The 72,089-nt window shown below is 45.4% G+C and overlaps 1 long non-coding RNA gene and 1 pseudogene across 1 annotated transcript; one reads left to right on the top strand and one right to left on the bottom strand.

Annotated features, from left to right (window-relative positions):
- Positions 1-43,560: 43,560 nt before the first annotated feature.
- On the top strand, positions 43,561-50,372 carry LOC140215397 (uncharacterized). The gene is made up of 3 exons (XR_011892349.1): positions 43,561-44,306; positions 45,350-45,430; positions 48,207-50,372. It is a non-coding gene; the product is annotated as an uncharacterized lncRNA (long non-coding RNA).
- A 5,692-nt stretch (positions 50,373-56,064) lies between these two features.
- LOC140219809 (uncharacterized) lies at positions 56,065-68,850 on the bottom strand (annotated as a pseudogene).
- Positions 68,851-72,089: the final 3,239 nt, after the last annotated feature.

Here is a 72,089-nt window from a genome sequence, read left to right as displayed (position 1 = left end):
GACGTACTCGGGAATATGCAATAAAATAATCCAGATTTAAAGATCCTTAGGACATCTGAATATCCCATTGTGACGTTCTTGGGACGTTTTTATGAACGCCAATTTGTGTGCATGGGACGATGACATAGACATCGAAGAATGATCCACAGGCTTCTTAGAAATGTCCTAGGGACGTTCGAATGTCCCGTTTTGGGTCTCTGCTGGACATCTGTAGGGCGTTGATGGCCCAATGGACTGTATGCTTAGAGCGGCAAGTTGGGCTGGTTGCTCGAAGTTCATCTTGTAATACTGGGGTACTGCACTAAGACACGAACAACATAAGTAGAAAAGGACAGGACTGATTTTTATGGCAGGAAAAATGACACACGCACGCACACACACACACACATATATATATATATATATATATATATATATATATATATATATAGAAATCCAATAATCAAATGACGTCATCATGCCGATAGGCCATCCAAGATCGCTGCCGTCACAACCTTGCTTCCAGAAATTGCACCTCACAATCAGCAAGCACAATGGAGGGGTCGCTAACACATACAGTGACACATACAGTAACAAAATGACATTGTTGTGTCCAGCATTGGTGCTGCCCTGATGAATTTATGCGCGCACACTGTAGCTGAGAGAGTTGAATACCAAGTGGTTTGACTAGATACAGCTGGTCATACGAGCTCTGTGGTAACAGCGGCTTGCGAAAAACGTATTAAGTGTAACGTCACAGCTTGAACTCAAGACAACAACCAGGAGCGTAAGAGGCATGCTGTGATGCCTTACCAACATTATGTTTATTTGCAGACAATTGTGTGATATACCGCAAAATTTCCAATGACTGCGATGTAACAGCTCTGCAAACTGACTTAAATAATATGACTGATTGGTGCAGCACGTGGAAAATGCAACTTCACATTAAGAAGAGCAAAACTATGAGGGTTTCTCGTACTAACTCTAGTTCTCCTAATTATTCTCTCACTGATATATCACTCGAATGTGTGACCTCGTATCGTCATTTAGGAGCGACCATAACTAACAATTCATCTTGGAAATCGCATATTGATATCATAGTTTCCAAAGCTAACCGCACTTTAGGGTACCTGCGCCCAAAATTTTTCTCATACACCATCATCATTAAAACAATTACTGTATACCACTTACGTTCGCTCACAACTTGAGTATGCTTCATCAATATGGGATCCCTGGCATTCAACACTAATACACACGCTGGAAGCTATACAAAACCGCTCAGCCTGTTTTATTTTAAATAAGTTCAATCGGACAGCAAGCTTAACACATATGAAATGTTTATTAAACCTGCCTCTCTTATCCGACCGCGGAAAACACTCACGCATTTCTCTTTTTCACAAAATCTATTACCATACCACCTTTTTACACACTCTTTGGATCAGGCCAGCACCTTTCATTTCTTCTCGCCGTGATCATATTCAGAAAATTAGCACATCGCATTTCAATGCTATCATGGGCGCGAATTCATTCTTACCAATGACTAGCAAAGACTGGAACAGCTTATCTCCTTCATTAACAGGTATAATTAATCGACTTATCTTTAGAAACGCACTTGAAAACGAAGTTTTGTAATATACCTACCATTTGTCTTGCCTATGTGTATGTGCCTTTCTCTTTGCAGCGTTTTCATCATAATCATGATCAAAAAGTTAACAATGCATTTTGTAAATCTACTGTACATATGTTTTTCAAACCTCTTTACCATTGTGTACATCACATTTGTATTTGTATCTTTTGTACCTCTGTTTGTTGTCATCGGATGTCAATTCAAAATTTGGAATTATTACTGCTGTTATTTATTTTGTTTGAGTTACTTTTACCAATGTTTACTTTGTATTCTCTTATCCCCTCCCCTCTATAATGTACTATGTACCTTGAGGGTAAAATAAATGAAATGAAATAAAACAAGGTGTCGCACAATTTGAAGAACGTGGCGCAACGTTGCGGGGTCATTGTAGTGTTTTCTGCTCATTTAATAATGGCCCATTTGTCTGCACAGGTCCTGAGAAAGATTGAAATGATTACTAGCCATAGCCCTTTTGTTTGCCGTGGAAGTCTCAGGTCACAGTTTGTTCCTTGCACGTGCGGTGTGGTTTATGAATTCCCTTGCCCCTGTGGCAGTGTTTATGTCGGTCAGACCGGACGCTGTATTATTTTCCATCTAAAAGAACATTCTAAATTCTAAAAGAGATTATAGACCGATCAGCTTACTGTCCGTTGCCTACAAAGTATTTACTAAGGTAATTGCAAACAAAATCAGGAACACCTTAGACTTCCGTCAACCAAAGGACCAGGCAGGATTCCGTAAAGGCTACTCAACAATAGACCATATTCACAATATCAGTCAGGTAATAGAGAAATGTGCGGCATATAACCAACCCTTATATATATAGCTTTCAGTGATTACAAGAAAGCCTTTGATTCAATGGAAACCTCAGAAGTCGTGGAGGCATTACAGAATCAGGGTTAGACGAGCCGTATGTAAAAATACTGAAATATATCTATAGCGGCTCCACAGCCACCGTAGCCCTCCATAAAGAAAGCAACAAAATCCAAATAAGGAAAGGCGTCAGGCAGGGAGATACGATCTCTCCAATGCTATTCACAGCGTGTTTACAGGAGGTATTCAGAGACCTGGATTGGGAAGCATAGGGGATAAGAGTTAATGGAGAATACCTTACTAACTTACGATTCGCTCATAAGATTGCCTTGCTTAGTAACTCAGGGGACCAACTGCAATGCATGCTCACTGATCTGGAGAGGCAAAGCAGAAGGGTGGGTCTGAAAATTAATCTGCAGAAAACTAAAGTAATGTTTAACAGTCTCGGAAGAGAACAGCAGTTTACAATAGGCAGCGAGGCACTGGAAGTGGTAAGGGACTACATCTACTTAGGACAGGTAGTGACTGGAGATCCGGATCATGAGACTGAAATAATCAGAAAAATAAGAATGGGCTGGGGAGCGTTTGGCAGGCATTCTCATATCATGAACAGCAGGTTACCTTTATCCCTCAAGAAAAAAGTGTATAACAGCTGTGTCTTACCAGTACCCACGTACGGGGCAGGAACCTGGAGGCTTACGAAAAGGGTTCCACTTAATTTGAGGACGACGCAACGAGCTATGGAAAGAAGAATGATGGATGTAACGTTAAGGTATAAGAAAAGAGCAGATTGGGTGAGGGAACAAACGCGAGTTAATGACATCTTAGTTGAAATCAAGAGAAAGAAATGGGGCATGGGCAGGACATGTAATGAGGAGGGAAGATGGTCATTAATGGTTACGGAATGGATTCCAAGTGAAGGAAAGCGTAGCAGGGGGCGGCAGAAAGTTAGGTGGACAGATGAGATTAAGAAGTTTGCAGGGATGACATGGCCACAATTAGTACATGACCGGGGTAGTTGGAGGAGTATAAGAGAGGCCTTTGCCCTGCAGGGTTCGTAACCCGGCTGATGATGATGATGAACAGAACATTCTATGAATAAGTCACCTGACGAGTATTGCCACGTAGCAACATATTGCAGTGATTGTGAAACAGAGGAAATAAAGGTGTGCCTTCCGCTTCTAGAAAAAAAATTCTATTCGGTCAAAGGGATCGTCGTACATGGGAGTTGTTCGAGGCATATATTATAAAAAAGAAAGCGCGTGTATGTGCTAGTCACCCGCCCATTGTGCTTGCATATTGTGAGGTGCAATTTCTGGACGCAAGATTGCGAAAGCAGCAATTTTGGATGGGCAATCGGCATGATCACGTGATTTTGATCATTGTATATATAGATGTCCTCTTTCACCAATAAGGTTGATTTGTGAGTCTGGGCGCGTACTGTCCTTTTCTGCTTCTGTTGTCTGTGTGTCTTAGCGCAGTACCATGGTATTGCACGTATGCTTACAGCTTTATTGCCAGGGGAGCCCTCAACACAACGTTGTATGCGTGTTGTGAATGAAATTGAATTGAGTTGAATATAGCAAAAAGTAAATGGGCTGGTAGAGTGTTCAGATATTTGTGGAAGGAAAGCATTGATTCACAGTGAAGGAAGAGAACTAGGAAGCTTACCAGCAAGTATGCGACCGGTATGGTGAGCAACACAGCAACAAAGAACGTGATGCGGGATGTCAGAGAGGCTAGATTATTCGCAGGGGTGGCAGAAATGGAAAAGAAACTTGCTATGACTAACTACTTAGGAAAAAAAACGAAACAAGGAAAGAAGCTGTTGATTATTCAAAGGGGAGCTGATTACCTTTCGAAGTGCGATCAGGATGCCTTAGAACACGCACTTACAAAGCGAGATACAACGAGGAAGAAGAAACATGTACTTTCTGCGTCAAAGCTAGGAAAACGATGGAGCACGTTTTAGTACAATTTGAAGATATCTGCCCAGCGGTCGATTTAGGCACTTCTGGCTTCCTTGAAGCCCTTGCGTTCAGCGAGAGCAGGAGGAAAGCGAACGGTACGGAAAGTTCACATTAGAGATTGGTATGAGGCGTATGGACAATTGGTGGAAGAAAAGTAGGCAAACGACAAACAGCGAAGGCATTCAAAAACAAAGTTGTCAATACAGCATCAGAGAGTCAAGCGTAAAACGGATGCCGACCAAAAACATTACAAGAAAAGAAACCAAGATGATTATGAACAAGGCCCTCGTATGGGAGCCGGAACCTATTGTTCTTTTTTTCTTCTAATGGTTTGGGTCGCCGTCGGTTTTACCCTTGACTATGAGCAATCCCGACCAGATGAACTTTCGTTTAACTCCTGATTTGAGGGGTTTAGAAAATTTTGTGATTGGAAGTTCTCGTGGGTTTTTCTCGCGTTTCTTGCCTTTAAACATAGGTAGGAGATTAGGGATTATAATAACAAGAGCTTGGTGGCGCAACCCAACACCCCGTTCCAAAGGGGACGCTCATAGCATCCATTCATCTATTTAATTCAGGGTCATGATCACCTCAGAATCGTGACCGCAAGTGTCCGTATTCATCGAGACAAATGTGCTCATATTTATCTTCCTTTGTACGCGTAACACGGTGCTAGATAATTTAGTTAGTAAGCAAATGTTAACAGCCGTGTATGAGGCCGATAAAAGTAATCCAGCGAAAGCACGGGGAAGCCGGAAGATAGAAATTCAAGGTGACGCGCAAAATTAGCACAAGGGAAAAACGGGAGGGAACGTTTAGGTAAGTGGACTTGGCTACATCTACAGTCAAATTACCGTTCTGCGCGAGGAAGAAAATACATAGAATCATACCGCATCCATAAGTTCAAAACATTGCAACCAACAGGCATAAACGTTTCGAAGAGACCTTTAGAATATATTCACTTGCTAAATTTCGTGCTGCAGGCAACAACATTTGGTTACATTTATTTGGCTGCTTAGAGTTTTCTTTCTGTTTTTTACTTTATTTCCTTCCTTTCTTGTTTTTTTGCTATTATTTATATATTTATCCGATTTTACTATTTTTTCCTCACGACCACCATATACTGCCGTTCATTTTTTATTGTGAAGGAGTAATCATAGAAGCCATCTTTCAAAAATGTCCCCTGGAAAGTGCGTGCGAATTTCGAAGCCTATGGAAACATCCAAAACTTGGTGGCCTCTTTGGACTAAAAAAAACAATTTGCGGTGAAACTACTGCATCGATTGGTATGTTACTGGGCCTTTGCCGACTTCAGTGACTCAGTTTCAGCCTATGGCAGCAGCAGTATTCGAAAGAAAAAGAAATCGTTAAAGAATCGCCGATTTCATAACAAGCTCGCGAAGATCAGCGTGGTAGATACATAAACCTGGCTTCGCGCATCAGCGGTTCATCTGAGCCATACCCAAGTGCGCTGAAATAATCGCAGGTATAGATAGATGCTACCGCGACTTCGCAGGTTCGAATTCGTATGTGCCTTTTTTTTTACTTTATCGCACCTTAGTCTGCCACTGTTGAGCCAGATAACATGTTACAAAATGCAGTTCGGTTAATTACGGTTCTCGTTTTGTTTCGTTTTATATTTAACTACAAATTCGTACAACAAATTTATGGCTCTTTCCGTGAACTGCGAACGCGCTTCTACATTCTTTCCCCACTTAGATATAAAATATTTTTATACAATAAACGCTTACAACCTGTTTTTGAATGTTTCTCTCGTTCTTTTGGCGAAGATGTATGAAGATTTTAGAAAGAAATATTTTTGCCTCTGCACCTATGTCATGGTGAAGCAGTGTTTGTGCGATCATTATGCTGTTTGAAACGTACGAGTAAAAGCGCTTAGCGTCCTGTGTGCGCAGTTCCGTGAGAAAAGTGCCAGCATCCGCAGATGTAGTATTTGTACCAAGAAATATTCTTCAAGCTATCTCACGGAGCCATTTTGCTCATACGAAAGTAGAATTTGTGCGCACACGGTCTCGGTGAAAATGAAAGCGGCCGGAGTTATTGCACAAGTTCGTTTGCTGACTACCGAAAGGCACCTCAGAAACCTAAAAAGTATATCCTCAATATGTGGCTCACGTGTGCTTTCATTTGATGCGTTCAAGTATAGGTTCTTGATGTTTCAGAAATATTAAAATGTAGGCATGTTTATACCACAACAAACGCAGGGGAGTATTGAAAATCTTTCGAAAAGATAGAGGGGTATATTAAAGCAGCCTGTCGTGTAAACCTGGAGATAAATTCCAACCGCAGATGCTTCCTTTTGTTACGCCCACAACGTTCTGCAAGAAGGCCTTCTTGGCTGCAAATACGACAGTTGCTATGGCATTCTGCGGTTCAGTTCCTTGCTCACTCATTTCCAGAGGAGGTAACAAAATTCTGATATAACTATTTCTCAAATTCTTGCGTAATTGTGTGAGAATATTCTTTTACCCTTTATTAGTGTTCGAATAACTGAAGAAAGATAGTAAAGGAACGGGAAGGTCTCCTAGAAATATTTCTTTATTAGAATCGCTTACGTCTCATGTAGGTATGATGTTTTTTTTCAGGATGATGCGAGCGCAAACTAAACCTTACTTGTCATTTTTCCCACTGTCTATAAGCAGGACTTAATGGGATCGTTCGTTGTGCGTCAATAGCAAAACGGCAGCTCGGTCTCTTGAATATGGTCCCACTAAGCTACACATTCACTCTTCCACCACAGTGCTCAAAGACATGGCTATTTCGCCCTTGAATGTTTTGCCCAAAGTACTGCCATTCAATTTCCCCAGTAAGCTGAGGGAGGCGGCGAACAAGTCAAATTGTGACGAAGTCCTGACGTATAAGTAAAAAAAAATTGTTGGAAATTTCTGTATACCTTATTGGTTTAAATAGTTAATATGCGCTAGTTGCCGTACTAATGATGTACTACATGAGAGTTAACTTGTTATACTTCGTACATATTTCTACAATCGCTGTCCAGAAAATTGAAAAACTTCATGACTTTGGCAGGAAGGCCGTTCCGTAAAAAGAAATTATGTGGCAAAAGAAAATAAACTATAGGCGCTCAAGAGCACAGTTGCCCTCAAAAGCTACCTTGGCCGAGGTTATGCGATGAAGTTTAATTTCAACGCATCTAGCCCTGAAGCCAGTAAAACTATTGAAAACGGATGTTTATTCTAGACCAGAACATGCTGTAAATGCGAATACCACGCTGCGTGCCTAGGGTGGGGAAATATCAACCTTTTTTTCACATTCCGTGGTCTGTAAGCTTTTGACGCTCAATATGCTTCCGAAGGCGGCAAAATGCTTTTTGCCTTGATGCTGGATTATACGAGAGTAGAATGGTAGCACTTATGCAAGGTCAGGTCACTTTGGAGGCAAATGTAGTGATAAAACCTCAGCAGCTTTTTGTTTAGTAACACTGATGATGAATGAATAGCGAGGGTAAACGAATGTTACCGAGTAATTCTACACAGACTGTGCCATATAAGTTTTATATCTCTGACGATTGCATTCATTACTACTACCGATTTTTTCAGCACTCAGAAGAGGTAAGCAGTTGTTTCTTGGCATGCAGTCATGTCCACACTTGAGGCAATTAGTAATGATCTATATGTGGGTAGGCTGACCGGTTCATTACATGAATGTATTGAAAATACAGGATTTAGTTTTGTTTTTATCTGGTACTGTGACAACTTAGCTGTGAAGTATGCGTGTATAGAATGTGTGACTCACTGCATTGTGAACTTGATATTGTAGGGGGTTAGTCTTACTTCAACACGCTCTTGAGGCTTTTTATCCTTACATCCTTAATATTTTTGGAAACAATAAGAAAGAGCAGTCCGCCAAGGTACTCATGTGAAGCGGGGATGGAAATCAGAGCTCGTTATTGTATAGTGACACGTTTACTTGTTCATCGGGTGACCACGTTTTCACCGTCTAACAAATGTCATCGCTTAGCACAAGACGCGCCTGCATGTATCGGCAGTTTCTTCTATGTAATCGACGGTTCTATCCACTGTCTGTTGTCACCAAACTTGTGTATTCTGATTGCATGTATGCGCGACGCGAATTGTGTTGTGCTTTCTGGAAGACACGCGGGCACCAGTGATTACTCTGGAACTTTCCATGACTCATGTATAAAAGCCGACGCGCTTCACCCGATGATCAGATTTTCGTCGATCGCCGACTGTGTTCGCCGCAATCATCGTTCTTTGAGTGACGCCTGTTTTGGAGGCGACCGGTTCGCCCAACGAAACGCTAGTTTCATCATTTACACTTTTGCTGCTTTCTTCACCGTCACTACTACGTGACAATATAATAAGTGATTTGAGACAGTCTCCTGCAAACAGTTTCCAGTTAAGGCTTCATTAGTCTTCTGTTATGCTATTGGGATAAAACAATGTGTATGAAATATCATTGTGTGTAACATTACAAGTTCGTCGTCGCTTCGAACTGAAAGTGATTGACTCCACCTTCCTGGGACATGGTTCCTTTCGCCTGGGTAACAGCACCTGACTTTTGAATTTAATCGGCCCCGATGACGTAAGTTATGTCAGGTTAGCAAAAATAAATACCGTTTCGAAAGAGACCAATTACAGCTTCACGACAAAACCCGCGGTGCGGTGGCATGAGTGGTCATCTTTGATAAAGATATCAAATAACTCAGGGGTTTTACGTTCCGCTACTGCGATTTGGTTATGCGGCACGTTGCAGTGGCGACTCTGTTTAAATTTTAACGCGCTGCCAAAGCACGGGACACGGGGGTTTTTGCATTTCACCCCCACCGAAATGTGGCCGCCGCGGCCGGGATTCAATCCCGCGACCTTGTGCTTACCAGTGCAACGTGATAAATATAAGAGCCGAAGCCCGTGGTTTAAAGGAATAACTTGACACTCTCCCTTTTTTTCACAAGGTCGCAACTAACCAGTAGAAGGGTAATCTCGACCATGACATGATGCTTGCAGCCTTCCGAGGGCCGGCCTATTAGGTTATTTGTGTATAATTTGACCTATGGTATCGGAAGTCTGAAAACCTTAAACCGTCTTTATTCGTCTCTCTTCCAATGGATTAGCTAATGTTGGCACTCTACTAGCTCCCCTGCACACCTGGAGCTGTGAGCCATTGCGTATAAAAGGCACAAGCTTTTGATGTATGACATATATCCTTAAATCGACTGTTATTCCATCTTCTCCTGCTGTTTTGCCCCGTTTCGTGTATTGAAAAGCCCCTCTGGCTTCATCGCTAGTTGTAGAAGGAGCATCTGTAACCTGTTTGAATGGAGATAACTACTTCGAATGTAACTTTGAATTTAACTACTTGGAATACGGATATCGTGGCTGCCAGTGGCGTACACAACAATTCATTCGTGGGGGAGGGGGGAGGAGGTTCATGTTGCAGGTCAGCTCCTCCTTATCGAATTTGTCAAGGCATCAAATACATGAATAATAACTGCATTGCCAGTGGCAAAGATGTTGTAAACGAATTCTTGAATTCTACGTCCTGTTAAGACAAGTGAAATACGTATTTTTCATAAGAATATAATTTCATGTCGCAGAATTTCTGCCAGAAATAACTGATCTCAATGCTTCCATGTTTTTTGTGTATTTAATAAGAAAATATCACACAAAAATTTAAAACCGCATTTCGAAACCGGCATGCCGTTGATATGAACAGCGTAAAGGGATTGAAACGAACAAGTTGAGGCCGAATATTTTAATGAAAATTTAATGAGAAGAAAGGGGGTTAACCGAGGGGTCCGATTTTTATTAGCACACGTAATTTCCCCTATGTTGTCCTTGGTGTCAGTGAAGAAAGGAAAAATCAGACATCCACCCGTTCGTAGCAAGTGCTACAAAGAAAAGCCATACGGGTTCCTCGAAAGAAAAGCCTCAGGGTTGAAGAAAAATTCGTCCTCGTCCGGGACTCGAACCCGGGACCACCGCCCTTCCGGGGCAGCCGCTCTACCATCTGAGCTAACCTGGCGGCTAGCAGATGGCAGTGCGAAGTCGAATTTGTCGACAACACGAAGCAAAGGCAAGTGTTTGACGTAGTAGTTCTGCGGAAACCCGCAAGGTGGAGAGAAGTAATGAAGAAAGGGAAAATCAGACATCCACCCGTTCGTAGCAAGTGCTACAAAGAAAACCCGTACGGGTTCCTGGTGTTTGCTGGCTTCTTATGATATGACTAATAAAAATCGGGCCCCTTGGTTAACCCCCCTTTCTTCTCGTTATTACATAACGAGGGTCTCGAATCCGGCAACATATATGCCTTCAGGTAGCATATGTGGGTTTATTGACCAGTTGCCTTCACCCTAAAAGATCACGTTCTCGTGACGCCTGCGGCAAAAAGGACGTTCCACGTCCGTCGCCAAGGTCTGTGAGTGGTGGCACTGGCTAACACTCCCAGGGTTCTACTAGGACACATAAATACCCAAGAAAGTGGATGGGAAAACAGCGCCGCGGTGGCTGAATTGGTAGAGCATCGCACGCGAAATGCGAAGGTTGTGGGTTCGGTTCCCACCTGCGGCAAGTTGTTTTTTCATCCACTTTAATTTCCAATAATTTATCATTTCTTCATTTCATTTATTAAGCACAAGTAATTTCCCCTATGTTGTCCTTGGTGTCAGTGTTTGTTGGCTTCTTATTAATGAAAATTTGTCATTTAAGAACCTTAGTTAAATTTTTCTACATATGCAATGGCTAGGGAAAGATCTCAAGGGCACTGCCCTTCGTTCCAATCTATCGCGCAGGAGCAGCTGCATCCCTGGTCGTGTATTATAACTAATTGCAGGTCTTCTGAAAATGTACATTAGAAATACGAAGATGCAATGGAATATACAGATGTGAAGGCCCAACTTGATAAAGGGAAAAGAAGAGTCACTGGAAACAAATTTTACTCCATGTGTACACAAAACCTAGCACCAAGATATCTAAATATATGCATAAGTCTCCAATAAATTTGCGTATCTAAGCAGAAGTTACTGTATATAATGTGTCAAACAAGGCAAATCCACATGCCATGCAATAACAGATCACAGGAGCCTAAGGCCAGCCCACCCTTTCTCCACTCTTGCCGATGCATCGCACGTAACGAAAGGCGGCGCGCCTCTTCCTCGCTTTTCTCCCTTGCGCGCACAAGACTGACCCACCATCACCGGCTCACCAATACCCCACCCCCCCTACGCTTTCACTCATATACAGCATGCGGCGCACGTTGACGTTGTTATCGCCCTTGGAGCTTATACAGAATATGACGGCGACAGCAAGAATGCGGCAGGGGTGTCGATATACATGTATTTGCTATCGCAATAATGTAGTAAGATTATCCGGTAAATGAAGAGTCTTGTACCACATTACTTTGCTCAAAGCAAGAAGCAATCAAATGAAACTTTCAGCATGTTACAATTTGCTGCGCCACAATGTCTTTCTTTCTCTTGTGGGGCGGGGGCACCTAAATCATAAAACGCAAAGGAAAGCGTGTTGGCCACAATCAAATGCCGACTTTTGGCGCCTTATGTGGCTAGTTATGTTACATCGAAGGAAACGTGAGACGTTTAGTCGACATAGTACCATACGCATACTGCTCGGTATCCTACACAAGCGAGACAAATTACTTTCCGGAGAGGTTGAAATAACATCGAAGTGAAGGCGATGCCCTCGGGCGAATGTATTGTAATCCATTGAGTCCCCACAGTGATGGCAGGGAGTGACCATTGTTTCTATTTCTCGTCTGCTAGTCAGAAAGCGTCCAAAACTCTGCCAGGCCAAAATCCATTCGCCCAAAGAAAAACGAACGCGCACCAAAATGCGCCGCGCGGTGGTCGGGGCAACACCAGAAAAACGGCTGCGCTCTGGCTGGCTCTTGCATCTCGCGTTTAGCGAGAACAAGAAAATTGAAGAGGCTCAATATGTCCTCGCGAATAGAAGTCAAAGTAGAAAAATAAATATGGGAGAGAGAGACCACTTTAATTGTCACAGTGGGGAGCTAATTCATGAGCTCGTCAGGAAGGCCAGATGGCCGCCTGGCGATGCGTGACGGCGTCCTCTTCGGCTCGCTCCACGGCTCCGAGTTGCACGTCCGGAATTGCTAAGCAGCACTTCCTCCCACGATGACGGTGGGGGAGAGGCCAGAGGATCGGGGTGACGTGGATCCTCCTCACAGTCCCAAAGGATGTGACTGAGCGTAGCTAGCTCGCCGCACAGGTGACATTACGGACTTACGGGTAAATGTGTGAGCGTACGTAGGGGTTCGTGTATGAGTGTGCCTGTAACCTGTGCCAGGTGATCTGCTGGCGCTTAGCGTGTCGTGTAAGGCGGTAACATTGGTTTATGCCGTGATATGGGTCCAGGGCTCCGTTTGAGGTCTCCGGTTCCAGGAGGCCCTCCACTCGGCTGACGAGTCCTCGGGCATGTTGGTGGGCCGCTTCGTTCCCTGGATTCGCCGCGTGAGCCGGGACCCATATAAAGTCTATTGAGCGTGGTTCTTCTCTGTTGTATAGTGACTGTAGGAGCTTTAGTGTGGTCTGTGCTACTATTCCTCACGCAATGTGTGTTATGGAGGTTTTGGAGTCGCTCATATATCTACAGGCGTCTGTTGAGGCCATGGCCAATGCAATGGTGGCTTCTTCTGCTTGGGTGGTGGTGGCAGTGCGTAGAGAACTCGAAGCTGTTTGTGCCTTGAGTACTGGGCCTGGAACAGCGCAAATGGCGTAGGTGTGGGGTCGATCAGAGTACTGGGCTGCGTCGACGTACGCCACGGCTGAGTTCGTCCCTTACGTCTTGGGTAGGGCCTGAGCCCTCGCTCTTCTCCTGCCGTTGTGGTGGCCGGCGAGTGTATTTTTGGGCAGAGGTTTGATGAAGAACGTGCCCCTTATTTGTGGTAGGATGGTGGCGCGGTCACTACCGGTTGGGGCAGCTCTGAGGCCCATTCGACCGAGCAGCCAGCGGCCGGTCTTGCTACCTCTGAAACGGTAAGCCTGTGATGTGCGGTGTGCTTCAATGAGTTCATCGATGGTGTTGTGAACTCCCAGTTGAAGAAGTTTCTCGGTGGATGTTTGTCTTGGTAAGCCGAAGGATACCTTGTATGCGTGTCGTATAATACAGTCGAGGCGAGCTCGTTCTATCTTCTGTAGCAGTAGGTATGGTAGTGCATAGAAGAGACGGCTGTCGACAAAGGCATGGACTAGTTGTTACAGGTGCTTCTTCATTCCTTGCTTCCGCGCGCTCACTCTGTGTAGTAGTCTCGTGGTCTGGTTCACCGTCCTCTGGAGCCGGTCAATGATGATACCGTTCCGCCCAGTACTCGTACGTGCTAGACGTGGGTGACTGGCTGCTGGTTTGCGCGTATCGTGATGGGAGGTGGGGGTGACTTGTGCTTGCTTCGGTTGGTTGGTCGGATTTTGAGGAGTTCCGACTTGTGCTGGGAGCACTATAGTCCCGCTGCGTTCACGTGTTGCACGACGATGTCGGTGGCATGTTGGAGCCTTTCTTCAACTGTGCCGCTCGACCCTTCACACGTCCTGAGCGTGATGTCGTCGGCGTATAGCGTGTGTCTGAGTCTCAGGATTTCCTTCAGTTTCAGAGGCAGGATGCGAATTGTTAGGTTGGATAGGAATGGTGAGATGACTGCACCTTGCGGTGTGCCTCTGTCCCCGAGCCGGATTACAGGCGAGCGCAGGTCCCCGACCGCGGACTCGACCGTACCGTCTGTAATGAACGACCTGATAAAGCTGTGGGTTCATTCGCCAGGTCATAAGTCGGCTAAGCTCTCGAGCATGGTCGCGTGGAGCACGTCGTCAAAAGCCTTATGGACCTCCAGACTTAGTAGAGCTTTCGTGCTGAAACCACTTTCTCGATGCAAGAGGGTCGTAGTTTAATGTAAGAGGGTCGTAGAGGACGTAATAAATAAGAAAGTATTTACGATATTGAAGCACTGCTCTTACATCTGACACTTACACGTACACATGGAATGGACATAGGCTCTGGACTGCCACTAATGCGTTATTGCTTTATTGCTTTAAAGACCCACCTTTTATAGTGTCCCTTGAGAGGCACACCGGCTCTGATGGCAGTGAGGCGTCAACAAGACCCAGAGTAAAGCACACTCACACACACAAAAAAAGAGAAAACAAAGATGAACTTTTTCTTTCCTTTTTGGATTTCCACTCTACGAATATTCAGAATCCAAGATAGCGGCGCACTTTTTCAGAGAGTGATACCAAGCGGTAACTGATACACCTGCCTTTTGATTTGCCAATTTCTATGGCTTCAAGGATTACTCGCTTGTTTTTTGGGTTCCTTGCGCACAACTTACATATCTTTCAGAAGGGGTTTGCAGCCACAATCCCTGCAATGAAAAGCTAGATCTTCTGAATCTTTAGCTGTGTAGTCGTAACTGTGCTTAGTTAGCATCGTATTCAAGCTCCTGCCTGTGCGGCCAATGTACACCTTTTTACAGGACAGAGGGATCTTATAAACCACTCTCTCTCTGTACAATTAAACATATCAATAGAAGCCAACAAACAAAAACACCAAGGAAAACATGGGGGAAATGATTTGTACTTATTAATACAATTAAAGAAATTATAAAATATTGGCAATGAAAGGGGATGAAAGAACAACTTGCCGCAGGTGGGGAACAGTCCCACGTCTTCGCATTACGCGTGCGATGCTCTAACCAATTGAGCTACCACGGCGCCGTTTCTCCATCCACTTTCTTGGGTATTTATTACTAGAACTAACCTTAGAGGGTTAGCCAGCGCCATCACTCACAAACCTTCGCGGCGGATGTGGGAATTTTTTTCTGCCGCAGGCATCACGACTATGTGATCTTTCTGGATGAAGGCGACTGGTTAATAAACCTGCAGTTGCTACTTGAAGGTATCAATGTTGCCGGATTCGAGACCCTCATTATGTAAGAACGAGAATAAAGGGGGGTTAACCTAGTGGCCCGATTTTTATTAATCATATCATGAGAAGCGAACAAATAAAGACACCTAGGACAATATAGGGGAAATTACCTGCACATAATAATTTCATTGAAGAAATGATAAATAACTGGCAATGAAAGTCCATGAAAAAACTACTTGCCGCAGGTTGGGAACGATCGCACGTTTTCGCATTACGCGTTTGATGCTTTAACCTATATGCGAAGACGTGGGATCATTCCCAAACTTTGGCAACTTGTTTTTTCATCCACTTTCATTTCCATTAATTTATTATTTCTCTAATTGTATTATTAAGCACAAGTAAATTTGCCTATGTTGTCCTTGGTGTCTGTCTTTGTTGGCTTCTCATGACATAATTAACAAAAATCGGGCCCCTCGATTAACCCTCCTTTATTCTCGTTCTCTCTGTAAAGTCACGTAGGGATATTTGTGGTTGATTGCGCAGGGACTCGCTTCCTTTTTTACGCCATTCACCGTTTTCCACAGGCTCGACAATCGCACAGGTGCCAATAACACCGCATCAAAGCCGGCCCTTTGACCTATCTTTCGCAGATTGTGGGGAATTGTGTGCAGATAAGGTATGACCCCCTTGTCTTGACAGTCCTTGTCACTGCGCGGGGCTCCGCTCCGCGCCATCTGCGAAAAATAGACCAAAGGGCCGACGTTGATGTGTTTTCCGCACCCGTGCGAATGTCGAGCCTGTGCAATAACGTGAATGGCGCAGAAAAGGCAACGAGTCCCTGTGCAATCAACAACCGAAAGCCCTAGGTCAGTTGTATAGAGAGATTGGTTTAACTTGGAAATTGCTGATGTTATTAGCCTGCTTTTCTTTCAGTGCATACCTCTTGGCTTGTCCTATGCGAAGTTTTCTTCTCACTGATTTCATGCTGGGACAATTTTTTTAACGCTTCCTCAGTCTTTCCAACGTTATGATTTCGTATATTGCTTACTTTCTTCTTGTTTACTGGCTTTCACTGTTCAGCGAAATCTGTCTAATCTGTTTAGTCCAACGCTCTCTTACTTCACGTTTTTTACTTATGTTTTTATTGGTTGCCTTGGTTCCTTATCTCCTACTTCAATTGCTGCTTCTGAAGCCAGTATAGCTACGGCTATACTGGCTTGACATAGAGGTAAAACGAAAGTTTTACCTTTATGTCATTTTCATCCCTCTGTTCTAAGACTGAATATTTGTTTGCAACACCCGCGTAAATTGGTCTGCTTTTACCATTACTGCATCTTGGTTGGCATGTTTCGTCTTGACTAATCTTGCTCTTTCTCTCATAATATTGATACCACACCTAAAGATCACTAATCTATGATCACCGCATTTTACCAGACCTAACACTTCTACAACTTTGACTATGCTGGGACCGGCAGGGAGAATTCAATTTATTTAATTTCTTGTTGCTCAAGTAGGGCTTTTCCGGGTCTACTTCCTGTTACTGTGCTTCCTGAGGAAGGTATCATTATTCGGTGCTTCTTGTTTTTCGTGAATTCTACCATCTTCCTCTACTATTCCTAGAATCGATGTCGTTGTGGTTGTCATTTGCTTGTTCCTCAGCCTGCTTTTCCCTCACTTTCTACCACTTTTGCATTGAAGTCGCCCATGACAAAAGTATACTGAGTTTGTACCTTTATCATTGCTAATACCTTCGTAGAACTGTTCTATTTCTTCATCATCATGACAGGAGGTTGAAGCTTGTGCACTTATGACCTTTCATGTATACATATTCTCTTTATCTTTATTCAGGTGACTGCTACTTTCTTATTTCAGCTGTAAAATTCATCAGTGTTGCCGGCTATGCCCCGATGAATAAGAAATCCGACCCTGTTACCTATCTTACATGGAAGACCTCTGTAGAAGACGACGTGGATGTTAGTACTTTATAAGCGTCACGAGTTTTTCTTACCTAACGAAGGCCAATGAAATCCTAGACAACGCCTGAGAGTTCCTCAGAGAGTCCTGCTAAGCTATCTTCACTCTAGAGCGTTCGTGTATTGTACATTGCCAGGGTAAGTTTCCAGTGGCAGCCTGTCCAGGTCCAGAGTTTTCTTAGCATCCCCTGCTGCGTTATAGGTCTGACCACCGCCATGGTCAGGTGCTCCACAGCTGTTGGGGACTGAGGGCCATTGGTTGATGAAAAGAGCCATAAGGGAGGTAGCGGCTGAATATTGCACCAGGGAGGCCAATTCCAGTGCTGGTGAGCGAGCGTCTCTGGTTGAAGCTTAGTGGGTCTTCCTGATTCGGTTGTACCTGGATTACTATGCCCAACTGGCTCTCTGCATTTTTTGCCTGCGTAAGGTGTCACTTCAAGCCGGGCGGGAGATGTAGTGTACTGGAGACGAATTCGAGCTTACCACGTTCCGATAAAAAAATTCGAGCATTTGAACTTCTTACTATGGCAACCAAGCAAACGAGATAGCTCGACCAGTCATGTAACCCAATAGGCGGCGAGGCCACCTTATGGCGGAGAAGTCCACCAGGGAGGATACTACATGCCTAAAAACCTCCCTTGATTTACGCGCGATGGACGGGTTACGCAATTGACTATAGGCAGGATAGGTAGCATAATATAGCATCATTTGTAAACGGTTCTATCATCGTGGTTCCGGAATCTCACGAACGCAGGCGACCGTGAACGCCGCTAAGTATATCAGACATTTTCGACGAGCTTGAACAGCACTTAAAACGAGTAGTGGAGAAAACGACTGGCGGAACGGGCCGCCAGAACATTGTGGTTCTGAGACGCTCGTAAAAGAGGCGACCTTGAAAGCGGCTAGGTGTCCTCGGCCTTTCTGCAGGCTTGTACAGCGTTTATACGACAACTAATTGAAAAAAAGATGACTGAGTGGGCCGCTTTGTTTCACCGAAAAGCCACGGGACACGCATGCACGGTAACACCTTCGACTGCTTTCTGGCGTGCCTCACTGCCGCATGCCTCGAAGAATTCTTTTCACACCCAGTCGCTAGGACAAGTAAGGAATGTTATGCCTCCTTTGAGCTACAACAAACGTGTCTGCGATCAGTGAGACATGGTTTGTATACTTCGTGCAGGGGAGCAAATCACACCGCTGTTAACGCCGCGCTCAAAATGCAGAAGTTGCCAGTACACGCTTGAGATTCATGGGAACACAAAAGGAAAGAAGCGAAAGTGAATATATGTGCAAATGCAGAAGAAAGAGATGAACGCGCATATGACCGTTTTGACGTGATGAAAATTTGTATGCGAACTGTACAACTGCTGTCGCTACGAGATTTTTCCTTATTTTTTGCGTGATCGAGCTACTGCAGAGCCTTCTCATCACTTTTCTCTGAGATTTGTGCGGGAATTTTCCATAATCTAAGGAAGCACGTTTCGGCAGCGCGCTTTGGAATTTCCTGCGGATAAATTCTTGTACACGTATTCCGTTATGAAGTCTACAATCCTAACATCTATTCACGCATTAAGTTCCCCGAATACGTTTGCGAGATAGGTATAAGTAAACTCATATGTAGATAGGCTTACGATAGGGAAATCTCGCCCACTTTTTTTAACAACGCCACATCGGCACTCAATTTTATAAACAGCGCGCAATTAGGATAATTTATGCAAGAAGTGCAGTCAGCACGTCGGATTGGATAAATTTACTTGGAAGACGCAGTATACGTGCACGTATGTGTGCAGAACATGCAACGTTGAAGCAATGGAGTGCGCGTGTTAATCGTTACATTAGCTGCATGAGAAAAATTTTATTTGCGCATGCTACTAAGATGTCTGATTTTGCCGTAATTATTCGGTTGTGGCGGCTTTGACAGCATGGATGCAACATAATAATGCAACGTTATCTTAACGTCGCTCATAAACGCTGGCGCACTATTGCTGAACATTGCCAAATGTCGCGAAACATTCGACAACATTCACAACATTGTTGCAACGTTGCATTGACAATTAGTGCTACTAGGCCACGTTCCAAAACTACACCTAAAATACGTGCTATAAATATTCATGTGCGCTTTGGCAGAACATATGCACCACGTATATGAAGTTTTCGTCGATTTAACTCAAAATTCACTTTGAATAGGTTTCTCAATAAATATGAGCACTAACTTAACAAATTCGTAACTCTGCACCAAAACCGATATTACAGTTACCAATACTGAACTCGTTCAGTTGGCAGCTCAGTACAGCCACACACAGCCGATGCATGGCGGAGAGAGGGGGGGGGGGGGGGGGGGGCGTTCTGCTAGTGTCTACCTATAATGTAGTAATCATTTCAGATAAATTAGCTATTGAAATAAGCTTAAAGTCCACGTGAACTTATCACTATGCTTACAAGGGCTTTTCAAATACGACATTCGCTAATTAGCAGTATCTTTCAGAGCCGCGTATACTCCATCTATTTTGTCTGCTTGAGATGCATTATTAGGTAGAGTTTACAGAATTACGATAACGTTTTTAACTGCCATGACGCAACGTTCTAACCCTGATAATTTGCAATTTTCGAGCCTTTTTCTGAACAGAGTGACGGAAAAAATGACCATGTGCTTCGAGCACTTACTAGATTTTTCAATTTATTTTAAATACAGCACATTTCATCCAAATATGTGCCGCGATTGCCGAGAAAAACGATTTCAGCATTCCCATGTATCTACAAGGGAGCTGCATGCTCTCTGACCTGGAGAGGCAAAGCAGAAGGGTGGGTCTAAAAATTAATCTAGAGAAAACTAAAGTAATGTTTAACAGTCTCGGAAGACAACAGCAGTTTACGATAGGTAGCGAGGTACTGGAAGTCGTAAAGGAATACATCTACTTTGGACAGGTAGTGACCGCAGGTCCGGATGATGAGACGGAAATAATCAGAAGAATAAGAATGGGCTGGGGTGCGTTTGGCAGACATTCTCACATCATGAACGGCAGGTTGCCATTATCCCTCAAAAAAAAGTGTATAACACCTGTGTCTTATCAGTACCCACGTACGGGGCAGGAACCTGGAGGCTTACGAAAAGGGTTCTACTTAATTTGAGGACGACGCAACGAGCTATGGAAAGAAGAATGATGGGTGTAACGTTAAAGCAATAAGAAAAGAGCAGGGGCGCTATAACGTAAAACTATTCCAAACTTTTCTATTCCAATTCTGCTATCAGCCCTCCACGATTGGTCAAAAACGTTTTTCGACTACCCCCACTTCACCTGTCTATCACGCGACGTCACGAAAACCGCGATACCTCCCCATCTGATATGATTTGTACACACTGATTATGCATGCTTTGACAGAAAAAAGAAAAACAATTATTTCTGATTCGACCCCTTTTCGCCATTAGCCCTCGGCTATCGGTAAAAAGTTTTCGGGCTGCACCCACTTCACCTGCCTGTCACGCGACGTCACAAAACCGCAAGAACTCACCGCGTCAAAGTGAGGTGTACGCGATAAAGACGCATTAATATGCCGAACAAAACTGAATTTTCTTCGGAATAGCCGCAGGCTTCCTCGTTCCGAAAGAAATAGAAGATGGATGCCGCCGATCTCTCAGACGCTGGCTACTCGCACCTGCCGGAGAGCATGGGTGTATTTGCGTATAATAAAACTTCTTGCGTGGCCGTGTAACGTTTTCGAGCACTTGCGGCACGTTTACCCCCTCATTTTGCGAACTCTTCTTTGCTGAGGGTCCGTTTTAGCGTCATTCTTGAGCTTCCGTTGCATGCCGCCGCGATTTTCGATCAGCCACCGCAAGCTAAGTAAGAGAAAGCCGACCAATCGTAGACGCCGGCACCCCCCTCTTCATCCGGTTATCGACTTTCAGTGCAGTGGCTCGGCCCCATCGAACACCCTCTCCACTTGAGCGTTCTCCTCGCCTCTTGTCAGCCAATTAGATACGAGAAGCCGCTCAGTGTAGGCAATGTTATTCGTTTTTCAAGCAAACAAAAGTGACCTTCTAAGAACGAGGAGAGCGTTTGATTGGTCTCTTCAGACAACCCTGCGGGTGACCGCCCGGTGCTTGCGTTGGTGGTTACGCAAATTTGACGTCAGGAGATTGGAAAAGAAAGATATTGGAATAGTTTTACGTTATAGGGCCCCAGATTGGGTGAGGGAACAAACGCGAGTTAATGAGATCTTAGTTGAAATCAAGATAAAGAAATGGGCATGGGAAGGACATGTAATGAGTAGGGAAGATAAGCGATGGTCATTAAGGGTAACGGACTGGATTCCAAAGGAATGGAAGCGTAGCAGGGGGCGGTAGAAAGTTAGGTGGAAGGATGAGATTAGGAAGTTTGCAGGGACAGCATGGCCACAATTAGTACATGACCGGGGTAGTTGGAGAAGTATGGGAGGGGCTTTCGCCTTGCAGTGGGCGTAACCAGGCTGATGATGATGATATGGGAGCTCACGAGAGTACGATTGACTTGTGGTGCCGGCACCGTGTCGTACGGGCTTGCTGAGTCTTTGTCATGGCCACTTGTGGGCAGGAAACTTAGGTATAATTTATACATGGAAAATAATGCTGCATGCATTTTATTGGCTGGGTTGTTTCAGAGAGGCACCGGATTTCCCCACATTTGTGAGACTTGTGAGCTGTCAGGCGAGTCTAAGGACAAATGGAAAGCAACAATCATAAAGTTACCCATTATTTCCGAACCCTTCCGCAGAAGTGTGTATTTGGTGGGGCCGTTACCGAAAACAAACGCGAGAAGCAAATGCATTCTCACCCTATTGTGCCCTGCGTTTCCTGAGGCAGTTCCCTTAAAAGAGGCAACTTTAGTCGAAGTAGTAGCTGCTCTGCTTTTGATATATTCGTGCCTTGGTTTCCCCGCATAAGTACAATAAGACAAAGGATATTTTTCACTAGCGCCATCACGACAGCTTTTTACATAAGATGTGGCGTTAGAATTTTACACGGCTCGATCAATCATCCTCAAAGCAAGAGCGTACAGAGATGGCCTGCCATCCTCAAGAAAGTTCTGAAAGTGGTAAGCCATGAAAAGAAGTGTGACTGGGAGTGTTTCCTATCGGGCGCACTCTTTGCGTTGCGCACAGTGCCAGACGAGGGAACAGGATTTGCCCCGGCAGAGCTGGTATAGGAGTACATCTTCGAGGTCACCGGAGGCTAGTTCGCGAGGTGTTGAAGGACGATCGGGTGCCCAAAAGGGCCAGTATGTGTTGGACCAAATGCAAAAGATGAATAAGTCTCGTGATATTTTGAAGTGTAACCCAGAGGCAGCGCAAGATGCTTGAAAGCAATATTATGGCAGAAATACGAAAAAACGATGATTTGACACTGGCGACAAAGTGATGACCTTGTGGCTGGAAGCCCACTGGAAGTCCACTGACATGTATCCGCCGAAGTTATTAATAGCACTTCAGATGTAAAAGACACTCTGAGGTTATCGGGACGCAGACTTGAGGAGCGCGTTTTCATTCAAAGTTGATGAAACCCTTTGAGTGAAGAGCAATTGTCCGTATGGCGGTGAATGTTTCAGAGGACGTTCCTCTAGTTACCTTGTTCTCGCGGGAAAACGGGATGAAGTGTGCAAAAAATCATAACGCATGCTGTTATCAAGGAGGAACTAGGAACTACGAAAGTGGAAGATTTAAGGAACCTTATTCGGGAATATGTGGATTGTTTTAGGGAGAAGTTACGAATGACTCGTTTGATACAACATAGCATCGAGCTAATAGCGGAGGTTCCTTTTAAGTGAAAAGCGTACCGCCTCTCCCCTCAGCCGGTAGGCATAATGGATGCAGAAATAAAAAGGACCCTTCATCTAGGGTGATCAAGGAGGCACATAGTGAATATTGCTCGCCCCTAATGCCAGTTGAAGTACCAGGAAAGCCTCCTTAGTCCTGCTTAGGATATTGAAAGTTAAATGTCATTACAAAATAATAAATCGGCCCCTTGCCACATAAAGAAGAGAGGGTAGAACTCAAAAGCAGGGCTACATTCAATTCAACCATAGACTTTGTGAGGGGATATTGGCAGGTGCCCATAGCAGAACGAGCCAAGCGTTAGGCGGCTTTTGTAACACATTTTGGGTTTTACCAGCCAGCTTCCATGAGCTTTGGCTGGAAGAACGCGCCGTTTTGTTTTTCAAGGCTAATGGATCAGATGCTTGAAGGGCTAAAATAATTCGCGCTGCCCTATCTGGATAACGTGGCGCAGTTTTGAAATCATTTTCAGTCTCATTTGCAACATAGCTGAACGGTGCTTCAAAGAATCGGAGTGGCAGGCTTCGCTTTCAGAGCCGAAGAAGTGCCAATTCGCCGAGGGCCGTGTCACGTATTCGAGGCACAAAATACGACACGGAAAACGTGAACCTATAAAAGCCAAAATTGCGGCAATAGCTCACTTTCCAAGGCCAGTGACAAAAAAGGAGGTGCGGTAATTTCTGGGAATGGTCGGTTATTACCAGCACTATATTCCAAATTATGGAGAGCTTGCCAGTCCGCTGACAGCCTTCGGAAGCGTCAAAGAGAATTGGCCACTTGGAGCCCCGATAGGAAAGAGGCTTTGCAGAATCTGAAGAAAACTTTGTCTTCACGGCCTGTGCTTGTCTCGCCAGGCTTGCGAAGGAAATTCCTTTTCCATTGAGAAGCCAGCAACCATGGTCTACGCGTCGTCCTTGCCCAATGTAACAAAAGCGGCGAAGAACATTCCTTGCTGTACGTCAGTCCAAAATTGACTCCGTGAGAAGAGGTATTCAATCCATCTGAGAATGAGTGTTTATGAATAGTATATGTCATTCAAAAGCTAGGATGCCACATTCAAGGTACGAAATTCACAACCGAGAGCGACGATTGTCCTCTAGCCTGGCTGAAGCAAATGTCGAAAAAAAAAACGGGAGTCTGCTGCTATGGAGTCTCATTCTGCAAGAATACAACTTCGATGCCAAGTGTAAAAAAGGTAGTCAGAATAGGAATGCAGGCAGTTTGAGTCGGAGATTTTAAGGAAAGAACTCATGTTATATTTTGAAAACGTATTCCGTACGCATCACGTTCGATGCTCTTGAGATAGGGCAACTAATTTCTCTCTTGCCGAGGGCTGACCACGAACAAAAAGGAGAGAGACAGAGAGACAGGTAGAACTTTGAAAAGCGATGCGGAGTTCATAGAGCCTGGTGGGTGTGTGTCGCTCGGGTCAGAGTACTGGAACGTAGATCTTTATATGACACAACAAATCAGGGTCTTCGCATCTGTTCTTGTGAAAGCACAATACTCGTATTTACTCTGGAGGCATGGTTCAAGGCTATCTTTCTTTCAGCCTATGTCTTCTCATCCCCGACTTAACCGCGCCGTGCTGTTATCCATCGAAACGTGGTCATTTATTTGCACAATGACAAGAAGCTCTGTAATTTTTATGACTAGAATATAAGGTGGGTCTTATATCGTGACGGAATCACCAGCTTGGCAGCACTAACTTCTTAGCATTAACTCCCGTCCATGTACGAAGCGGCTTTTTGGAGAGAAATCGATGAACTTCGAGGATTGCAAGAAATGCTGCTACAGTTCAAGGTGACTTATGATCGGATTTACACCGTCGAGCAATGACCAGGTGAGGGTTTACAAATACCGCACTAGATGCAAATGGCGTGATAGGCTCCTCGGTATGACATGTACAGAGTGCCGCAGTATACTGGAGAAATGTAAAACAGGCCAGTAGGCTGAACATAGGACTGCATCGCAATCCGAAATATGAGGAGTCAGGGTTGCTGTCATGAGTGACGATAAAAGATGGCGTCTGCCTCCGATAAGCAAACGACGGTACACTTGGAAGGACTTGCAGCTCGTATACACATTGATAGAATCAAGCGGGAGCTTCCGCTATTGTTCCATTTCCTAAACTAGTGCAGCAGGCCCAAGCTTGTGGCAATGGCACAGTATGAATGCCCTGTAGTGTGCGCGCACAGCTGGGGTCCATACTCGAAAGTACTAGCATGCTGGACCGTATATATATCCTATATGAACAGTGACTGGTGCAACTTGAACAAAGATGCCTTCCGAGAGACCCCATCTAGCTGCTGCAAAAGCACGGAGCATGTGAACGGAGTTTCTCGTCTTCGACATAAGTGCCGCAACGCGTCTTGACCTCAGTAGTCCGTGGTCTATGGTTACACCAAGGAGTCTGTCGCTCGATACAGCGGGTATAACTTAACAATGATCGGACACCGTGTCTTTCGTTTCCCCGTAAATGTAGGTGCAGCGCATCATAATGTTGACAGCAGTAGGAATTGACGACGCAGATGCCGTACCTGTCAAATACGCTGCTAGCCCCTCACCAGTGGGCGTGCCTCAAGGGAGCATTCTCATCATCTCGCGATCTCGCTCGCTTCAGGATTGTCCGACGGTGAATTGCAAGCAGTAACGTCACTCTTGGGCATCTACTATAGGCGTGGTAGTTCCACCCTCCAGCTGTTCAGTTTCGCTTTTCTATGTCAAATTGGCTGGAATTCATTATGGTGTTAAATTTTGAAGAGTCAACCTGTTCGCTTTATGGAAACGGTTATGAGCTCTTCAGAAAGTGCGTTGTAAGTCTTCCTTTAGGAGTTATCGCGTGACTACACTGGTTAGAAAGTGAATTAGTGCAATATACATAATTTCTGTCAAATTACTACATTCAATTCTTTTCAAAGGTATGTCTGTAGTAAAAGGAATCCGGGAGATATCCTGTAACTACGTAATTTTCCCTATATTTCAATTGTTTCGAACACACTGGTTAATTTTGAACAGTCATGCATTGAATACTTGGTGGCAGACTGCCTCTAAACATGACTGTCTCAGAAAGAAGGTACTAACTATAGTGAGGGGGCCCTTTACTATAGCCGTAACGCCACATTGACAGGTAACTGCAGCCGATACAGAACCTGTTTATTAGCGAATTTTTCCGTCCGGTTTCACGGCGCCGCGGAGGACCGTCGAGGTCAGATTGTGGCGTTGCGGGATTTTTTTTTTTTTTGAGGGTTGCTGTATTGCTTTATTTCTCGCGTGACATCTGTTGTACTTCCTCTTTTTCCCTATGCTTCATCACCACCGCGCATACGGAGGCTCCTTGCAAGGGGAGCGAAGCGATCCGTTGCATAGACCAGGAGAAAGGGGAGCGGGGGCGGGTGGACCTTAGATGCCGCTGTAGTGGCCGCAGACCAATTAATAATGACGTGATGTTACGCAGTTACTCTGTGCCCCGGTGAGTCGCCCTCCTGCCGCCCACATTATGGCAACTATGTGCGCTTAACATGGGCTAGACTAAAAAGGGACCCGAACCATACGGTGAGGGGGCCGGTCTGAAATATGTATAGGCTATTATGAGAGGCTCCCTTCACCGTGGTGAGCGCCTAGAAATAAGCAGGTTTTTCAATGAATCGGCAACATTAAGAAGAATACAGAAATGACAGAGTGATTATTTCTGTCGCCATCTTTGTGGTCTCTATTCCACGCACATGTTAATTTCTGAAGATCGCTAGCTAACCCAACACCAGGTCGTTCTGGATCACTATACCATTTGCTTCAGTACAAGTGCTCACTCGCTCATAGATACTATGAGCAGTTGAGAACGCTTTATCGATCGCACAGATACAGGTGTTGCCTTATGAACGATAAGTTCACTAAGCCCCCACTGAAACTTCTTCATGAGGAGCGCTTCTCCGTTTTTAATCAAATACACATCTAAGCCGCAGGGAAAGCTGCCAGAAAAAAATATGTATATTTTATATGGCCTTAAAGAAGCTTATGTGGAGGGATTACTGAACCTAGGTTGAAAAACGCCCGGAATGCAGCACGGAATTAAGTGACACCACTGGTGACGCTTTTATTCGTAGGAAAATGTAGTGCACATTCTTATAGCTTCTGTGCGAGCGGCGCTGCAATTTAGGCTGAGGGACTTCATTTCTTTAAAACTTAGCATTTTTCTCTTTTCTGGCTGTCCAAGTTCTGAGAAAGAAAATCACTTAACAAATATGTTTTGAATGGAAAATGTGAAAGATGAAGACGGCATTGTAGATCAACTACATTTGTGTCTGGCCAAAATCAGACTACAATCGATCTCAGATTCTTTAGTAGTAGATTCTCCCTGCGTTCCTGGTCGACTGTTTATTGTGCTTCTGACAGTAATCACCTCCCTCCGTTCTATGAAAGAGCCCACTCTATTACAGGCACAGATGATGGCCAAGTTCGAACTTTTGTAAACTACAATACCTTTAGGATGTCCTTGAAGTGCGTGATTTCGACCCTTTCAGTTGCTTCCAAGGAACAGAAAACGAAGATTATTTGTCATTTTGACAAATTTAGCAAGCAGTCGTAATGCTGAGTTCTATCTCATAACGGGTACTCTTGCAGCCCTTGGTGAAATTCCGACTGTTCACGCGATCATAAAAAAGGAAAGCAGCGTCGATAAAGTTGTTATATAACCAGTGTCCTAAAAACAGGAGTGATTATAATCTCTACAGAACTGTACTTAAACATGTAATTTTTAAAGCAGAACAACGACTACGATTGTAAACATTCCGATCATCTATCAAAATGTATAAAAAAGTGTGCAGTCTTCAATTTCTATTGCAGAAGAAAAATACTTCCGCGTCCAGGTAAAATTAATCTAATAATTTCTATTGGAGAAGAAATGACGAAGATATTAGAAGAAATCGCAAAGGGCTTAGAAAGTCGCTTCACTTCGTTGTTATCTCCATGTACCAAGTTACGAATCCGGTCACATGATTTTACCAAGATCACAATGTTGGTAGTGGTTACCGCAGTGGAAAGTATGCCACATTCCGCCCCAGGTGCTGACGAAGTAACCGCAAAAATGTTGAAAAACTGATTCAAGGAGCCCCCAGATGACCTTTTAGACGTAGCAAACTATTCGACTCAGTTTTCGTGGACGCCTTCAAGTTGAAAACTGGGTCAAATTATTCCGATTCTTGAAAATATACGTGACTGATTCACGCTTGACAATATTAGACCAATAGCTCTAACTTCAAATTTCGTTAAATTGTTACAAATGTTCCTAAACGTTTATCCTATGAAATTAGTAGAGGACAAACGTGCACTCAGCCCTTCACAAATTGGCTTTAGATCTGACTATTCCACTTGGCACGCCCATAAGGACCTGGAGATGTGGATAAAAGTATCACGACGCCAGAGACAAATAGCACCTCTAGTCACTTTAGATGGGGCAAAAGCTTATGATAGTGTAGAACACAAAGCTTTTTTAAAATCAACTAACGAACCTTGATTTCCCAAAATACATAATAAATGGTTTAGTAAGTTTTTATCAGACATGGAAGTATTTTCTTCAAGCAGACATCGACAGCCGCGTGGGGCTCCACAAGGAGCTGTCGTTTTACCTTTATTGTTTAATATATTACTGAGCTGTATAGCTTGTTATAACGATTTATACACATGTGTATACGAAGATGCAAGATACGAAAACATTCGCCACTACCTTAACGTCATAAAATGCTCAATTATAGTTTTTTTCTTTATTAGATGAAATACGTATACACCTTACCTACCGCTTGCAGAATATTCCTCAAGTGGGCTCGGTAAAATCTGTCGGTATAATATATGATAAGCTTAGTTGGCGCATGCACATAGAATATATATATATATATATATATATATATATATATATATATTTATATATATATATATATATATATATATATATATATGCATGTGGTTGGAATGTTAAGATTGCTTTGCAACAGTCAACCGGGACTACGGAGAGACTCTCCTGTGCTGATTTATAAAATGTACATACGGCCTACTTTGTAGGTTGGATGTGTTCTATATGCTGGTGCGCCAACATATAAATTATATCCCTTGTTCTTCTGAAACGGGAGGCTTTACACCTGTGTCTTGGTTTACGAAAGTTCATTGCCGTCAATGTATTTTAGCTTGAGGCACGTTTACCTCTCTTTTGTGTAGGTATTCGTTATTAATAGTCCAAACATTCTTAAACGTGTATGATTCCCATGCCAAATGACAAATCAATTATATTTCTCAGCCTGCAATATATATTTTTTAAATCTTCCTTGCCACGGTTCTGCACTCCTAAGGTCTTTTTTGTACCAGCACTAGTTGGTCGTTTAGATTGACGATTTTGCGAAATCCGTCCTATTGGCAGTCAGAGAGAGAATCTCCAGATTACATTTCACGGTATATATCCAAACAACGCGAAACACCTTTCTTGCAAAATAATAAATGGGCTATTACAAAATTGGAACTAAAAACTTATTGGAACTAAAAATAAACACCATAATAGGGACAGATGCATCGCAAGCAAACGTAAATTTGGTATTTGAACTTTCTCCTACGTTTTCGATTCGTCGTCCTCTTTAAGTGTTCCTGACTTAAAAAGGACGGCGGTTACATTAACAGTACGAAAGGTCAACTTATCAATCTCAGACGTGGTAATAGTAACAGATTCTTTATTTTTATGGTCATATCTTACTGCAAATAGTGGCTCCAATATTTCACGTACATTTGATTGTCTAATAACCTCTCATTTAACACTAACTAGATTGGTATGGGTTCCCGATCACAAAAAATAGTTTTAAATGAATTAGCAGACAGCTTGGCGAGAGCTGCCCTTAGTGACCCAGTTCTCCATATCATTGATGTATCACCTTTCATGAGCCCTGCTTGGTTGAAGAGACGGCAGTAATGCAAGGCTCTTGGAACCTATCATTAACAACTTTAAGTGCTTACCGACACATTCTGTTCCTTTGGAACAGAAATTCCGGCCGCAATAGAAAAATTGAACTGCTGTTTACCGAATTCCGATGTCGCACACCTACATTAAACTATTATATGCATCGATCTGGGGCCGTATAACGTAAAATTATTCCAACATGTTTCTATTCCAATCCCCTGACGTCAAATTTGCGTAACCGCCGACGCAAGCATCGGGCGGTCACCCGCAGGGTTGTCTGAACAAACCAATTAAATGTTCCCCTTGTTCATAGGAGGTAACTTTTGTTTGCTTGAAAAACGAATAACATTGCCTGCACTGAGTGGCTTGTCTTGTCTAATTGGCTCACAAGAGGCGAGGAGCATACTCATGTGGAGAGAGATTCGATGGGGCCGAGCCACTGCACTGAATATCGATAACCGGATGAAGAGGGTGGTGCCGGCGTCTGCGATTGGTCCGCTTTCTCTTACTTAGCTTGCGATGACTCGTCGACAATCGCGGCGGCATGTAACAGAAGCTTAAGGATGACGCGAAAACGGATCCTCAGCAAAGAAGAGTTGGCAGAACGCGGTCATAAACGTGCCGAAAGTTCTCGAAAACGTTAGATGGCCACGCAACAAGTTTTATTACACGCAAATAAACCCATGCTCTCCGGCAGGGGCGAGTAGCCAGTGCCGGAGCTATCGGCCGCAGCCATCTTTTATTCATTTCGGAACGGAGCAGCCTGCGGTTATTCAGAAGAAAATTCAGCTTTGTTCGGCATATTAATGCATCTTTAACGCGTACACGTCACTTTGACGCGGTAAGTTCTTGCGGTTTTGAGACGTGGCGTGAGAGACAGGTGAGGTGGGTGCAGCCCGATAACTTTTGAGCAATAGCCGAGGGCTAATGGCAAAAAGGCGTCGAATCAGAAATAACTATTTTTGTTTTTTTTCGGTCAACTTGTGCATAATCAGTGTGTACACGTCATATCAGATGGGAAACTATCGCGGTTTTCGTGACGTCGCGTGACAGACAGGTGAAGTGGGGGTGGCCTAAAAAAGTTTTTCACCAGTCGCGGTGGGCTGATTGCAGAATTGGAATAGAAAAGTTTGGAATAGTTTTACGTTATAGCGCCCCTGGTTTGGCACCCTCCTGCTTGTGTTCATACTCTGGTGAGGACGAAATGATAGAACACTTTTTCCTGCGATGTCGCCGTTTTTAATCATTAAGAAAACACACTTCAGAAGGAAAATTTCATATTGCCGGTTTGAATATAATGATTCCCTATATTCCATCTTTCAGGGCCACTACTTTGGGTGATTATCATAAGGATATTGTTGCAGCTGTTGTCATATATATAATTGAATCAGTACGATTTCCTTACTAAATTCTGAAATTTGATCTGAACTTATTCTTTTCAGGTATTCGAAATTTCTAATAATTTTCATAAACCACCTTATCCTTGGCCAATCCTCCATAGTGGGTATGAGCCACTTTCGAAGCCAAGGAAGCAAGCAAGCGTCCCTTTGAAGTATTCCTCATAATGGTGTCATGTGGACGCAAAACCACGGCTGCGCTTGTATTCATCGCTACGTTTTTCGCAGTGGGGACACGGGAGGTCACAGGAGGCAGTACGTCCACAGCAAGCTCCACCACCCAGACCTCAGATAAAGACTCTACGGCAGCCTCTGAAGAAGAAACAACAGCGGCGAAGGAGCACAGGGGGCTTGCGGAAGAAGAGGACATGGAGGACAACATGAGTTACGCAAGTATCTCGCCTCTTCCATATGATCCACCCCGCTTACACCCAAAAAACAGTTCGTACAGTGTCAATGACTGCTCATGGTATTATCAATGGGGGACCTACTTTCCCAGTGACTGCTGACAACTCGCTATAATCGGTCTTTTAAAAGCAGTCCCAAGTATCCTTTCTTCGATTTCGTTTACGTATTCGTGATAGTTTCACATTGAAGCCACCGCGACCTTGTGCGCCTCAGAGTGTAATAAGATGAATAGTAGTGCACAGAGTACACACAAAATACAAAGAAAACTGTCAAATTGCTGCACCAGGCCGCTGTTCAGTGCAATAGATACGTAATAATTACAATCGCATAGTCCGTGACGGCTCGCCCGTTTGGTGTGCACATGTGCTTTTTGTTGTAAGAGCATTTTCTATATTTTAACTTGGGGTTTCGAAGCACAAGTGCAGCCGAGCCTCGGAAGTGAACGCATGAGATATGCATTATCGCACAACTGCACGCCTGTGGCGTGTGTATGTGCCATCAGTAAACTTTCATACTCGATGTAGAGACCATGAGATATCTATGTACATCGTGTGATATCCTTCTACTGGATTAGTTTACTTCTCAACCTCTCCTACTGCGGTATCTCATTGTTAAGCACTCATGCGTGATAGTGAAACCACGTGGTAGCACGCTCTGTTCGCCTTCCTGGCGTATCTTGCTCTCATTTTCGGTTTTTGTTTCGAGACGAACTTACAGAGATCCTCTTTCGCCAACTCGATGGCTGTCTTTGGCAGAGCGCAATGCGTTTCGGTGCGCCGTTCTATTAAAAAGCCGAAGAAGCAACTTCTCGGCTGCCTGGTGTCCAGATGGACCAGTTCGCATTCAAGAGTACGCCCGCCAAGCTGGACGTGCTACGCTCGCTGCTGGCCGCCCATCCGGACGCCACGCGCCTGGACACTGTCTCCGGCGGTGGCGAGGCGGCCGCTCCCGTCTACGCGCTGGTGGTGTCGGAGCACGCCTCTTCGAGGGCTTTCCTCGTGCCTCGTGTGCAGCTTAGCGCCGGCTTCCCAGCGGGCGCTGGCATGCTGGTCCGCTTCGCCAGGCACCTGCTCGAAAGGCGCGCCTCCGACCCGGAGGTGGCCGCGCTATTGAAGCACACTGAGCTCCACCTGGTGTTCCACTTCGCCGGTTACCGGTCCACTAGTTTCCACCAGGTGAGCCGGGCGGCAAATTTCTGAAGCGGTGTTCTTCGTGCCTCCGGCATTCTGAACTTTATTGGGCTACTCGGCGGCCTCTGTTGACGTCAGACTTATGTCAGTAGTGGATCTGGTCAACTGCGCTTTCACTGCTGCGAAATTCATAAAAGATGCTTGTAAGAGCAGCACAAGCGGATATTTTTTTTTTATCTAGACCGGAGCCACTTCATCATCCTTCTTCATTCAGGGTGCGCTATATAATTATTTTCATAAATGCACTACAGAACGAGTCAATAGGGATTACTCGAGACAACATAGACTAAAATGTTTTTATTGAAGTGACCAGGTTACGGGAGAAGGTGGGGGGGGATCATTTTTACGTTTTACGGACTCTAAAGATCGCGTGGGAAAAATAGCACAAATCTTGTTGTTGAGTTTCTTTATTCGAAGAGGCGGACATTACTACCAAGAATAATGGAAATACATAATCCACTAATTACCAAAAATTACTAATTCACTTCCTAATTACTTGACGGCACATAGTGCTGTTTACGAATTGTAGCCGGTAGGTTTGCAAGGCGTATGCCTTAGACACCACCAGAGTTTCTGACAATAGTTTCGAGATTTTATTTCGCAAAGCGTCGGACGAAATACATCGGCGTTCCAGTTACCTTTGTGCTTGAATGCATAAAAGAACTTTTTTTAAAGATCTACGTGGAACAATAGCGCATTTTTCAAGCGACTGTGATATCACATATCGGCAAAATAATCTTATTCTCTAAGTTAACTCGAAATGCAGACGCCTCGAAAACTCGCCGGTTAGAATTCATAATGCGCACTACGTGCCGTAAGGTAATTATGAAGTTAATTACTGATTTTTGTTAATTAGGTGGACATGTGTTTCGACTTCTCGTGCGAGTACTGTCCGCCTGGCTGAATAATACAGTTCAAGGACCAGAATAATGTTATCTGTGACGGGTGACATTTAAAAAAATTCAAGAAAACTTAAAAGTGATCAACCCCGGTATAAAGGAATGTCTCGACTTGCTGTCCCTCCCGTATTTCAACATCTGTAGAGCTTTTGCAAATATGAACACAATAACAATACGGCTAACTTTTTTAAAGGGTATGTCTAATTGTATCCGATCTTCACCGATGGGCGCTAGGCATGGAGGAAGGAAATAATAGGAAGGAGCAAACCGCAACGCGATTGAATCCGTTGTGAAGGCCCAACACGTGATAAAAACGTCAGAGCACGCGGTAAGTTTTAATACTCTCGGTATTTTTTTTTTCGATACACATTCCAAACAATTTGAAGCTCTTCAAATAAACAAACCATGGCTACTACCACAGCACTTTCGCTTAACGCTGCGCTCAAGTTTCTGGATTGTGGTATCGAATCGCAGTGTAGCGCTATGCGTGTCCGTTCGGTGAGCCGCATCAGAGAGAATGCCTCTCAAGCGTGTCGGAAGTTGAAGGCAAATGTTGCAGGCCTCTCCGAAAGGGGCGCGGCGTTGCTACACTGCCGACTGCTTTTGCGGTAAGTGTGCGCTGCGGTTCGTGTTGCAGTAACTTGCATAGTAATGTTTCTTGTAATTTCAGAAGCTAAGCATGCTTATCCTTCACCTATAAAGAGAGGGTAAAAAGCAAGGTTTAGTTTGAGTTGGAGCGCACCTATCTCTGTCCTTCGCCGATACATGTTCTGGTTTACCCGCCCTGGTTGCTTATAGTGAATATGGTGTTGGGCTGCTAAGCACGTCATCGCGGGATCGAGTCCCGACCACGGCGGCTGCATTTCGATGGGGGCGAAATGTGAAAGCACCCGTGTACTTAGATATTGGTGCACGTTAAAGAACTCCGGGCAACACAAATGATTTCAGAGTCCTCCATTACGGCGTGCCTAATAATGTGATAGTGGTTTTGGCGCGTAAAACCTTATAATATTTTGTAATAAGATCGTATGCGTCCAATGACCCACCGTTTGTTCGTGTTCGCAGTACGCAGTGTTCAAAGCAGAGCCAGTGCTTGGGAACATAGCGGAGACCGCATGACCCGGCCTTATATCAGCCTCAAACGTCAAAAGCTTAACAAGCGCTTTTTGCAGTAGTTGCTAGTTTGCTTGGCAGCAGATAAATTGACAACGCACCGCGTTTCACGAGAGAACAGTCTACCAACCACGTACGTAGCAAATGCAACTCACCGTTTCTTGCGGCAGTCAGCGTCATCTGAGGCAATAAGCTCCACCCCATTTGGCCTCAAAGATGACTTCGCTCACACAATGCGATCAATCGCAGACATAAAAACCCTCATGCGTAAGATGCCACTGATCCAGTGGCAATGCGAATCAATAAAACTCGCATAACAGGGCAAAGTACACACAGGCAAGGCCTCGGTCAAAAACGTGGCAAATACATATAGCATACTATCGCTCACAACGGCCAAAGTATAGCTGTAACCTAAATGCGCTGACGTTGCAGTGTGAACCTCTCACAACTCGCCCAAAGGGCGGAACACATGGCTTGCAGGAAAGACGGAAGCAGAACAAGCATCCAGAGAAAAATGCGACCAGAGATACAGGTAGAGCAGCCACGGATCCATGGGCGCAGCTAGCAGCTGCCAGCCGAGCACGCACCGAAAAAAAAAACTACCGGTAACCAAACGTCTCGGCAAATCTCGAATTTCTTTCGTGATCTCGACGCGAGAGGTGACGTGTTGGGCCGCCACTATGGCTTCACAGAGCATTCGGTTGCCAAGGCTGGCTGCGTGACATAATGGTCCGTCCTATCTGTTTCATCCTCCATGGCACTAGGTATGCGTCTCGGACGCTGGTAGCGACCTCGTCCGGCTGCTGAACATCGATGCCTCTGTGCGAGATGAGACCAGCGCCAGTCCCGCGTACAGCGGCACACGCAGCAGTGACCGGCTCGTGCTGAGCGGAGTGCTGCTCACGGAAGATCCCACACAGGTGTCCGAGGAGCTGGACGAGAAGCAGGGGCCAAAGGCTCCCGACCAGGACGTCTTCTCGCACATCGCCAGCAGGTTTGCCGAGAAGCAGCCAGCACTGGCGAGCAATTACTGCGCCGCTGCTGGCAACGGCTCTGCGGGCAGCGACAGGTGGTTTAGGCGGAAGGTAATTGCATAGCTGCTGCTATTTTTTGCCTTGCCCGTGCAGTCAAGCATGCGGTGTCGTCTGTATAGATGCACGTGCCTATGATATGAAGGGAATGCTGACATTTCAAACAGAAGGCACTTGTGCAGAGAGACAAGAATACTTGATGCTTTAGCGTTTTATGTTGTGCTAGTTGGTTTTTATCCAACAAGGCAAATAGACAAGACATATGAGAGAGACAGCACATCTGTTCCATTGGTATATTTCGTGACACAATGTGCGTTGTTTACCTTGATGTGCAGCTTGCGGTTGGTAACTTGGCTGAGCCTTTGATAGCTGTGAAGATATGTACTGACCAAATTCATGTCGTCCCATCGGACCCGAATCATGAGAAGGAAATATCTTGACGATAAAACGTGGATTAGAGTGCGTAAGCCAGGTAAACTAAATTTATGAATGAGAGTGCGCTGACGACGTTTAAAAGAACGACATGTAATATATCCTTTTTAGCAAGAACAAAACCTGGAGGATAAAAAATACACTTGAAAAGAAGCACAGGCCTATTCTAACAATTTCACAACGCGTGCTATGGACCGTTACATTAGCGTACAGGAAGATGCTGGTATACATATTAGAGAGCTGACGCAAGTACCATATATATTGATCCATAATACAAAAGAGAGGTTGCGGAAGTCAGGCAATACGCACAATAGTTAACTATTGGTCTATTAGTCTTACGAAGCGGCTGTCAAAGGAAAAAGAACGCAGTGTGTGATAAAGTCGGATTTGGTACATTATGAGAAGAATACATTTTCAAGGATAGAGTAAAGTCGGTTGACACAAAATATGACTAATTTGAGATCGATGGCAGAGGCCTTCGTCTCATTGTGGACATCAGTGTGTGGGATGACGACAGTTATAATAAGGATCCATTTCTCAGGCCCATTCTGGAAGGTTAATCCCTGTATGAAATAAGTGGTAAGCAACGGCAGGCGCCACAGTTTTAAAATAAAAATTATACATAGGGAGGTTTCCCTTTGCATATTTAGAACACGGACTATTCTTTCTTTCACGATTTCGTCCTCATGTGTTTTTTTTTTCACACAGAACTACTTGGATCGTAATGAAGCGGGAAAAGGGAAGATGTATTATAGTCAAAGAATAAGTGGGGTTGAACAGGACTGATAACAGACGTAATGCAGTGTTGTTAGTGCCTCTAACTAAATTTAACTTTATTGTTGTAAACTTGTTCGGAATTCTATTTGGTAAGCAAAGTGCTTGCTCTTGTTGCCCTTTTTTAGAGTGCCTCTCTTAGGTGCCCGTTCGTGCGGTGAGTGTCGGCGGTGGTGGCGTAATCGAGCGAACGAGCGCAGAATAACATTAAAGAGCAAACGCGCAGTGATATATGAAAGACGCAAGCCACGAACGGAGGCGACCAATGAGATCGGTCCTTTCAGTAACGTGCGAATGAGATACTGGTATCATGAGCACCCGCCCAACCGCTCGGTGCGTACTCGTAACTCGTCTCAGACGGACCGGTCATTTCGTACTATCGTCTGCATGCGTCAGCACTCGCTCACGCTTGTTTCGTTTACTTGCTTTGGTCTGGTTTGCGGATGTTTCGATTGTCATGGTTCGTTATTGCTTTGTAATCTGATTGTATGCGCGACGCGAATTGTGTAGTACTTACTGGAAGCCACACGGCTTCAGTGGTTACACTGGAACGTTCGACGAGTAATCTATAAAAGGCGACGCGCTTGACCCACACATGAGATTTTCGACGATCGCCGACTCTGCCACATGTCTCTCAAATTCTTTGCCTCAGTATATCGCGAAATGAAAACACGCATAGAGTGGGGCTCCAATTTCGCATTTGATAGTATCGTAATCGTCGGCGAATTTTGTTTTCGCTAACTATTCTTTGTAAAACCAGACATTTGAGAGAAAAGCTCTTAAGCCACTTTGCTAGCCACTAATTGTCTCCACAAAACGAAGAATCACTGTCGACGCTTCTCTGGATCCTGGTTGTGGGAATTACAAATACAGAGTGTTTCGATATATTGTCACCAATTTTTGAGAAATAATTATTGAAGTTTGTAGCAATCTGAGGGGACAGGTTTTCGGGAGTAACATGCTGTTTATCCTGTAATCCTACTACATCGCTTGCTATTTTTCATATTTGCCTACCATTGCCATTTAGTCGTTTAATAAAGTTCGTATAATAGACCTTTTTTGATTTGCGAATTAGCATAACTGATTTCTTTCGAAAAAATTTAAACCGGCTTTTATAGTAGTTGTTAGTTTTGTTATGTTTTAATTTAGTAATCTTTCCTTTACAGTAAGGCAATTATGGATTCATTCATCCACGGACATATGCCGTAATCATAGCTGTGTCGTGAAGCGTACCGCGATTCTTCTATGGCATTTGTAATGCCGTCACTAACGTTTTGACATACCTTGTGAACGTTGTCATTGTCGAGGTTCTCGAAATTTGTAGTGACTAAGATGCTGAGTACACGCGGATAGTTAAGCCTTGTCGATTATTTGTGTTGCGTTTGGCGAAAAGAACGCAACCAATCCCGAGGCAGAAACAAAAATGTTGGACTGTCAGCAATTCTGGTGTCATAAACACTTGCCGTACATCAGCCGTGCTATGCAGGATGCGGCGAGTTCCTCCTTCGCATGAGTTTTACCCTAGTTTGCTCGACGGCAGTCAGTGAAGGGAGATAGCATGGAACGTACAAAAAGAACAGGTGCAAAATATGTCGAGAAAAAGACGCGTATGTCAAGTTGAACGCGCCCTGCGCGGCCCACTGCTTCCGCGTTTCAAGTCCAGAATGCTGCACAACGAAACGCGCGATGCCGCGTGTTGTTAATACCTTATCGAAACTTAGCAATACCGTGTCTGTGCGGCTGTCTATCTGCACATTTGCTTGAGCTGCTAGCCATGCCTTTCGCGGGTCCCTCGAGGGCGTGCCTCCTCCTTCGGACATTAGGTTTCTATCCTCCGTCGAATACGAACATGCGGCGGATGCTTGCACCAACACTTTCCCTCAGTCGAATGCGTTAAAATACAACAAATAAAATGAAAAAAAAATTTTATTTCTTAAAGGGGTTGAGACACCAAATTTTGAGGATATAAAAAGCATGTTGTAGACTGCTTTTGTATGTGAGGACACCCACGACGAGATATTTGACGCTGCAAACATTTGAAAGTAATTTTAATTCAGATGCAAAAAGTCATTAAAAGCTCCTTCTCGTGGTCGAGATCCATCGCTAGCGCGGCTTTTATGACGTGACAGCGCAGGAACGAAAATATTGACGTCATAGCACACTATCACAAAAACGTGACGTATGATGAGTAGCTAAGAAATGCCGATTACGGAGCCTGCTGCACCGAGCGACTGAGCATAGCCATCCACTATATATTACCGAGCTACAGGCATAGAGAATTCTTTTCTCTATGCTACAGGCTTCTAGAACACTGTAACCGAGCTAACTCTGGCCCCTGACTAACCGAGACATGCACAGCGCTGTAGCAGAGAGCAGCTGACGTAGTATCTGCGAGTCACATAGTTCGGCTTTAAGGTCGGTAGCTCGGAGCGGTCTCGTTCGCTTGGCGTTTCTCAACGTGTTACCACGTTACCGGCACGGCAACTCGCCGCACGCGATTTGCGTTCGCGGGCCGCCGTGCGACGGCGGTTTTGCTCGCGAACGGCGAGATTTCCTTGCCGTAGAGAGGATGGGTTCGGGACCCATTTGTGCGGCAGCCATACGGCGAAGCGGCCAATCAGCGACCGAGGGGTGGTCACTCTGGCACCGACGGCAGCCTCACCGTTGCTAATCGCACGGCGGCGCCGATATCGTCGCTAGGCCTTTTCCGGTTCATTTCAAAGCTAAAGCTGACGGTGCTTTGGAATAACTCACCGACTCTCACAATCCACAATATTTTCTGTCACTCTTCGCAATAATTATATTAATCGCGACATGCACTTCGAGTAGCCAGTTGTTTACCTCAGGTGACAGAGCACGCGTATGCGCGAGCAGACGACGCAGCATAGTTTTACGTCACTATTTTTTTTTACCCACGTGACCAAGCCGTGTTGTGGTTCCTATCCTACGACGTCATAGCACCACCCTGAGCCCAGAAACCAAAACCGATATCACTCGGTATAATAATGCTATTATTAAATTATTTATCCGGTATCTATGAATCTCGCGGTGTGTATCGTGCTTCCTGAACACTAAAAACTAGGAAGGGTATCGCAGGAGTGAAGCTGCCGGTTCACTCTTCAAAGCGTCGTTTTACTCTCGCAAAATGTCGAGGAGAGTGAAATGCATTGTTCACTCTGTCACCAAGGAGAGAGTGAAATGTGCTTTTCACTCTCCCCTTCAGAGAGAGAGAGTGAAAAGACTCTTGCGACAATAGAAAAGAGAGACTCTTGCGGCAATAGAAAACAAAACGTAGCGTAATCTTCTGCTTCAACTGTAGGTGGCTGGCCCCGAACATGGCAATGTATCATTCATGCACGCTGAGCAAAGAACACATTGTTTTGCTTCTAAGAGAACAGGCCGCCGCAGTTCAAAGGAACGCGTAGCGAGCGCTCTACTTTTTCACTCGGAGTGGCTCCACCGCGCGCGCGCGCGCTCAAGATCGCCGAACAACACAGCACCGGAGAAAGGTGATCTGTCCAGCGAGCAAAGGCCAGCCGAGGGAGATCGTGTGTCAACCATCTCGCGCCGCCAAGAAAACACGACAGTCGTTCGTCATGCCTTGGATATAACAACAAATCCTCCACGGTAAGTGAATTCTAACTTAGGCGCACATTCTCCGTATATGTCATGCTATCGCCAAGAAGTCGTCGCTGCGCTTAGCCGACGCGATTGACAAAGGACTAGGCGTACGCGCTGTCTCTCGATGTCAATCGAAAAAGCCAGTCGTCGCGATAACTGCATGTGGTTTTATCACTTTGCCGTTGTCCGTAAGAGCTTTAAAAATCGCAAACGCTGCCAGAACTATGGTATGTTCAATAAGACGCCAGGCGAGAGGACGCTTAAAATGGTTAGTTCACCAGCCCGTGATTCCGAGCCTATGCGGAGCGTGATTAGCGTGCGTTTTGTGTGTTTGAATTTATTCAGTTTGGCAGTCTACTGTGTACGGAACGCTGTTGAACTAAGGAATCACATAACAGAAGGCGTCATTTTGCTGGCAGCATGCTTTTTTTTTTTATAAACCGCGCGCTTGACGGTGTCTCGCGCAGGGGGAATCTGCGACCACTGAAGTTACGTGCAGCACCAGTGCTAGTTAGAAACTTTGCCGCAGGCATTCAGCTGCATGTTGCAAGAGGTCAGTTGGGCGCGTTATCTTGAACTTACTGAAAACGCATGAGGAATCCATGTTTTATGCTGAAAAAAGTATAAACCCCATATAAGCGATCTTGCGCGCGGCAGCTACAAGCGACGCGACGGAGATGGCTGTCGCGTTCGCTCGTCGCCTACAAGTCGTACTCTGTGCGAGCGACGATTTTGAGCGACGCCTCCCCGGTGTTGCCGGCATGAGGGCTGCAGTCAGGCGTGACGCGTGCTTTAGTAATTTACGCTGATGTATTTTACTATAAAAAGTAGCATAAAATATTTCCGGAGGTCTTGCAGTACGTTCTTATCCTTGCACGTATAAAAATTGAATCATTTGCTCGTTCCGCGCGACAATCGGTAGTATTTGAGCGATGTATGTACATCCAGTTCCGGCTTCGCGCTATTGGCTAGTCGCTCATAGCACTTCTGGGCGACGAGCGACGATTTCTAGATTTCCAGAACCGAGCCATCTGTTCAAGCGACGGCCCGTTTTGTCGCTCGAAGCCGTCGCTCGTCGCCGTCGCGCACTAAATCGCTCTCACAGTGTTTATCCCTAAGACTGAACTGTTTTTGCTCATGTTGAAATGGTGTGATTATAGGTCTGGTTTTGTCTCTTGTTGCGGTTTTCGTGCACGGTGCGAAGCTGAAAGGATGCTTATGTCTACGAACTCGGTGAATTGTCGAGCAACTAGTTACGCATCGGCATCGAATATAACGGCTGCTGTGTGGAATTACAATTGCAGGGGCGCTTTGCATACGCTTATTGTTTTGGACATGCCTGTGCATTTGCTAATATGAGTTGGCGTGTCAGAGTTATGTCGTATGAACAGCTAAATCAGCCTTCCTCTGGGGGTTACAAGCGTAATGTGTGCATTTTGCTATAGCATGGCAGATCAAGATGTGTTTATCGCTTGAATATTTTTAGTAGAGAAATAAAATATCAAAATAAAATGTTGCTTTAATTCCGTGTTACCAGTCTGTCGTACACAGAACAATAGGTTGGTGTAATAAACTAATAACTGCGGTTTAACTGCAACATTTACATGCCTACAAGAATCTAAAACGCTAGATTTCAAACTGCAGCAGTAGTCGGGTCTGTCAAAAATGAACTCCACTGCGCACCTCATGCATGAAAATAAGTTCATGCCTTTTAGTAAGCTTAGATGCAGGCCGCAGTGAACTTGTTAGCATTGAAATGTGGGTAAGCATGCCATAACAAGCCTTGTTGCCCTTTTTTATAGGCACATCCATATATCCATTGAGCTGAAGGACAATATTTTCATCCCTACTGAGCATCATGTTTGCAGCTATAGTCCTCAAATTATGGCTTCAGCAGTGGCACAACCAGGGATGGTGCGGGGGGGGGGGGGGGCACACTGGGCACGTGCTTAGGATGTGTCACAAGTGGTGTTTGCGATACGCCAGACTCATGACAGACCTATGACGTCTGAAAATGACCAATATTCTATTCATTAGCAGGAGTATTCTAACATTCATGAAAAACAAGGATGAACTGTGGTTTATTTGTCTTTTTGCTTAAATCTAAAAATTGAAGTTAGTTTAGCAGTTGACTGTTGCAGTCATTTGGATGTTTTGCATGCATTTCACTAGGAAGACTAAGAGCTAAGACTTTTTTATTGCCGTGGCCTTGACTGTCTTGATGTTGTTTTGCACCATGCCCTCGTGTTGACTTTTACATACGATATTTTTCAGGCACCCGCTTTATATAACGCAAGAAGGTAGCTGCAAGGACACGAGGATGTGAAAGAGCCAGTGCAGTGCGACTTCACGTAGTGCAGAGGAGCCAATGCCTAAAAAATCAAAATACATTGGCATGTTATTTGGACAAGAAAACTTGTATGTGGGTATATTGGGTGTACCATTTGACCAAATGTCAACAAAATCAAGATACAGTATGTTACACGAAGATGAAAATTCTCACGTGCTCCAGGCCGTCATCTTAACATGGTATATTTATGTAATGTCTCTGATTGGAAAGTCAAATCAAGTATGCTCTCTGGAGACAAACACATAGCAGCAAGTGTCATTGAAAAGTTAAAGATGTGTTTTAAGAAAGCTGATTAGTTCTGAGAAGTGACTGCTTTTTGTCTTGCCTCTCAACAGATATATCCATGTGATAAAAAAATAGTGGTGCAATGAAATTGCATATTTGCTTAGCAACATGATACATACTTGCGATGAGCACGGTGCCTGTGTTTACTATAAAAAGCAACAGCCCATGCTTGGTTAGGTTAGGCCCACTACAACATGCAGGCATGGGTGATTGGCGCTTCTTTTATTTCTGTGTCGTGAGGTTTATTGACGTGCGTATAGGTGCAGTGGCACGCAGTATGGCTAGTACAAAAAGGGGGGGGGGGCAGATATATGTAGCTCACTGTACACGACACAGGGCAAAGGAAATCCGTGTTCAGCAACTACGTTAAATGCCATGTACGTAAATTTTACAACGCTACTCGTTCGAAGCGCGCACTGGTGCATATTGAAGAAAAGTTTCCAGGGTAGATAATTTAGTTCGTAATTTACACTAATTTTGCTCTAACCACGAGACATAATAATTTGAATATACTGCACGGAAAAACCTAGAGCGAATTAAATTGTGTGTCAGCTTCGTGTGTATACATATAGTCTTTCCTATGCATTAGGTTTTTTGTGTAATGCATTAACAGTTGACAGCCTATCTTATTATGTGTACTCTGTTTACACTACAGTTGTTTATTAGTTTACTCGTTTGTTTTGCGACTGATGAAATGCCGGCATATATATATTTTCAACATTTGACATAACCCTGTATGTTTTGCAGGGACAACCCAGGACGTGCATTTCTCAGCACCCAGTCAACTGCCAAAAGTGACTAAAACACAGGCCACCAGTAAGTGGACATCAGTTGCAATTTCACATTATGCAGTTGGCGGCTGTCTTGTACGGAGGCTTTTGTTTTTAATGAGATGGTGATGTCGTTCTAATGTACATTTTGACCACAAAGGTGCGATCATGTCTCACAGAGGCATATATGGTTGCTATTCTCTGCGAGGGACGTGTTCTCGTTTTCGTGAAGCATTTGTGTTTGGCAGTATTGTCGCCCAATGAGTCGGATATAAACACTAACTCGCCACTGCCGGCAAGTAGTTGCGAGAAACGCATTATGACGCTGTAAAGTTATTTCATTAATTCGAAGGAAAGTTTTGCAGCAGGAAAAAAGGTTGCTATTCCAGGTAAACATGTCTTTTCCTCACAGGTTATTTAGCCAAACTGTGGATGCATGAAATTCGTGACTTATGAATAGATTTTAATTTATTCTTTAGTAATGCTTCTAAAAGAGACTAGAAATAGCATGTGACTACCTCTGCAATCAGCAGACCATACATTTACAGTCATAAGTGGCAGTTCCATGCAGTCTCGCACTTTATATAACCTTTCCTTTCAGCAACATTGGAACTGGTGGCTGCGTTTTCAGAAGGAGAAGTGCACTTGACACTGTATATGTATGTGTGAATTCGGTTTTCTTTGTATGTGTCGGCTCACTGACAAACAGTGCAAAAATCTGTTGTACCATGAGCCTGACGACGCCTTCTGCTGCTAGAAATGCGGCACTTCGTATTTTATAGTACTGCTTGACATTTAAATCAAAGCTACCACATAAAATGATCAAGAAAACTAACCGCTGTTATAGCTGTTTTCCTCAAAGAACGCTTGTCCTTTATGGGCTGTGTTAATCTGAGCTCTCCACCGATGTTTCAGTAGTATTATCCCTTAGTGAGTGAGAGATTGGGGGTAATTAATCGTGTTAGTGTTTAAGTGGTGTCCTAATTTGTTCCAACAAAGTTGTCTAGATTACTTTATTGTGTAGTGTAAAGCTTATGAAACCATCAGCAACTGAGTTGCTAACACGCATATGGATTTGTCACTATACAGGTGGAACTCGGCTGTACCACTGCAGTGCTGCGGAAATTGCCTTCACCAGCGGCTTTTCAACAGCTGTTTCGCAGCATGTCGGTATGTGTTAATTTATAATTATGTTGGGATGGGCTAGTATTATGGACCACTGCTACTCTGTATTGTGACAGATCCATATGATAAGGGATGTAATGGGCACAGTGAAAACCTTTGAATTTTTTACTATGGTACATAAACAGGCTCTCCTTTTCGTCACTGGAGCAGGAGAGAAGGGCATGCAGACACTCCTGAATGTACATATATTTCAAAACATGAGAGAGACACACACACACACACACACACACAATTAAACTAAAGGCAGGGACGTTCCATCTTTCATCTTCAATTGAATTGTGCAGCGCAAAAATACAACACATACCACAGAGAAGCACACATGTTAACAGGTTTGATACACACGTTAGTTCAACAGATTTGATACTTCAAGTGTGCTATTTTACACAAGGGGGAAGGGAAAGGGGAGAAAATCTGAAAAAAAAGTGGAGTGGAAAAAAAGGAATCGTGCCAAAAAGCATGAGAAGCATCGCGCAGCCAGGATCACCAGCAAGACATCTAAAAAGCACTCTGATAAAATTACATACAGGACAACCTTACGTATAGTTTGTTTCAATCAACTCAGATCACATGCAGCCATTACTGCAATCAAGTTGTTTCCCTATGTCATATGAGGGAATGATGTGGGCCCAAAAAACTGTTTAGAGCTGAAGGATTATGTTCCATTCTAGCCTCATTGCCTGCTTTTTTTTCATATTGTTATCAGCTGCTTATGTTAGGGACAAAAAGTAAGAGTACGAACTGTTTCCCGATTCGCCATTCCACACATGTCTTTGTGACTATATGTACATGCAGATGATCCATAGTTGAAAAATATTCAGTACAGTAGAATCTCATTACAAGATGCACTTGGTTGTAAGAGACATCGAAAAATGGTTTGGTTGGTTTTCCGATGTTTGCTACGTTAACAATACTGTATACAAGAGACACCTTTGTTACTAAGGATGACTTTTTAAGTATTCACTACTTCGAAGGGACACAACCCAGACACATTCACTTTGTGCACCTTGTGTGCTCCGAAGGGCGTAAAGATCACGCAATCCTTACACAAGTCAATCGCGCATGTCTCTTTTAGCATGAACCAGAAAAGGAGGGCAACGAGGACAGTGCAGGGCAGAAAGTGTCGGCAGTTGAAGCTGACGAGCGTCTATGAGCACCTCAAAGGTACTGCGAGCAACAAGGCTTGCAAAGTGAAGTGTTTAAATTCCAGAAGTTGGGAAGGAAGCTAACACAATGCGTTGGCGGGCTAGTTGGTGCGAATCCATGAATACTTTGTTTACTTTGAATACTGTGCCCACAGGCACAGGTTCCCATTTGGCTCAGCATTGTAAAACATGCAAGTGTAACCCATGTTTCGTGATACCACGATTTTGAAAAAGAGCCATGACACCACCGCCCGAGAGTTATCGGAAGCTTTTTTTCATTCAGTCATTGGGGTCACAGTGCATTAGTGTGCCTTCCTTAACCTTGTACAGCGCTGAATTTGGTTTTTTGGATTCTGTCGCATGAGTGCGCTCTTGGGATCGGATGCTGGTGGCTCCACCGCATGGTGCTCACTGCGCATGTTCCTCTGGTTTGAGCGGTCTATAAAGGAGTGACGCAATAAAATGATGTCAGTTGAGAGTAGCGCCTTGTCCTGTCGTCTTTCTTGTCTCTGTCGTTTTTGCGCTAAACAAAGTATTCATGAAGCTAACACAATCTACAGTCACTAAAAAGCTGTGAATGTCTTCTTTAAAGGGCCCCTAAACACCGAGGTTGAAATTTAGTTGCGGTGTTGCAGTTCTACACAATAAGGCAATGAACAGGTAGCCACGAGAATTTTTCGAAACGGTGCAGTAATAGTGGAGCTACGTGTGTTTGATTATCGAAAAGTATTCCCCACTCATTTTACTCTTTCATCTGGTACACGCCATATGGACAGTATCGTCCTTTCCTTGCCTAGTACACCTCCAAATGTTACGGGACAGGCCAACACCAACGAGCTCTATTGCTGCCGCGCTGGCCCGTCGTCCTGCGAGGGGTGGCGCTAATACAACGGAACTGTATGGTGACTCGTGTTGAAGAGCATCATAGGGAGACCCTTCTGTTGGCGTTTCTGTTCTTTGCCCCCATTGGCTGCCCACAATGGCATCGCGCGCAACGCGACGAGGAAGAAGGAGTGTGTGTATTTGCTTGCAGGCCTTGCCGGCAGTCGTACACTTTCGTTCGACCAATCGACAGCACCGGAAACTGGTGACATCATCAGAGACAGCCTGGTGACATCAGGACAAACTGGGGGGTGCAGGATAGGTCCAGAGAGGCGCACGGGGTCATTTTCTTCATATTGTGGTGCTCCGGCAGTGCTACGCACTCTGGCATTTGGCTTCGTCGATCGTGACGGCATTCTGATTTCGATACGCGTGTTTACTTGAAATGTTCAAAAAATGTCGAGAAGTGGTTTAGGGGCCCTTTAAGCCACCCTGAGCATTTATTCCTTCAGATATATCAAAACATACTTTAGTGATGATGCATAATAAAGTGATCTAGTCTGGCTCCTCAGTGTCTCAAAATTTTTGGTTTCTAGAGACATGTTTCCCGTGCCTCTTGAATATCTTCTGATGAGGCTTTACTGTAATATACACAAACAATTGTGTAACTCCTCCTGCAAGTATTATTCATTAAGCCCGGTCACTTATGTGCAAAGCTTGTGGTTAAGTCTTGATGTCCGTACTTTTTAGAGCTATGTTTATTAATTCATGCTGTTCTTACTGGTTCTTCGATGCAGGAGACAATGCCTACGAAATTATTGGTCCTGATCATGAGAGCCCCCAAGGGGCAAACAACATCTCTGTTGCAGAAGTGAGCCCGATACCACTTGGAAGTTACCATGACAGATGACACGGCAGCAATAGATACAGAGACTGCCATGTCTACTGCAGCTGCAACAGTGTACGAGGCAAGCAGCAGCGCGTCAGCATCAGCAGCAGTGTCAGAAGGAACCAAACCAGGCCTGGTAGAGCAACATGTGTGCTATCACTGACTTTTTTTGTAGTGGATACAACTCATTTGCTCAACATACAAAAGCTTTTCACCATGACTGTGAGCCAGTGTTATTGTGCAGCAAGTGCAAGACTAAGTTAGGTGTTATAACACAGTACAAGCATCACTTTAATATATGCAAATGCAAACATATTACAGTTGTTGCCTCCCTAGCCAGCCCACATAGTGACAACAATGTGGAACACATGGTGGGACACACCTCTCCCCCATTACAAGATAGTAGAGACTGTCAGTGTTGTTGCTAGATTGACTGGTCTTTGTAGGCAACTAGAAGGACCACACAGGTGTCATAAGATTGTTGTTGATGTTGTTGTTGAAGAGGTAAAAAAGAAGTTTGATGCAGCTGAAGTGCCAACTGATATTAAGCAAATCAAAAGCAACCACCTGAGAAAGCAACACTATCGAAATTTGGGTATCTATGTGCCGCCAACTCTGGTAAGAATGGCATAGGACAGAAGTGTGATGAAAATCACACAGACACTGCTGTTGCATCACTGGCCACAGTGAGCAGCGACTTGTAGGGCAAGAGAGTCAACTGAAACTAACATTATGATATAGTGTCATGCTCCCATGTGACCACTTTTCAAGTTATTTTGCAAGATACAGCTCAACCTCCAGAAACGAGACTGCAACTTGTCTGTAAAAAAGCTTTCACAAAAGATTATTCATAACACTATTAACATAGCAGTATCTTTTTTTTTGTGTCGGTTCGAGGTTCCCGGCTGTCCATTAATGCAAATATTTAGGAAAAAAAGAACATGTGTCGTACTTACACCTTTTTAACAAGTACGAGGGGGACAGAACTTTTCTAGTCATGCATCTTCATCATACTATCAAGTTTTTAAATGCCTTTTATAATTATTATTACCAGTTATATCTGAGTGCATTGTATGCATGTAGCAGGGGTAAAATCAGGTAAGTTGGATCAGATGCCTTATCTGCAAGCGAGCCCTATATTCAAGAAATTTGAATTAAAATAGTTACGTTAGAGACGCAGTCTTTCAGCACTTTATTGCCTGTGGTTTAAGCATTGCTCAATACTTTTGTGGGTGGCAATTTCAACCGGCACAGCACTGCGCTTTGCCACAGTCACATTTGTCTTCAAAGCGGTGTTTACCATTTGTGTTGATCTGTTAGTGTATGCATAGAGCAAGTTTTTAATTTATATTTTTCTGCATTCTTGTGCTTGCGCTAAGCTTGTATAAGGCAGTTACAAAATGTGCGTCACTATAACGAACTGTTCTGTTGAGCTTACACTTGCAAATAATCGTGTTCAGATGGCCGCACTTCTATGCGGGTGCACCGCTAGCTTTGTGTATGTTCTCATGTTTGTATAAACCTTATATAAGCTAGTTAGAAAATGTATGTCACTAAGCATTGTGATATTCTTTAAAGAACTGCTTGGTTGGTTTTACACTTGTGAATTAGTATTGACGCGGTGGTATTCCCATGTATGCCCACTGCTAGCTTTCTGTGTCCTCACGTGTTTGTATTAAGTTTCTACAAGGGAGTTACAGCATGTACGCCACTAAGCGCTGTGATATTTTTTTAAAGAACTGCTTTGTTGGTTTTACACTTGTGACTAACAGTACTCGGGTGGCACTAGTCATGTGTAGGTACACAGGGACCATTTGTATACATTATGCTCATGTAAAGCAGTTACAAAGTGTATGTCACTAATTACTGTGATATTTGTTGAATTGCTGTGATGGTTTTACGCATGTGAATAATAGTGGTCAGGACACAGTACTTGCGGTGTATAGTTGAATTTATACACTGCCAAGACATGGGCTGTATACGTACCAAAAGAAATGTATGTCATTATATTGTTGTGATTATTACTGTTTGGATTTTATTAAACTGTAATAAAATTGTTTCTTATATCTATTGAGGTATGGCAATTTGTCATGCAACCAAACTGAGGACCTGAACATGTGCATACAAATGAACAGCTAATTTAAGAGTATACTGCTCATATTCTGCTAAACCAGTTTAACAAATCTTGTACTACAATGCTAGAAAAATGACAGAGCTGACTCGGATGTACAGAAAAAGTTCTGCACTGGCTGAAGGACTGCCCCACACTGGAGTTCGTAATGTTGCGTTTATTGGAGTAGAACAGAAAGTGCACTTCTATTAAAAATGCTACAGTCGGTGCAGAAACATAAGGCAGACGAGCGGATGTGGCACATTTTTTTCAGGGCCCTCCATGCCTACTACTGCATTTCTAGTCTTCCTGTGCTCTGCGTATAAGCCCCTGTTCAGCCAAGGTTTTTACTCCATGACAGTTGTTCTACTGGGTTCGTAGCAATATTGAAGAAAAAAATTCAATGGTTTTCAAGGACTTTCGAGGCCCCGACACAGTAACTTCAAGGACCTCGTGCAATGTGTGTAGTAGTTTGGACAGGCAATAACTTGTTCAAGAACACCGTTAACTTTAATGCAAACAAAAGAAAACAAAACAAATCGCATTTCAGTGATTTCAAACATTTGAAAGACTGCTAATTTGCCTTTCACCGCCCACCACTAAACGCACACAAGGAAGCATTTCAAGAAAGCGCTCAAAGTTTTTCTGCAAAAGCACAATTAACTACTTGGACCTGCAACATTTGCAGTTTTTGAATACTGTTTGGTTTGACAGTGTATGTGATGTCATCTGTTGCCTCAGCTTTTTTCACCATCAAATAAGCAATAGTCATTTCTAATTTCTTTTTATTGTGTCTGTCGCTCTCAATTTACTCTTCACGGCTTCTCTTCGAATGCCTCAACTGTTGAGCTTCCTGCTTCTGCTCCTCCAAGCACATTTGTCGCCTGTTCCATGTGCATAAAACTGGTATCTGCAGCTCCTTTGTAATTTCAACTTTAACGATGTCGCTTTCCTTCTATTACCTCCAGAGACAATTCTCTGTGACATGCGAAAGAGTGCCACAGAAGGGAAAAAAAGCGCTTGGCAATGTCTGCTAAGTCTAGCCAAGTGTACAAGTTTAAGGACTTTCCAGTACTTCTAAAAATTCAAGGGTTTTCAATGCCTTGAAAATGGCATTTTAGAAATAAAGGATTTTCAAGGATCGCTACAAACCCTGGATTCTAGCACCTAAATAATTTTACAAGCTTATTTTGGCATGGAGTTAGGAAATTCATGCTTTCTAGCTAACGCTGCACTATCTCTGTACAGTGAAGCCACGAGAGCGCAACTATTTTGGAGTAAAGAAAAATACTGAAAGCTTTTAATACCAGTCTTCTTTTTTCCTGTGGAGCTTCGTATTGCCTAGTTAAGTTTACGAATGTGCCTGGTTTTGGCGGGTGTTTCTTCGACATTTTCTGGAAGAAGCAGATGTCTAGCCCCCGTATTCAGAAATGTATCTTAATACAAAGCTCATGCTTGACTTGATATAAACGACGCCTGGTGCGAACGTCCCCCAAGACGCTCACTGCCTTTCTTTTGGTGCGTTCACGACTTGCGTCGTTTAGATCAAGTCAAGCATGGGCTTCAAGTTATGATGCATTTCTGCATATGGGGGTAAGCGTGCACAATTCCGGGCAACGCACTGTGCCATTGACACCGAGAGAAAACGGGGAAAACAGTTAACCACTTATGCTCCTAAACTTTCGCGTACCTGTGGTGTGCGTGTATCGTGGAAGAAGAAACAGCGCAAACACAAGGACGAAAAAAAGCATCAACCACACCAGCGCTTCGTGGTGTGGCATGTTTTTGCGTCGTCCTTGTGTTGCGCTGTTTCTTCTAAAATGCTCAACCAACTAGCCGGCAAGTCCATCCTGTGCATATATAAATTGAACACACGCATGAGTGTAGATGGTCTTCGAAGCTTTTAGAACGAGCACTGCCACAGGATACGAGCAGTGCACGCGTAACAAGTGGACACATTAGTCATTTAAACATGCGTGCCAATGCATTTGACGCGGCTATCGGCATAAGCAGTCTCCAAATGCTGGAATGCATGCGCTTCAAAACGCTAACGATCCGCTGCTAATGCAGGACAACAGCTCACAGCGGACTGAACCAAACTCTAAACTAATGCACTTGAAAAGAACGCCTACACGGCAGCGTGAGGCACGTCGAAATGCCTGGTACTGGCGTCGCAGTTGCTCACCAGTATACGCACGAATTAAATTCACATACGTGGATGGTTGGCGCAATACTTTGTATCCGCGTATTTTGGAGAACATGGACTGGAGAAGCACTCGATCATGAGCTGAACGGCACATTTGTTATTTTCCTGCGGTGACGACAAGCCGTGAATAGTTCTCACGTTGTCGTCTACGTTGTCTTCCTTCGTTAGTCGTAGCAAGGAATGGAAATGATGCAAACGCACACGTATTCCAGTACACAACAGCACAGCACACTGCAGAGAAACCCCACCCACCACAGCCGATTCATCAAATACGTTTGGTATATATATAACCTCTAAAAGAACACGACTGGGCGTGGCGGCGCTGTGGTGTAATGGTTATGATGTGTGTCTTGAATTGTACAAATGCGATGTACGCGGGTTCGAATTCACATGATGTATAGAGCATTGTGATTCTTGGTAAGTATGTGATTCCCTTGACAATTGCATTCTAATTAGATTGTGTGTCTCCTGATTGTGAAATTTGCGATGATATCTGCAGATTAAGTGTTAATTCGCTTTTTTTTTCTCCTCAGTGGCGTTCGTGACGCATACGCATAGGCCGCTTCAGAGCAGTCACGCCTCACGGTAGGCAGCAAATAGCCAGGAAAAAATGACTAAAATCCTGCATAACTTTGCTCACGCCTATTCTGAAGGCCGCTTGGAATCGGGCCAGTGTCTCTGAGGAGCCGCCTAGGGAACAGTATATCAGCGGCCCTAATTTGATCTGATTTTCTGCCTGCATGCGTGACCAGGACTTGGCTAAGAGGGTATTGGGAAGAGTACTAGCACTCTGTTTGGGGGAGTAGAAGTACTCGGTCTGGCGGTGTACTATTAACCCTGCGGGGAGAGTATTAGCACTCTGCGGAAGAGTACTAGCACTCCCTGTGGGAAGAGTATTATCACTCTGCGGAAGAGTACTAGCAATCCCTTGCGGTGGAGTAACAAAACTCTGTCAGTAGGAGTTGACCTACTCTCTCTCAAAGAGGGTCGATCTCCTCTCGAAAAGAGAGTGAAATATGGGAAAAGCAGCTACTCCCTCAAAGAGAGTGCCCGGCACTCCCTTAGTTTTTAGAGTGAAGCAGTACGCAACGCATGAATCAAAGAACGCACGAACGAAAATTTTCATGTATCCACCCCTTTAATGATCTGAAGTGAAGGCGCTAAAATGACGGAGGACAAAGAAGAAACACACACACACACAGGGCAGATCATGCTTAACCAACACGCCCAACTATCCATCCTAACACCCCTTTAAGGGTTAGGTTTTTGTTTTGAATGCTCTAAAGATCTCATGACAAATGGTGGTCGCGAGAACAATTAAATTACGTACTCTTTTCCGCCAGTGGCGACAGTGAGGCGAAAGCTTACAACCGGATACATTCTAGAGGGTTGCACGCACAAGGGAGTTCATACGGTGAACCGCCGCCAGGGGCGCTGCAATGCTATTATCAATAAAGCCAGTCATGGCATCAATGGCCATTCTCCGTCTACTAGGGGTGCGATCTTGTACGCGTTCCAAAATAGAACGGAGGCGTTCCGTTCCACCGAGCCGCACACGATTGGTCAATTTGAACCGTGACGAATGCCATGACGTCAATTGTGATGTGATATGTGCTGTGAATCATTCCTTCTCGTCTGCTATCGGACGAACGCAACGGAACGGACCGCCCATTTCGAGACTTATAGAACGGACCGCCTCCGTTCGATTTTGGAACGCGTACAAGATCGCCCCATAGGAGAACGGCAACGCAGCGCCGCGGTAATTGTTTACCGCAGGCGCTTCAGCGAGACTATTAAGGTCGCCGCTCTACCTACTAAATACTACACTCTATCCATAGAGACGGGACAAATGGCTGTCGCTGCAAAATGGCGCAACGGTACGTGTTCTAGGGTGCGTGGTACGCAGCACAGGGAAAATGTACCAGTTTATCTGTGTGCGCGAAGCCACAGCGATGCATTGTGAATAAGAGCGTGCTGCCCAGCGACGTAATTCATCACTTGTCATCGCTTGCCAAGTGAAGGTGCCTTTTTGCGCACGTACGGAGTATTTGAGTGTGCTGCGGACTCCAGGGTGCTTGCAGATTGCCTGTGCTGGAGGTAACAGCGATCGCAGATGGATATGATAACGACACCGCAGCAATCGTATTTTGGTAGATGAGAGCTCTTGCGTGCAGTCATGAAATGAGATTTTCAATGGAGAAAGGAATTGAATCTGAACAGTATACGGTGCTTGTCATGAAGAAATGGCGTCGCACCGTGTCTAGAAAAGTAAGCGATTCTCGACGCTGAGCGTGTTTGCGACACTGCGGCTCCGATACCTCGCCGATGGAAAAGCAGCCATCTCAAACGACAGGTGCTATACGTTGTCTTTCGAGAACACTACGCACTCCTCAGCACCTTCGTCAACCCCGGCGCGTCAACGCCTTGCACGCAGCTACAGTGACGTGCCAATAGTTTGCTGTGTTCTACGTTGCCACAATGCAGGCATTGAAACCGTGTTGAGGAACCATCACAGCCCGAGAAGATATATGCATATGCGAGCTACAGTCGACGCGTTCTTTCTAAAGCGAAGCTATATATGTCTAGCAGATTCGTCCGTCCGTCTCACTGTCGCCTGTACGCCGAAAACTCCTCCGGAGCAACCCGATGCCTATGCGCGAAGAAAAAGAGAGAAAGAGAGGTGCGCCATTGGCTGCGCTAGTAGTGACGTCGTTTCTCTCCATTGCAGCCGACCGCGCACACAGCATTTTCTCTCCGGCTCTGAAATGGTAGGCCACGCATCACGCGTACTCCTGAGGAGCAGGCAGCTTTCGATCAGCAACGCCGTGAGCAAAACCTGGAACGGGCTCGCCTACGCCTTGCCGATGCTGTAGCCCGGACCAAGAAGAGGCCCGTGCAGCTGAGCGCAAGTAGCAACTGCGTACCGAGGATTCGGCAGCCTACCAAGCATCGTTTAATGAACCGCCGGGATTAACCCAGTGATAAATACCGGCGCCGCACGTTTCAGCTTCGCTGATTAACCACCTGCTCAAAGTGCTCGGGCGGTGATTTTTTATAGTGGTGATCAGTACATCACCCGTGACAGTGTGTTGTGAGTGTTTTATTTTGGCGATCAAGATACGCCAGTAAGCTCTTCACCGCTTCGCCGTTGTGGAAAAATAAGTTGGGCGTGGCCCAACCGGGGCGGGTGCGCCCACAAGACTTAAATGCATTGCGCGGGGCATGACCTATGGTTTTGATTGACAGGCGAACTCGTTCCAAATTCGTACAATCACGAAACCCCCCGAGTTGAACTCGGGAACATGGCGGCGGCAGCAGCAGCACGTGTCATCACATCCAGTGGCAGCGAGCGACAATATGACTGTCTGGACCCTTTCATCTTCATCACCTGCGTAGTTTCAGCATCATTTTCGCCTTTCCAAAACGTCAGTGCGATGGCTGTACGAGGAGTTAGCCGAACACCCTCGTCGCCGGAGACAGCGTGGCGATGCAAATTACGGTTTCCGAGCACAGATTGGTGTGACTAGGCTGCGGAAAAAGAGTTGGTGAAATCACTTTGGTTCGCTTCGGCTTCAAGCACTGTCGTTCACTGTGCCTCAGCCCCAGGCCAGGTCCTGAGGGGTCATCATAGTACGAGGGACCTGCAAGGACCCATAAGTACGACCAACCGGGACGGGCCACTCTACGAAAGCGAAGTGGTTCTATATACAGGAAGACAGATTGGACGCCAGGCTGCCTTGCGGTGCAACAGGGGCCGAAAGCAGTTGTCGCTGTTATACTTTGCCGCTGCACTGCTCGGGAAGAGAGGCGAAGAAAGTTACTTCGCCAACACAGACCACCTCAGCCATCTAAACGTCAATCTCTCCAGGCGACAAGGGATTTGGCTCACGTACTGCTTGAGCAGAAGCGTAGACGTGTGGATGTTGAAGGAGATGACTTGCAATTTGTTTCCTCTGGTAGAGTGTATAAGCGCGACTGTACCAGGAAGAAGAAAAAAAAACATACACAGACACAGCGCTGTGATGTTTGATCACGTGGTGACGCGTCCATTGCTTGCTTCGATGGAAGTGCTGTGTCTGTGTATGTGTTTCTTCCAGCGTCCTCGTACAGTCGCGCTTATCACTCTACCATGGATTCTAAGCAACTAGCCCGCCAACGTGTTTGTTTCCTCTGTCGGAGCCCGCCATCGGTGACCGGAGGAACTACGCCCTTGTGTCGTGAGCAACTATCTGCTGGCGCAACCTCCGCTCTGTGGTCCCGTGAAGATCGAGCAGATTGACGAGTGCCTTTTTCGCGGCAAGCAAAAGCACAATAGAGGCCCCTGATGACGGGCGACAACGTTCCACCGAGTCGCGAAAATTGCAGGTGAACGATGGGTCTTCGGTATGGTCTGCACAACCACAGGGGAGCTGCGACTCTTCAAGGTCAACCGATGAGACGCGGCGATGCGAGGCCCCATTACTGCAGCCAATGTTCACACGTGGGCCATTTTTACGAATGGGCTGCATACAACTGTATTCTGGATTTAGTGGATACTAACAGGGCGAGCTTCAGTCTGCACAGGGATACAGCCAGCCACAGCGTGAACTTTCTAGACCCCATCACGGCGCTCACACGCAAAAGATAAAAGGTATTGTGAAAAAGTGAATCGCCACCTCGTCATCGGCGTGTCCAGGGCAACTGTACCGCTGCGGGAATCCCAACTGACATGAATGGGGTGGCAGTCAATTAACGGCCACGTGCGCTGCAAAGACCGGTTCTTGAGTTTGTTAGAAGTCATGGATCGCTTGGTGCTACCCGGTATGAAAGCACATCACAAAGGTAAAGAAAATAATCCGTAGTTTTCTGGACCTTTGCTTGTATTAGTGTTTTTCGGGATTCCAGCCTGCTTATACGGTAAGCGTGAGGCAAACCACTTCTGCGCTAGCCGATACTGACTTCGTCTTGCAGCATTCCTTTAGCAAGAGAAACGAGCGATATGTTGAAAGCCTTACAATAACCAGGTACACACCAATTTGTGTTCGGAAATGCGAGCGCAAGCACGCAATGAGCCGCGCCAATCCAATCTAGAGGAAAGAGGAGGTGAGGCGTTTCCTCGTGGTATTGACCTTTTTCGCGACGATCCTGTGGGCGCTGTCATGTTTGATCACGTGGTGACGCCTCCATTGCTTGCTTCGATTGCCTCCGTTGCCTGCGCCGTTTACAACGGGTGTTTATGGCGCCGGTGCGGCTTAGCAAACTTCTCTTTTGGGAGACGTCGTGGACGCTGACTGGGTGCACGACATGAAGCTTTGGCCACAGCTTCAGAGAACATGCAAAAGCGCTTTGGAGGCTGATTAAGCTATGTCCAAATGATGCGAGCTGCGTAGATGGCGCTTGTTTTAAAAGTGAGGCTGAATATGTATTCTAAGCTATCAAAATTTCCGCTCATGAAATCAATTATGACTAGTGCGTTTTTCTCATCGTTTATTTGGTAAATATTGTGAAGCAGCACCTTGTCACATTTCTGACTCGGTGAATTTCCTTGGTTCGGTAACTATCTGATTATTTCAGCCTAATCGCTCGCCGGTGTGCTTAGTTCCGATAGATTTGTTCTTGCTGCGCGCAAACATTGAAGCAGGGCCATTTTGTACATTGTAATACCTTGTAGAGACGTATTAAGTCTACTAACTCGCTGGCTCTTGTGGACCGCCACGAAACATTCAGCTTCGATCATTCGGGCACTATCGGTGTAGTCCGCCATTTATTTGCGTATATGGTGCGCATATATTGAAAGGTGCAACCATTCAATAAGTGACACGTTGGTCATAGAGTGGGCGTAAGATTCCGTGCCTGTTCATGCAGACGTATGTAGATACTTTGGGCGAAACGTACTATGACAGGACGCGGCACGAGTTCTTTGTCGTTGTTTAGTGAGCCGTACTCACTCTTGCCGACGTTCCGGGGCTGAATCACTTTCATTGAAGGTTAGGAATACAACAGTGGCGAATGAGCAAATTTCTGTATCCTCGAAGGAAGCCGTACGTCTTAAAGCACCGGTAACACATACGGACAGTTGCAGCAACGGCCCGCGAAGTTGGCTACACGGATTGGTTCCACTCCTTAATATACCAGTCTATATGTTTGCAGCCAACTGCTGCACACGCCTTCAATCCGCATGATCCACTCCGGCATGACTGGAGCACAGTGCACTAGCGAAAGCTCACTTGCATTTCCAACAGCTGATCGCACAGATGCAAGGTGGAAGCGGTAATGGTTTCGTATTCGGGCGCTGTCGCTGAGGCGACGTGCGGAGCACCCCCGAAAGCACCATCTCGTTTCTCTTGAACAAACTGTACCCTGAAAAGGGTAAGTAACGCGAAACACTATAAATAAATCAGTCTAATGCACATTCAGTGGCCACCTTGTGAACTGTAAGAGGCCTATAAATCACATTAAATTGACTAATAGTAGTTTTAAAAGCAATTTTCGTAACTTGCCTGTGCTTGTAATGCAGTCAGTGTAACGAGAAATAAGAGAGAGAGAGAGAGAAGGCGCAGACCATGCGCCGACGGTATGATCACGTGAGCCCCAATTTGTCGAGCACTCATAAGGCAATGCCCAAGTGAAGACAGCCACCCAGAGTGTATTGGTATGGTTGGGGTCGGGCATGAAATACATGGTAGCTGGCCCATTGCGTCGTCCAACTTATCCACGCTGAGGACATTATTGAAGGGCGAGACTTGTTTTCATCGCGAACGCGGAATATGGCATCTATTTACACTATTTACATGAGAACGTTACAGTTCATCAGTCTAACATGACTGAAAGAGGAATGCAGACTGAGGAGCCGCCAACGGCTTCTTAAATGCACTCTGCCCTCCCTAGATCCTTAGGTGAGAGAAAAACGGCCGTTTGACAAAACGGAGCGTCCAAAATCATCGTAGCCGACCCGCCGTTGAGGGGGAGGGTTTACGCACTCACTACCGCACAGGTTTCACTGACCACAACGAGGTGAAAGGGTTCTTGCAGACATAGGTCCTGCCCCGAGCAGGCGCCTCCTCATCCCAGTGTTGACCCTGCAGGCAATGGCCGCCGCGTCTGTCCATGACTTCTAAGCCCCGTGAGACGGCCGCAAGACAAATGCTCCCAGGATTTCAACCACTTCTAACAAGCCGTAGCGGCCACGGCGAATCCACTAACAATACTTGGTCCGCCGACCACGTTTAGTCATAGTGGCGCCGAGGGGGCGTTGATGCGGCACATCGTCGTCCCTACAAAACGAGCCGCCGCAGCAGGTGGGAAAAGGTTCCAAACTCGGTTCTGGGAAGCTCGCCACCTCCGCAGCTGCAGCTGGCTGGGAAAACTTTATACGTCGGTACCCTTGCAGGCCGTTGGTAACAGCTCCTAAGGGGCCCCGAAAATCTTTATTGGCCAGTGCTGATAACCGCTGGGCAGGAAGAGAATGGCTGGTGGCAAGGGAGAATGCCTTGGCTTGAAGCAACCAGCTGTGAAATGATGACACCGCCCCAAAACATCCGACAAGGACAGGCAACTGCAAAGCGAACCTCACAACATGGCTCTGCGCCGAAATGACGTATCATGGGTCTCACTTTAGACCCGCTAGGCTTCAAAGAACACATAAGTGCAGAAACAAAAAAATGCTGCATTTCGCGACGCCAATTTTGAAGTGATTTCGTGCTCCCAAATTGAGCAATCATGGATGGATTCCTGCTAAATCAGAGGGGATCTTCTTGGCTTAACAAAATTAAGAATAACAGCCCCAAAATTTAGGCGGGATCCTTAAACGCAGAATTCAAATTAGCCTGCTCAAACTATCCTCATTGCTATGCAACTTTCCCTTCTCAGATCTAATGGAGTAGTTATACTCTTGGACAGCGAGGCTCCGTCGGAGCAAGTGGCCAATTTTGTGTGACATTTGATTGAGCCACGTCAGAGGACAGTGGTCGGTCTCGACGATGAACCTAGCTCCGTACAAATAACACAACTTCTTCGCTGCCCAAACTAAACAAGCACACTCCTTCACTGAAGCGCTGTAGTTTTCCTCTCTTACAATTAGTTTACGGCTGGCATAGAGGATACGTTGTTTCTCATCGTCGCCGACCTGACTAAGCACCACGCCCATACCTCTGTCGCTTGCGTCGCAGAACTATGAATTTATTTGTGTAGTCTGGCGCGCGTAGCGCAGGACCTACAACGGGTTTTCGTGGCGGATTTTGTGGCGGATGGACATGCTTTTCGGGGCTCCGTGGCGACGACGAAATCATAAGTTTTTGTGCATGCTTTGAGCTTGCTTCTGTTTTTTATTTGCTGGTTTTTTGCATTTAGATAGTAATTGGGGGGTTTTCCTTTTCTTTCTCTTTTTTGTCTCTCGTATTTCGGGTGCGCGGGTGTGCTTCGTGTAAATTTGTTTTGCAGGATGATTAGAGCGTCCTTTCGTGCCACGTGTTCCAACACGTGCAGCCGGGTGGGACGTTAAGTGTTTGTAGTCTTTAACTAGTAGCTTGGAAGTGGCAAGACAAATAGCTATTAGCGGTTTTACTGTGCGTGTTTGGTAGAAAAGTGAGAGCGTGGCCGCGTGGTTGAGCGCGTGCGAGAGCGTGGCATACCTTCGGTCTCCGCGACATTATTTATTTTTGAAACAGTGGTGACAGTTGCTTTGCGGCATTTTGAGGATTTGGATCCTGTGCGTATCGTTTTTTTTTCTAAAAGGCACGTGCTCTGCATTGATATAGTATTATAGTATTTGCAAAAAGCCGTGCAATACATGGCGAGAAAGCCGGTAAAGCAGGCAGTACGGGGGGGGGGGGGGGGTTCCTCAAGGCAGATGAGGAGCGGGTGAGAATGGAGAGGGCGTCGAAACAACCGGCACACAATGTGATGTCGATACTAGGCTGCAGAATATGGAGGCTTTCCAGGAAGAGCTTCTCAAACAGGTGCAAGAGCTCAAAAATGAGCTAAACAGTGAGCGTGAGGCACGGAAGGTAGTTGAAAAAAGGCTTGAAGCAGCCGAGGAAAAGCTGAACAGGGCCGCCATTGTGAACGACAATGCGCGTCACAATGGAACGCACACCCCCGACGCGACACGCGAGGCAGGGTCAGAGAAATACGTCGAACGCAGGCAGGGTGATGAAGGGTTTGCTGGAAAGAGCAGCACCTACCTTGAGGCCGCTACGCGGAAAAAGCAAGGGCCCAGGGGACAATCCCCCTTGTCGAGTCCGAATCACGCAAAAAATGACTAAGGGAAGCCGGGAGAGGTAGGAGAGAGTGAAATGGTCATTATCGCTGGCGATTCAAACCTGGCTGGGTGCTCAAAAGCAATAGTGGAGAGGGTGAAAGGCGACAGAAGAGTGGCGGTAGGGACATTTTCAGGGCGCACACTTGGTTCTATCATGGAGCGAGCAAGAGAAAAGCTCGCGGAAAATGCCCACGTGCGCAACCTCGTCATAGTAGCAGGTGGGCTAAATGACGTCCTAAACAGGAAAGGGCCAGGACTAGCCCAGCGCTTGGCAAAGGGGGTGGACGACTTGCGTGAGCTATCCCCTCAGGTGCAGATCGTGGTGTGCACGGTACCGGAGGTGCCTGTGCGTGACAGTCACGTACAAAGAGCCGTAGTGGCTGTTAATGAGGCAATCTGGAAAATGAGCCGAGAGAAAGGCTTCGAGGTTGTCGAAGTAAACAGGGAAGTGAGAAGTTGTGGTGGTTTTAAACGAGACGGGATCCACTTCAATTACAGGTTAGCACGAGAAGTGGGTTGGCGACTTGGTGGTCGCGCTGTTGCTTATTTAGGGGGCCGGCAGGCGCTCAGGAGGTCAGAGTAGATAGTAATGAAGAAGGTCCCCTAGGGGAATATCAGAAGAGCATCGCCGTCGATAATAGAAAAAGGAGGAAAACAAGAAAAAGAGCTCGCCATGCAATAGGCTACATAAACATGCAGGGCGGCAGAAGAAAGGAAAAGTGGGCAGAGATTGAGGAGCAGTTACACAGAGAACAAATAGGGGTGTATGCGGTTACAGAAACGCACCTTAGAGACTCAGAAGAGCCGCCAGTTATTCAGAATTATGTTTGGGAAGGGTGCAACAGAACTAAGTCGGAAAGAAAGGGAGGGGGAGTCGGAACGCTCATCCATCAGGGAGCCAAATGGAAAAGAGTAAATTCAAAATGTCAAGACCATCTTTGGTTATCAGGTACAATGAGTGGGAAAGAAACTTGGCTGGGTGTTACGTATTTGTGGACCGGAAAAAATTGCACAGAGAAGAATAAAGAGTTAGTGGAATGCATAAGCGCTGATATTAAGGGTTTCGGAAGTGGTGATGAAATTGTCCTATTAGGTGACATGAATGCCCACATACAGGATTTAGATGGCTATACCGACAATAACGGGAAGTTAATGCTGGACCTTTGTGAGCAACATAACCTCGTGATCGTGAATACAGGGCCTAAGTGTGAAGGACAGGTCACGTGGGAAGTGGGAGACCGGCAATCAACCATTGATTACTGTCTGATGACAGAAGGAATTCATGATAAGTTGAGAGAAATGGTCATCGATGAGGAAGGGCTTAATAGCATAGGGAGTGACCATAAACGCATCATATTGAAAATGGGATATGTAGTTGGGAAAGAGAGCAAGGAGAGCAAAATGGCCAGTCCAAATTTGAACGCTGACCAAATAGCAAATACAATCCCTAGAGTTGAGGAAGAACTTGGCAAATGGCGAAGTAAAGAGTGGGAATATGGTGAGCTTCTAAGTGTAATAACGACAGAAATACGGAAAGAGAAACAACATGTTCGTTGGAAAGGAAAAAAGAAACCAAAAAGCTGGTGGAACAAGGAGATACGAGAAGCGATCGCCGAACGACAGAAAGCATCTCGAGAGCACAGGCAGGCAAAGAAGGCGCAGTTGTCACAGGATGAAGTAACTAGTAAATGGGAAATATACCGGGAGAAAAAGTCTATGGTTCAAATACTGGCGCAAGCAAAATTAAAAGGTGAAAGTCAACGTTGGTTGTCAGAAATACGTGAGAAAAAGAAGGCCGCACCTAGAATATTTTGGAACCACATAAAATTATTAGGCAGGAAGTCAACAACAATACAACAACATATCCTAGACGAAGATGACAGCAGACTGGAAGGAGAAGCGGCAATAAATTACATCCGAAAAATAACAGCCAAATCTTTCCAAGGCAATGACGAGGTTGTATTTGAGGAAAAAAAGAGCATGAAAGAGACCCAGGAAAAGGAGCTGGTTCTGACAAATTTAAACTTGAAGAAAGCGGAAGAGAAAATTCCTAAGCGCACAGCCACAGGGCTAGACGAGGTTCCCGTTAAGCTGACAAGTGAACTAGGACCAAAAAGTAAGGAAGCTCTGGTGAAAGCAGTGGAAAAAACTTTAAAAGATAGACGGATACCAGACAGTTGGCAACAAAGTAGAATGAATTTAATTTATAAAGGTAAGGGGGAGAAAGACAGAATTCACTCGTATAGACCGTTGACCATTACATCGGTAATATACAGGCTAGCAATGCAGGCAATCAAATTAAAGCTTCAAACATGGACTGAGAATAATGGCATTTTAGGAGAGCTTCAGAATGGCTTCAGAATAGGTAGGCGTTTGGACGATAACTTGTTTGTTCTTACTCAGTGTATTGAAATATCAAAAGCAGAAAACAGACCGTTGTATGTGGCCTTTTTAGACATTACAGGAGCCTACGACAACGTAGACCGCGACATTTTGTGGGATATTCTGGAAGGGGAAGGCTTAGGTAACGATTGTATACAGCTTTTCAGAGAGATTTACCTAGAAAATACCGTTTGCATTGAATGGGAAGGGATGAAGAGCACGGAGAAAGTTCATATCAACAAGGGACTGAGGCAAGGGTGCCCTTTATCCCCGCTGCTGTTTATGATGTACATGGTGAGGATGGAGAGGGCGCTGGAAGGAAGTAATATCGGGTTTAATCTCACATACAAACAGGCAGGTACAGTAATAGAGCAGCAACTCCCAGGTTTATTTTATGCGGACGACATTGTGTTGCTCGCTAACAAGCAAAGCGATTTGCAACGTCTGGCTAATATCTGTGGACAGGAAGGCAACAATTTAGGTTTGAAATTTAGTGTTAGAAAATCAGGTGTTATGGTATTCGATGAAAACAGTGAACAGACAGTGGAGATACAGGGCCAAGAAATACCTCGGGTAACAGAATATAAATACCTTGGTATATGGATAAACGAAGACAATGGATATATGGAAACACAGGAAAAAACCATAACAGTCAAGGGGAAGAGAAATGCAGCCATAATGAAGCACAGAGCGCTATGGGGATACAATAGGTACGAGGTCCTCCGAGGTATGTGGAAAGGGGTAATGGTTCCAGGACTTACTTTTGGAAATGCGGTTGTTTGCTTTAAATCAGGGGTACAATCAGGACTCGACGAGAACCAAAGGTCAGTGGGTCGCCTCGCATTGGGCGCTCACGGGAAGACTACAAATGAAGCTGTGCAGGGGGATATGGGCTGGACTAGTTTTGAAGTGAGGGAAGCTCGCAGTAAAATTGAGTATGAAGAACGGCTGAGGAATATGGAAGAAAGTGAATGGGCCGGGAGAGTGTTCAGGTATCTGTACAGGCAAAACATTGATTCACAGTGGAGGAAAAGTACTAGGAAGCTTACCAGCAAGTATGCGGCCTGTGGGGTGGGCAACACAGCAACAAGGAAGGTCAAGCGGAAAGTCAGAGAGGCTGAATTAATCTCATGGGTGGCGGCAATGGAAAAGAAACCTGCCATGAGTAACTACTTAAGAGGAAAAAACAAAATCAGGAAAGAAACCATTTATGATAACTCAAAGGGAAGCTCATTACTTTTCGAAGCGAGATCGGGATGCCTTAGAACACGCACCTATAAAGCGAGATATAAGAAGGAAGAAGAAGCATGTGCTTGCTGCGGTAAAGCTAGGGAAACGACGGAGCATATTTTATTAGAATGTGAGGACGTCTACCCAGCGGTCGATTTAGGCACCACTGGCCTCCTTGAAGCCCTTGGGTTCAGCGGGAGCAGTGGTAAAGCAAACTGGTCCGCAATAGACATTAGTAAGAGGCGATTGGAGGATTGGTGGAAGAAAAGTAGGGAAACGACAAAAGACGGAGACGTACAAAAGCACAATTCGCAATAGGGGATAAGAAAGTTTGGACGCGGTAGTTCATAGTGTTTTTTTTTTCATTGGTTAACCTAGGTAGGATATTAGGCAGCATAGTAGCAAGAGCTTGGTGGCGCAACCCACCGCCCCGTTCCAAAGGGGACGCTCATAACATCCATCCATCCATCCATCGAGACACCAATAGCGTTTTCAAACCTTGGAAAGCGTTCTCTTTGTCTTTATCCCAGTGCAGGTTACTTGGTGCTGTCTTTTCGGAGGGCCTCCGTTAAAGGACTTGCCATTTGCGAGTAATTCGCAATGTTCCGTTAGGATTATGTTCTGTTAGTATACCGCAAGTCCCAAAATTGAAGGAATGTCTGTTTTCGTGCGCGGCTGAGAAAAATCTCCAATCGTAACTATTTCCAGCACGGCCGGCCGTCTCGTGCCCTGACTGACAACATGGCCCAGATAAGTAACGTGCGAGCAGCCAAACCTACACCTTTCCGCCTTCATCGTTAAGCCGGCTTCCTAACCGTGAGAACATCTGTTTGAGGTGCGATACGTGCTGTTCCCAGCCGTCCGCAAAAATATCTACATCATCAATATATGGCAAGGCGAACTCCTGTAAGTCTTTTAGGACAATATCCATTAACATATAAAAGCTAAAACGCGCGTTCTTCAGCCCGGAGCTGAGGGCGAGAGGCCGAAAAGTGCCTACAGGTGAAATAAATGCGGCATAGCAGCGGGCACTTTCTGTGTCCCCGCAGTGTCCCCGCAGTGTTCAGTGTCCAGTGTCCCCGCAAGAGATCTATAGTTGAAATGTATTTAGGAGCGTTAACTCTTGCGAGTCGTTCCTCAATGTTTGGTATCAGGTACAGCTGATCCCTAGTGAGGGCATTTAATTTCCTGTAGTCAACGCGTGGACGAGTGTCTTTGTTAGGGGCTTTACAAGTATTAGTGGTGACGTGTCGTCACTCTCAGCAGGCTCAATAACTCCCAACTCTAGCATGCGCTGTATCTCTGCCTCCATAATTTCTCTCTGTCGTGGAGACACCTAATAAGGCTTTGATCTTACTGGTTCGGTTGTTGTCAGCTCTATTTCATGCGTTATTAGTTCGGTTCTACCTGGCCGATCGCTGAATCTGTCAAGATATTCCCCTAACATCCCTTTTAGCTCATCTAGCTGCTCGCGTCTAAGAGTGTGCGACCTTGCCGAATGTTTTACTACTTCTTCTAGGCTAATTTCAGAGTTGTAGGTCGCCTTATACTCATTAAACTTGGTACTAGTGTCATCCAGCTATTTGATGGTACAATTAACGACTCCACTCCCCTCTACGTACGGCTTCATCAAATTGCAGTGGTATATCCTCACCTCCTTCCTGCGACCGGGCTTTTTCAGAGCATAATTAGTGTCGGAAAGCTTGTGAAACACTTTAACGGGCCCGTCCCAGTGAACTTGAAACTCATTCTTTCTTGAAACTTTGAGGATCATTACCTGGCATCCGCGTGAAACGTACGAAGCCTTGCATTCTTGTCGTAATGGAAGTTGGCGTTCTTTTGAGCTACTCCCATATTCTTTTCGACCAATTCTCGGGTTGCAATTAGCCGTTCTAGCAGATTTAGCACGAATTCGACCACTGTTGGACTCTCTCCTCCCACATCTCCCTTAACAGTCTTAGTGGAGAACGGAGTGCCCTCCCATACACTAGTTCTGCTGGCGAGAACCCTGTAGAATCATGAGGAGCCGTTTGCAAAGCAAACAAAGCGGCAGGAAGTCAGTTCTCCCGGTCCTCCGTGTGCTCGTAACATAGCGTCCGCAAAACTCGCTTAATCGCTGAATGCCACCTCTCTACACTATTTGACTGAGGGTGATAGACGGAACTGTGTATCAACTTTACCCCTCACTTTTGTAGTAATGTAGAAGTCAGTGCGCTGGTTAATATTGACGCTTGATCCGCCAGAATTTCGGCTGGAAATCCAATTCGTGCGAATACTGTCAAAAGCGCGTCTACTACTTCGGTGGAGCTGAGTTATTTCAGAGGGATTGCTTCTGGAAACTTTGTAGCCGGATACAGCATGGAAAACAAGTACCGGTACCCCGTCTTTGTCTTTGGTAGAGGCCCTACCGTGTCTATCGCAAGTCGTCTGAAAGGTTCTGTTATTAAGGGCGCTATCTTTAGTGGAGCTTTCCAGGTTTCTCCTGGTTTACCCGAGTGCTGGCAGGCATCGCATGATCTTATAATGTTTTCTACTTCTTTGAAACAGCCAGGCCAGTAGTATTCCATAAGCAATCTTTCCTTTGATTTGTTTATTCCTAGGTGGCCAGACCACCCATTTCCATGACAGAGACTCAAAAGGTCCTCCCGGTACTTAGTAGGTACCACTAACTGATCCGGAATCCTGCCCTTTCGGTCTTTGTAGTGCCGATAGAACAATCCTCCTCTCTCGTGTATCGTCAGGTCGCGCCTAGCAATGCCTGCTTTAGCTGTGTGATGTAGTTTAGCTAAGCTGTCATCCTCCTTTTGCTCGGCTGCCAGTGACTATCTGTCGACAAGTAAGAGCTGGTCAAAGTTCTTTGAGCCCGGTGATAGGAATGATCCTATCTCGCTTGCGAGTGCGTCAGCTGGCTCTTCCGGCAGGCGTGAACTTCGACACCCTAGTGATATGCTCTAATTGAGCTGGTCAGGTGGCAGTGATTCCTCAACCGTTTTCGGATCCCTCGAGCCTAGCTCGGATTTGGTTACTGAAGTTACCTGTTTTGCTACTTTCGCTGGAGCAGCTTTTGCATTTTCAGCTAAAAGGGACGCGATTTTACGAGCTTGGGCTCGCGTCAATGCATGTACTGTGCCCTCAATGCCCTCTTCCTGTTTAAGCCCTTTGTCACGCAGTAACTGATCCGACCGATTCGAAAAAAAAATGTAACGGTACTGCAGCGGCAAGAATTTGGAAACTGCAGCTTCGATCACTAGCTCTCCGAATGGTCCACTGATCTTGACTTCGGCCATGGGCAGACACACACTGTGTTCTTCTACAACCTGTTTAATCCATGCTACTTCTCTAGTGAAATCATCTACCGTCACGTAAGACGGATGGACAATGTCCATCGTTCGGCACTGCCTTCCAGCACCCTGCATGGTTTGCCATTAACTTGCAGGTCGTGATGATATGGTCTTATAAGTTCCATATTCTCGTCTTTTTCATCCACGTAGGAGAAAACTAAGCTAGGCTTCCCGAAGTTTAGAGCGATATGTCCCAGTTTGTGGCACTTATGGCAGCGGATCGGTCTGAAAGATTCGAACTTTCTTTTCTGCTCTTTTTGTACGGTTTCCCCGTTAGACTTCTCCTCGCTCTTTTCTTAGGGCTTTTCCTCCACGTCTACACGTTCGGGTTGTCATGTCTGCGAACCCCTTTTTGAACGGAAATGATTTCCGCGGCCCATTTCGACCGTCCCAATTTCCGTTCTCGGCGTTCAGCTTTCTACGCGTTGCGTACTCTTCGGCTAATTCAGCCGCCCTTTCCACAGCGTTTACATTTTCTCTGTCTTGCACCCACGGCTTCACAGATTGTGGGATGCTTCTGTAAAACTGCTCTAGACTGATGCAGTCAATAATCATATCTCTGCTCTTGTACGCTTCCGCACTTTTCAGCCACTTGACTAGGTTTGACTTTAAACTATATGCAAACTCCGGATATCCCTCGCTATCCTTCTTGCCTGTGCGTCTAAACCTTTGCCGAAAAGCTCCGGCTGAAAGGTGGTACTTTTCCCAAACACTAGCCTTAACCTTTGCATAATCATATGCATCCTGCGCACTGAGTCTGGCGATTACTTCCGCAGCCTCACACGGCAACATAGACAGCAACCGTTGTGACCATGTACTGGGACCGAAGTTCATCTTCTCCCAAGTCCTTTCGAAATTTCCTAGGAACAAGCCTATGTCATTCCCGACCTCAAATGGCTTTAACAGCCTGTACATGCGGTATGATTCGGCCTCACTTGATCGTCCCAGAGCCCCTACACTTCCTTGAGACAACTCCAAACATTTGCTTTTCAGTTCAAGTTGCATTTTTCTTAACTCGCGTTCTTTCTCGCGTTCTTCTATCTCCCGTTCTTCTCATTCCCTAAAAAGTTGTAACCCAATTTCAATGTCCTCCTCACTAGCCTGATCGGAAATTAGCTGCAATAACTCCGATTTTAGCATTTCCTTGCGTACCTCTAGGCCCAGTTCCTCACCAACAAGCAACAATTCGTCTCTCAGCAGTGTCCTTACCTCCATGATTGCTGCTTTACTGCCTTGATCCTGCTCGCTAAACCTACCTAGGTAAACACAACCTAGCTATCAACCAACAATCCAGCTTCCCTACTGCTCTAAACAGAACCACAAAATGAAGCCTACAGAGTCAAAGCAAGACCCAGGCACTCACCGCAGACACAGCACCACGTCACAAAGTGCGTCCGTCGCAGGGCTGTCAGCCAGTTGTGATAGTTGGGGTCGGGCATGAAACAGATGGTAGCTCACCCATGCCGTCGTCCAACTTATCCACTCTGAGGACATTGTTAAAGGGAGAGACTTGTTCTAATCGAGAACGAGGAATATGGGATTTATTTACAGCATTTACATGAGAACATTACAGTTGAGCAGTCTAACATGAGTGAGAGAAGAATGCAGACTCAGGAGCCGCCAACGGCTCCTCAAATACACTCTGTCCACCCTAGATACCTAGGTGAGGGAAAACGGCCGTTCGACCAAACGGAGCGCCCAAAGTCATCGTAGCCGACCCGCCTTTGAGGAGGAGGGTTTACGCACTCACTTCCGCACAGCTTTCACTGACCACACCGAGGTGAGAGGGTTCTCGCAGACGCGGGTCCTGCCCTGAGCAGGCGCCGCATCATTCCAGTGTTGACCCTGCAGACAATGGCCGCCGCGTCTGTCAATGACTTCCAAGCCCCGTGAGATCGCCGCAAGACATCTTCTCCCAAGATTTCCACCTCTTCTAACAAGCCGTGGCAGCCACGGCGAATTCACTAACAATACTTGATCCGCCGACCGTGTTTAGTCATAGCGGAATCGAGGGGGTTGACGCGGCACGTCGTCGTTCCTTCAAAACGAGTCGTCGCAAAACGTGGGGAAGGGTTCCAAGCTCGCTTCTGGGAAGCTTGCCACCTCCGTAGTTGCACTGGCTGAGAAAATCTAGGAGGTCGGTACCCTTGCAGGCCGTTGGTAACAGTATCTAGATAAACCAATGAAACTGGATGCGTGCAGAGCGACAAACTTTTGTTTTCGTACCATTAGTTCTTCGATCCTGAGGACGTCATCAGAACTCAGGGGTAAATCTCTGCATGGGTTCCATTGGCTGTTTTAATGCAAACGCTCTGTCGACGCTAGCGCCAAGGCCCCCTTCTGTTATGGCCCTAGCAGGCGGGCGATACTGTTAGCAAAATGGCAGCACACACGGTTGTTTACGTCGTCATGGCTACAGGAACCGCAGGCGTGCGGCCCCTCTTCGCAATGGCACTTTTTTCGTTTTTGTGCTTATGATTCCGACCCGCTACGCTCGCTTCCTTCGCCCCCCCCCCCCCCCCCCCCCACGTGCTTTTTTTGCTTATGTTCTGTGCGGAGCGCCTTCTTATACATATGGATATATATCATATGCGTTCCAAGCTGCGCATCCGCATTGTTTATGTACTCGCGCCTGCTGCGCCGAGCTTTCCTTGTGAGTTCGCATGCGCGCAGTCTTGTTCCTTACTGCGATCATGCCAGCATGTGTCAGAACATACAAAAGGTGAATTCCAGTTAGAACACATCAGACCTTGGCCTCGTTTTATTGTCTTCGTTGCCGAAAACGAAGATCTTTTATATAATGGGGTTTGATACACGCTCAGAAAATGACAGAAGTGAAGGATGCATGACGTGTTCATTAGTACTATGCAAAGTGAAAAAGCAGACCTGGCAGAGTAAAGATAACATTGTGCTAAAAACGGAAGGAAATATTATTTTGCGCTTGGGGCCCTATAACGTAAAGCTATTCCAATATGTATTTATTCCAATCGCCTGACGTCAAATTTGCGTAACCGCCGACACAAGGATCGGGCGGTCACCCGCAGGGTTGTCTGAACAGACCAATCAAACGCTCTCCCCGTTTATAGGAGGTCACTTTTGTTTGCTTTAAAAACGAATAACATTGCCTGCACTGAGCTGCTTGTCTTATCTCATTAGCTAACAAGAGGCGAGAAGCATGCTCAAGTGGAGAGGGACTCGATGGGGCTGAAAATCGATAACCGGATCGAAAGGGTGGTGCCGGCGTCTGCTGTTTGTCCGCTTTGCCTTACTTAGCTTGCGGTGGC

Source organism: Dermacentor andersoni, chromosome 1 (assembly GCF_023375885.2).
Source record: "Dermacentor andersoni chromosome 1, qqDerAnde1_hic_scaffold, whole genome shotgun sequence".
In the NCBI taxonomy this organism is placed as follows: Eukaryota; Metazoa; Arthropoda; class Arachnida; order Ixodida; family Ixodidae; genus Dermacentor; species Dermacentor andersoni.
Note: the sequence above shows the minus strand (reverse complement) of the source record. Positions and strands in the feature narration are given on the sequence as shown.